The sequence below is a fragment of the Callithrix jacchus genome, chromosome 8 (assembly GCF_049354715.1).
Source record: "Callithrix jacchus isolate 240 chromosome 8, calJac240_pri, whole genome shotgun sequence".
NCBI lineage: Eukaryota > Metazoa > Chordata > Mammalia > Primates > Cebidae > Callithrix > Callithrix jacchus.
This window is the reverse complement of record NC_133509.1, coordinates 86,785,739-86,857,495: the sequence shown is the minus strand read 5'-3', so window position 1 is coordinate 86,857,495 and position 71,757 is coordinate 86,785,739. Positions and strand designations below refer to the sequence as shown.

The 71,757-nt window shown below is 41.2% G+C and overlaps 3 protein-coding genes and 2 pseudogenes across 4 annotated transcripts; all 5 read right to left on the bottom strand.

Annotated features, from left to right (window-relative positions):
* Window positions 1-32,741: 32,741 nt before the first annotated feature.
* LOC100400794 (pumilio homolog 3 pseudogene) lies at window positions 32,742-34,224 on the bottom strand (annotated as a pseudogene).
* LOC144576505 (pumilio homolog 3 pseudogene) lies at window positions 34,201-36,940 on the bottom strand (annotated as a pseudogene).
* A 1,957-nt stretch (window positions 36,941-38,897) lies between these two features.
* Window positions 38,898-40,207, bottom strand: LOC100393085 (small nuclear ribonucleoprotein-associated protein N). 2 transcript variants are annotated; one of them, XM_009006030.5, is made up of 2 exons: window positions 39,133-40,207; window positions 38,898-39,087 (listed from the first exon to the last, which is right to left on the bottom strand). In XM_009006030.5, the coding sequence occupies exons 1-2, from the start codon at window positions 39,800-39,802 to the stop codon at window positions 39,050-39,052; spliced, it is 708 nt and encodes a 235-aa protein (XP_009004278.5). In that variant the 5' UTR covers window positions 39,803-40,207; the 3' UTR covers window positions 38,898-39,049. The 2 variants fall into 2 exon arrangements, with proteins under 2 accessions (XP_009004278.5, XP_078192115.1); XM_078335989.1 differs by having other exon boundaries at window positions 38,898-40,207.
* Window positions 39,818-40,207, bottom strand: LOC108587700 (SNRPN upstream reading frame protein). The gene has a single exon (XM_078335990.1). It carries the CDS (start codon window positions 40,175-40,177, stop codon window positions 39,962-39,964), a length of 216 nt encoding a protein of 71 aa, XP_078192116.1. The 5' UTR covers window positions 40,178-40,207; the 3' UTR covers window positions 39,818-39,961.
* A 6,267-nt stretch (window positions 40,208-46,474) lies between these two features.
* On the bottom strand, window positions 46,475-56,034 carry PTGDR (prostaglandin D2 receptor). Its single transcript, XM_002753904.6, has 2 exons — window positions 55,064-56,034; window positions 46,475-48,449 (listed from the first exon to the last, which is right to left on the bottom strand). The coding sequence occupies exons 1-2, from the start codon at window positions 55,907-55,909 to the stop codon at window positions 48,216-48,218; spliced, it is 1,080 nt and encodes a 359-aa protein (XP_002753950.1). The 5' UTR covers window positions 55,910-56,034; the 3' UTR covers window positions 46,475-48,215.
* Between the last annotated feature and the right edge of the window lie 15,723 nt (window positions 56,035-71,757).

The window sequence follows — 71,757 nt, the reverse complement described above, 5'->3', positions numbered from 1 at the left end:
CCTAGGAAAGAGGATCTTAACTCCTACAGTTTTTTTTTCAAGCTGTAAACTCTGCAGGTCAGTAACAACTTATCACCAATCTTTGCCATCCATCTCTGACTATTCCCCTACTCCAACTCTCCCCCATCTCACCCCAAGCAATGGGGAAACATTAAACTTAAATCAAAAGTGTTTCTTAATAGGAAAGCACTATGAGTCTGGTTTATAGCAAATTCTGCACTGCAGTTTTACTATTTAATAAGGGATTTTAGATTCACTGAATTTTCACAGTGCTTATTTTCCAAATGTTTTTATACCTTTAAAATTTTCATAAGTCCCCTCACAACAAAAACCTACTATTGAAACTTTCCTCTATGTTTCTCTCTAGCTTTTCTTCAGATGGGTACCTGGTGACAGGCCTGCCACTGGTTTTTATGAATACCAGAGCAAGAGTGCAATTGAAGATCCCCTTATCTTCCTAAACCCTGTCTCAGTCTTGCATCCACAAGGAGACTTGCACAGAAATGTGAGGGCAGTATAGTTCTTGATAACCAAGCTCTATCCCAAAAGCCACCTCTTGGTCCTGGAAATATGCACCTCATACATGCAGTTGACCCTTGAATGGATGGACTTAGGGAAGATGCCTGATCAAGCCCTAGAAGTGAGCTATGGGATCAGCATTTGAGTGGGAAATTTCATGATCTCAAGTAATTGGAAGGTGGTCTACAATGGAGGGGGAATGGGGTCTGGGTGAGTAGTGCCCTGAGGGTGTCTCACCTGTGGTGAGGTATGTGACAAGAGGAAGACTAGAGAGGATCCTATAAATCTTGGGGGGGGCTAATATCCTATTAATTACTGTGTTGCTCAGCATTACATGTTCGAATTACTCCTTTTAATTGCTTCCAGAATTTGGACAGAATACATACATACATGTGTGTGCATGCGCGTGTGTGTGTGCGTGTGTGTGTGTGTGTTTGGTTTAACAGTTCTGCTATATTCCATGTTGCTAGATTGCTGAATAGGAGGGTTGATAAGTTTGCTGTCGCTACTTAGCAACTGGACCATCACATTTGTTCCTTTGAGTACAGGTCTTATCTTGCTTGTCAGTTACCCCCAATTAATTCTGTGGTTTAAAACCTACTTCTTCCCATTTCTAATTTTAGTGTCAGCATCTTGATATAGTTTCAGTTCACATAGAGCCTAGAGTTTCTTAACATAAAACAGATTAACACCCTCAATTCTAGAACTGAGCCATGGAGCTTTGCTGATTGTTTAATTCCTGTTTGTGGGGCCATTGCATATGGAGAACACTATGGTGGTTAATTTTATGTGTTGACTTGACTAGGCCGTGGGATGCCCAGGTAGCTGGTTAAACATTATGGCAGAGTATGTCTGAGAAAGTGTTCCTGGAGGAGATTAGTATTTGAGTTGGTGGACTGAGTGAAGTACATGCCCTCCTCAGTGTTGGTGGGCTTCATCCAATCCATTAGGGATTGAATAGAACTAAAAAAGTGGGGGAAGGTTGAATTCACTCTCTGCCTCACTGCATGAGTTTGGACATTGTTCTTCTCATGGTTTTCAGGCCTCTAGACCAGGACTGGAATCTACACCCTTGGCTCTTCGGCTCTCAGACCTTCAAACTCTTATCACCAGCTTTACTGGGTCTCCAGCTTGTACATGACAGATTATGGGACTTCTCAGCCTCTGTAATTGAAAGAGTCGATACTTTATAGTAAATATCTTTATATATATTCATGCTTCTCATTCTGTGTTTCTGGCAAACCCTAATACTTCTTAAAGTCTGAAGTTTATAGTGTTCATTTATGTATCCATGAACTCAAAGGACTGCGGAAGGTGGGTTACTTCCTGTAGGTCATTTTTCAAGAGAAAGCAAAGATAAACATAAAGGAAAAGGGAGTTGCTTGATCAGAAAACTAACATTAATTCTTGTTAATTTTTCTGTTGACATTACTTTCTTCTTTCAAAAGATGAGTTTAAATTTACATTTTATGATTCCTATGTGTGCATAAACACATTTTTTTCAAATTGAGTTCTAAGATCACCATCTGTGTCCTGTGGCATTCTAGACAAGGTCTACACCACTTCACTGCAGGAAGAAGAAGCCACCAAGTAAAGAGACAGGATTTATTGGAAGTACAAGGTGAGAGTTCACTGCCCACTGGGGGTCTTTTTTTTTTTTCTCATCTAAGAAGTTCAAAGATTATAGGCTGGTTGAACTTCCAGGACCCAGGCTGCTTCTTCCTCCAACCCTGTGATTCCTAGTATGCTGGCTTTGTGTCTCTCTCTATGTTCTCCCCGTGTAGCTAGCAGCTGCTGCCTGTATCAGTCAGGATTCAGTCAGAGAAACAAAGCCACTACAAGTGATTTAAAAAATGCACTAGGCCTGCATTGTCCAATATTGGAGTGACTAGCCACATCTGGTTATTTAAATTTAAATTAATTAACATTAAATAAGAGTAACAACTTAGCTCCTCTGCTGCACTAGGTATGTTTCAAATGTGGCTATTACATTCGGCAGCTCAGGTATAAAACACTTCCATCATCACAGAAAGTTCTGCTGGACAGTGCTGCCTTCGAGCTTGCAGGGTGTGAGAGCTGGTGGAGGAGTCCCGGCATCCTGGCATGGCTGTTTGTTGTCTTTGGTTCTAATGTTGAATCTGAAGTCACTATAGATCAGCCAGGATGGCAGTCAAGGTAGAAAGTTGGATGTGGGATGATAGCAAGAACAGACTGGAATCTGTGAGAACAAACTGAAATTCATGAACGACTAAAGTCCTTTAGAACAAACTGAATCTGCATGTGTCTGTCACTACCTCCAGCCTCAATAATGAGGTGTCCTGCAAAACATGCTGGCACCCTTTACTGAGCTACAGATGCACTTGGCTTAGGGCTTGAAGGAGCCATAGGAGGAGATCTGGTGGGAGCAGGAGGAACTGTGAGTCTTTCTGCTGCCCCATACCAGCAAGGTGAGGCAGCAGGTCAGCGGCAATGTGTGAGAATTGCCAATGTTCCTCATGCCTTGTGTTGTCCTTTGGAGCATGAAAACCATGGCTGCTGCTTAGCTGCTTCCTCCCTGATCTCATGCGACATTTCCCTTGTGGCCAATGCTAACCTGGAACTATGGGAGGATTCTGGATAACAGATGCTGCTTAGCTGGACCAACACAATACAAAGCCAGCACACTGTCCCACGGGTCTAGGCATCAAGTCTGCATGGAAGCCAGGAGCAAGGGAGAGACAGTGCCAGAGACCTGCTCTCTCTTATGCCTGTTTCTTCTATTAGGAAAGCAAAAGGCTTTCTAGAAGCACGCCGATAGACTTCCCACTGTCTCGTAAGCCAGAATTTGGTTACATTATCATCTGTTAACTCCAAAAGAGGCCTACAGAGGGGGTGTTGAGTTTTCCCAACCTCTTCTAGAGTAGAAGCAGGGAAGGGAGAAAGGGCTGGGAACAGCTATTGAGTTGGTCACCCAAAAGCGTCTGCTGCAGATCTGTGTGGTACATTCCTCATCACTCCCCTCCTGAGAGCTAGAGAAGTTCAAGAACACCTATTCCAAACCCTTCATTTTCATGTGAACAAATGGAGGCACTGAAAAGTTAAGTGGCTTACTCAAGGACACACAGAGTTAGTGCAATATAGCTGGGAGTATGGTAGCCAAACAATCTTATTTATGCTCCAGGCCACTATATATTGCACATACTGCCCATTAAAAGCCAGAAAGAAGTACATGGAAAGATACTCATCCTCAGCACTAAAACCAAATCACTCAACAAAATTTAAATGTTATTTTTTGTCTGATGGTAAAGATTGGTAGCTTGGAAAGATTGCACACATCCAGTATGATCAAAGACCTAGAGAAATGGATCCGTTGTTGGTGACAGGGTGAGGGCAAATTTACATGCATAAGGATTTGTATAGAACAGCATCTAGAAGGATGCTCAACAAAATATTAATAGTAATTTCTCTAAGTAGTACTTTCTTTTTTATACCTGTCTGTTTTGGTTGATTTTTCTATAAGTATGTATTACCTTTATATTAAAATGCAAAGAAGCTGCTTTTTGTTTAGATAAAAATTATCATCATTGGAGGACATAGTCTTCGTACTTGGTGGAAGGTGGGGACTTAGATGTTAAATGATTTAAATTCTCTTCCAGTTCTACTCTTTAATGAGTGGGCAGGTCTTGCCAGCTGTTTGAAGCCCATCAGGAGGTTGGAGATACTATTATGTTTTTCACAAGAGTTTTACAATTGTCATGTTTATTTGAAGATTGGAAATCATTACACATTATGCAAAATTTCTATCAAAATGATACCCTGCTTCACATCCAGCAACGACTTTGACATTAGATTATTGTCATCCCTGAGTGTCATTGCTTAATCCAGTTCTGACACTAGCATCGCCAGGAAGTTCCTCTTTGCTAAAAGTGGCAACAAGTCCACCAGAATGTCAAAAAAAAAGAAAAGTAGTCAATAGAAACCAACTTCCAGATAGCCCAGATTTTGAATTTAATAAATATGTTCAAAGAATGAGAGAAATTGTCAATGGACAAGTAGGGAATCTCAGTAGAGAAATGGAAACTCTAAGAAGAACTCAATGGAAATTCCAGAATTAACATTTACAGCAGGTTGGAGTTGGCAAAGAGCGAACTCGAAGACTAGTCATTTCTTTCCATGTCCTCATTACTTCTGTGCTCATGGGAGATATTCTCATGCTTTCCATACCGTGTAAGGCTTAGTTGTTTCCTCCTGCTTGCCCTGTTTATACCCATGTGAGGCATAGGTTTTCTATGCTGTCAGATCCCCAAAACTTTTGGGGAGTACAGGACCACATTTTTCAAGAAACCTCTGTGTTAACATCTAAGCTCTCCTTGTTCTCTTGAGCTTCACCCTCTCTCCTTTACAGCCTGAGGAACTAGATGAGGGAGAAGTGGTGAAACTTTGCTATTCTTCATCTTCTGTCATCTGGGCCTCCTCTAAGCCTGGGGTTTTGTAAGTCATAAGCCAAGAATTAATACCTGTGTTCTTTAAGTTCTGTTATATTGTTCTTTCTCTGAAGGAGTAAGCAGAGAATACCCTAGCTGCTGCTAAAACAGGGGAAAGCTCTGGAGTTTCAGGAAGTACTGGGCAAGAAGTACTACACAAAAAGTACAGAGGTTAATATGTTGAATTATTATCTGGCTGCATTTGCTTTCATGTAGGTGTGTATGTGTATCCAAGGTTCGGTGGAACTCACTAGCACCTCACAGGATTGTTTGAGAAACAGTTTGATAAAGTCTTTGCAAAACGCTGAGTCAATAAAAAGCACTTCACAAGTGGATGCAAGAGTACAACAGTTCTCTTGTCCTCAGTCAGGAAATATCAGAAAGGTAAATCTATAGTACTTCTTCTTAGCACCAGGAGTTAGATCAAACGAGTTAACACGCTTGTGTTAGGTAGGCAGATTACCTGTGATCCTAAATTTCCTAAATTGATAGAGAAAAATGAATGCCATTTAATCATGAAAATTCTTTTTCTTAGAGAGGTTCGTTTTCAAGGACAGAGCCAACTATGAGGTAGAATGGCACATATAACACCAAAAGCAAAGTTGTGGTTATTTAATTTGTTCTTATAAAGTAACAACTCATTGTAGGAAATTAAAATAAAAGGAAAAAATCACCCATGAATTCTCCTTCAGAAATGGTAACTCTTAACATTTTGGTGGATTTCCTTCCATTTTTCTTCTATGCATTGTTTTTCATAGTTGTATTATTGCATATGAAATTTTGTTTACTGCTTTTCAAAAACTTAACATTATAATATCTTATGTTACATATATGTTTTAAAAGCCTTAAAAATATGTATGTCCTGAGACCTAGAAATTGCATTTCTAGAAATCTGTCATATTGATTTGTATATTTACTGGGGATGTATTTACTGAGGCAGGATGGTATAGTTTTTTTTGTTTTTGAGACGGAGTTTCGCTCTTGTTACCCAGGCTGGAGTGCAACGGCGCGATCTCGGCTCACCGCAACCTCCGCCTCCTGGGTTCAGGCAATTCTCCTGCCTCAGCCTCCCGAGTAGCTGGGATTACAGGCACATGCCACCATGCCCAGCTAATTGTTTGTATTTTTAGTAGAGACGGGGTTTCACCATGTTGACCAGGATGGTCTCGATCTCTTGACCTCGTGATCCACCCGCCTCAGCCTCCCAAAGTGCTGGGATTACAGGCTTGAGCCACGGCGCCCAGCCAGCATGGTATAGTTTTAAGAGAATGGGCTTTGAAATCAGATCTCTGTGAAATCAAATTTTAGCTCCGTTCTTCATCAAGTTACCTTACTTCTATGTGCCTCAATTTCCTCATCTGTAATACGGGGATAATAGCAGTACCCATAATACTTCATAGGTTGCAGTGGAACCCAGGGCCTGGCCCATAGAAAGCGTTCAGCAGGTGTCAGCTATTTCAATATTGAGCACCTATTATATGCCAGACCCTGAGGGACCATGCTGACATGGTCTCTGCCTTAATGAAGCAATAATAAGATGATGATAATGACAAAACCACAGTTTGTTAAGGGCTCATTTTGTTCCCCAAACTGCTAAGGCCTTCATATGCATTATTTTATTAATCTTATTTATTTATTTAGAGATAGAGTCTCATTTTGTCACCCAGGCTGGATGGGGTGAAGTGGCACAATCATAGCTCACTGCAGCCTTGAACTTCTGGGTTCAAGCCATCCTCCTGCCTCAACCACCTGAGTAGCTGGGACTACAGCTGTACACCATCATGCCTGGCTAATTTTTTTTTATAGACAGGGTCTCGCGATGTTGCTCAGGCTAATCTCAAACTCCTGACCTCAAGCAATCCTTCTGCTTTAGCCATCAAGTGTCATTAATCAGTTTTTTCTTTTTTTTGAGATGGAGTCTGGCTCTGTTGCCTAGGCTGGAGTGCAGTGGAGCGATTTTGGCTTACTAAAACCTCCACCTCCCAGGTTCAAGCAGTTCTTCAACCTCGCCTCTCGAGTAGCTGGGATTATAGGTACCCACCACCAGGTCCAGCTAAATTTTGCATTTTTAGTTGAGACGTGGTTTCACTATGTTGGCCAGGCTGGTCTCGAACTCCTGACCTCAGGCAATCCGCCCACCTTGGCCTCCCAAAGTGCTGAGATTACAGGTGTGAGCCACCATGCCCGACAAATCTTTATGACAATTCTATAGGAGGGGTCAGATATATCTCAATTTTACAGATGAGAAAACTGAGGCTGAAAGAGTAAGTATTCAAAGTTGTGAGTACAAGGAAGTTCCTTTCTGTATTATTTATAATACATTAATATTGGGAACTAGCCTAGATGTCAGTCAAAAGGGAGTTTTACAAATGTATTATGTGTATCTGTTCAATGGAATATTATGCAACTATTTAAAAATATAGCTCTGTATTTATTGACATGGGTAGATGTCTACAATGTCAAATGGATGCAGTGAGTCATGAAACACTATGTATAATGTGATTAGTTTTTATAAAAATAAACACTTATGCCAAGATATAGGTCTAGTGGACTTTTCATTGACAAAAAGGTTCCAGTTTATACTCCTCACTGTTATCTCTTTTCATAAACATTAAATTTACTTATTCAGGTTCTACCTATTAAAGGATCAATGCTCAATGTTAAAACAATTATCATCTTAATAAATAATAAATATTTAATGCCTAATATATCAGTTACCTATTTCTGTATAACAGACCACTTCAAAATTTAGTAGTTTAAAACAGTCATTTTATTGTTTTAGGATTAATGGGTCAATTATGCTGGGCTAGACTGATCTAGGAGGTTCTTGTGCTGGTCTTGTATGGACTCAGTCTTGTGGCTGCAGTGTTCTGGTGGCTTGACTGGGGATTAGTTTGTCTGAGAGGCCTCCGCTGGCAAGGTCTGTCTCCTTTCCCAGAAGGTTAGCTTGGGCTGGCTCCTGTAATGGCACAATGTTCCAAAAGGGCAAAAGTGGATGCTGTAAGGCCTAGATAAGGAAGTTTCACACCATCACTTCCACCATATTCTGCTAATCAACATAAGTCCCAAGGGCCGACTGAATAAGAGGGGAAAACAGACTGTACCTCTTGATGGGAGTAGTGTGCATACAGCAACAAAGAAATAATTGCAGTCATTTTTGCAAACAGTCTGCCATTCCTAGTATAAAATCAGTACTTAACATAATTATTATATTTACACAATAGCTTTATTTTCTTTAACATGAAAACAGAAAGTATTAACCCATAGAGAATTTCACTCCTAGACCATTTATCATACTTTGAGTCTCTGACTCACTCTCCACAGTGAGAAAGTAGCTATCACTTGACATAATTGGAAAAAGAGCAAGAAAAGAGTCAGCTTATACCCTGGACGTTTGCCACTTCCATTTCTGTTGCCTGCCCCCAAAATCCAATACATAGTTTCACAAATGGGAAATACCAAATCCCCACTCTCCTTCCGGAGTTTCAACTGTTCCTTCTGTTTTTTCTCCAGTGTCCTCACATCAAATCCAGGAGAATTAGGAAGGAGGAGAGCACTGACTTCAGAAAGATAGCAAATGAAAATGTGATTCATTTTTATTGTGTGAGGATGTAGAGACATAGTCTGTAATTTGACTTGATATCAAATATTGTCACAGAGGGTGTGTTTCATTATAAGGATAATTATGTGCTAAAAGGGAAACTCTTCAAGGCCATTGCTGAGTTCTATGTTTTCTTCTTCCCATATCCCTTTGCCTTCTAACATACCATGTAATTTATTATTTATTGTTTTTTGCTTGTTAACTGTTTCTCCCTACTGGGATATAAGTCCCCAGAGAGCAGGAATCTTTGTCCTTTTAATTCATTGATGTATGCATAAGGATTAGAACATTCCTGGCATAGAGTAAGTGCTCAATACAGTTGTGCTGAATGAATGAAGGAGGGACTGGGAGACTTGGCCAGTGCTGCTGGAAGGTCTAATAAGATGAGCGCAGATAACTGGCCTTACTTTCATAGAATGTACCTACATTGGGGACCCTCCTGAGAGCTCTTTCTGTGGAATGATGGAAACAAAAACCTGAATAGAGAGGAGCTAAGAAAGAGAATGGGGGAGAATTAAAAGGTGAGAAAGTAAAGCTAGGAATAAAGAACATGAATTTGAAGAGTTTTGAGGGTGTCGAAAAATTTAGTGGTAGCTGAAGGGGCCATGAGGTTAAGAGAGGTTTGGTTTTTAAAATGGATAGTAGCATATAGATGGAAATCATCCTAAAGGGAGGGAGAAAAAGATAATACAGGAGAGAAAAAGTGTACTTGCCAGCACAGACACCTTGAGAACATGAGAGGGATTTAGGGCACAAGTAGAGGAGTGCTATGGAGAGCAGCAGGTGCCTTTCTTCCACCGAGGCAGGATGGAAGCCAGGGTACATGGGCACAGGTGTAGGTAGGTTGCTGGAACTGGTAGCGCAGGATGAGGAGGTTGTGGAAGAAAAAAAGAGGGAATGTTGGCGATTTCAAGTAGAAAAGATATGTATGGATATGTATGACTCTTGGAGTAGAAAAGTGCATTCACTGGGAAAGTGTGGTCATTAATATCTCACTCAGTGAGGATAAAACTTAGTGGAACTTGGCATTTATAAAGGCAGCATGCCATACTTCCCTCTGAAGCTGGTTTCACATCCATTGTTCTAGATCTCAGTGAATGGCATGATTGTTCACGCAGTTGCCCAAGCTAGAAACCTGGAGTCATGCTTGACTTTTCCCTCTTCCTTGGCCTCTACATCTAAATAATCACCAAATCCTGTTGGTGATTATTTCTTGTTCGTTTATTTATTTTTTTCAGAGACAGGCCCTCTCTCTTTCACTCAGGCTGGAGTACAGTGGCACCATCACAGCTTACAACAGCCTCAACCGCTTGGGCTCAAGCAATCCTCCTGCCTTGGTCTCCCAAAGTGCTGGGATTATGGGCATGAGGCACAGCATCTGGCCCTTGGTGACTGCTTCTAAACACATTGAGATCTGTTTACGTCTCTGTATACCCACTGCTACTTTCTTAGATCTGGTTACATGAATCACTTCAGGATAGATCCCTCACTGGGTTTCCAGCCACTAGTCCTTTTCACGTCTGTGAAATACTCCATATGATAGCCAGATAACCTGATCATTCCACAAAGGAGATCTGCTCATGGCTGTTCCATGTCTCTCGAGTGCCTTCAGGTGAAAGTCTAAATTCTCCAACTTGGCATACAAGACTTTTCATGCCCTGGCTCCTGCCTACCTCTCCGCGAGGCCTCGTTGTTGTCAGAGAAATGATAACAACAATACAGTTTGAAAACTGATAAGAAAGTGGACAACAAAACACTGACTGGCAAATAAAGATAAGAACTTTTTGTATGTATGAATTGTAAAGCTGAAAATTAAAAAGTAGGCAGTCTTTTATAGTAGACAAAACATATACAGATATATAGTATAAGATATATAGTATAATTATATATTAATTATATAATTAATATATAAATTAATGACAGAGAAGGACATTAACAAAAAATATTAAGCATAAATTGGGGACTGAGATAATGCCCAGAGGAAGGAATATTATCTGTAAAATCTAAGTTAAAAAGTATGTACGATGCAAAGGCATAAATAAAAATGATACAGTGGACTTTGGGGACTTGGAGAGAGGGTGGTGGGTGGTGAGGAATACAAGACTACACACTGGATATAGTGTACACTCTCAGGAAACCACCTTCTCACTGAGATCTGAGATCTCCCTGATCTCAGAAATTTCCAGTGAAGCACTTATTCATGTACAAAAACAAATCAACAAACAAATTTAAAAATACTAAAAATATTTTTTAATGGAAAATAAAAATAAAACGTATGTCCAAATTGGGAGCCCACCCCTACCCAAATTTGCAACAGTTTGAATATCAAAAAGAATAATAAACTTTTTTTCTTTTTCTTTTTTTTTTATTGCATTTTAGGTTTTGGGGTACATGTGAAGAACATGCGAGACAGTTGCGTAGGTACACACGTGGCAGTGTGATTTGTTGCCTTCCTCCCCTTCACCCATATCTGGCATTTCTCCCCATGCTATCTCTCCCCAACTACCCCCCCACTGTCCCTCCCCTATTTTCCCCCCAATAGACCCCAGGGTGTGGTGCTCCCCTCCCTGTGTCCATGTGTTCTCATTGTTCATCACCTGCCTATGAGTGAGAACATGTGGTATTTCATTTTCTGTTCTTGTGTCAGTTTGCTGAGAATGATGTTCTCCAGGTTCCTACAAAGGACAAGAACTCATCGTTTTTGATTGCTGCATAATATTCCATGGTGTATATGTGCCACATTTTCTCTGTCCAGTCTATCATCGATGGGCATTTGGGTTGGTTCCAGGTCTTTGCTATTGTAAACAGTGCTGCAATGAACATTCGTGTGCATGTGTCCTTATAGTAGAACGATTTATAGTCCTTTGAATATATACCCAGTAATGGGATTGCTGGGTCAAATGGAATTTCTATTTCTAGGCCCTTGAGGAATTGCCACACTGTCTTCCACAATGGTTGAATGAATTTACACTCCCACTAGCAGTGTAAAAGTGTTCCTATTTCTCCACATCCTCTCCAGCATCTGCTGTCTCCAGATTTTTTAATGATCACCATTCTAACTGGTGTGAGATGATATCTCAATGTAGTTTTGATTTGCATTTCTCTAATGACCGGTGATGATGAGCATTTTTTCATATGTTTGTTGGCCTCATGTATGTCTTCTTTTGTAAAGTGTCTGTTCATATCCTTTGCCCAATTTTGAATGGGCTTGTTTGTTTTTTTCTTGTAAATCTGTTTGAGTTCTTTGTAAATTCTGGATATCAGCCCTTTGTCAGATGGGTAAACTGCAAAAATTTGTTCCCATTCTGTTGGTTGCCGATTCACTCTAATGACTGTTTCTTTTGCCGTGCAGAAGCTGTGGAGTTTGATTAGGTCCCATTTGTCTATTTTAGCTTTTGTTGCCAATGCTTTTGGTGTTTTGTTCATGAAGTCCTTGCCTACTCCTATGTCCTGAATGGTTTTGCCTAGATTTTCTTCTAGGGTTTTTATGGTGCCAGGTCTAATGTTTAAGTCTTTAATCCATCTGGAGTTAATTTTAGTGTAAGGTGTCAGGAAGGGGTCCAGTTTCTGCTTTCTGCACATGGCTAGCCAGTTTTCCCAACACCATTTATTAAACAGGGAATCCTTTCCCCATTGCTTGTTTTTGTCAGTAGTATAGTTTGAAATCCAGTAGTGTGATGCCTCCCACTTTGTTCTTTTTGCTAAGAATTGACTTGGCTATGCGGACTCTCTTTTGGTTCCATATGAAGTTTAACGTGTTTTTTTTCCAGTTCTGTGAAGAAGGTCATTTGTAGCTTGATGGGGATAGCATTGATTCTATAAATTACTTTGGGCAGTATGGCCATTTTCACGATATTAATTCTTCCTAACCACGAACATGGAATGTTTCTCCATCTGTTTGTGTCCTCTCTTATTTCGTTGAGCAGTGGTTTGTAGTTCTCCTTGAAGAGGTCCTTTACGTTCCTTGTTAGTTGTATTCCTAGGTATTTTATTCTCTTTGTAGCAATTGTGAATGGCAGTTCGTTCTTGATTTGGCTCTCTTTAAGTCTGTTATTGGTGTATAAGAATGCATGTGATTTTTGCACATTGATTTTGTATCCTGAAACTTTGCTGAAGTTGCTTATCAGTTTCAGAAGTTTTTGGGCTGAGATGATGGGGTCTTCTAGATATACTATCATGTCATCTGCAAATAGAGACAATTTGGCTTCCTCCTTTCCTATCTGAATACCTTTATTTCTTCTTCTTGCCTGATTGCTCTGGCTAGAACTTCCAGCACTATATTGAATAGGAGTGGTGAGAGAGGGCATCCTTGTCTAGTGCCAGATTTCAAAGGGAATGCTTCCAGTTTTTGCCCATTCAGTATGATACTGGCTGTGGGTTTGCTGTAAATAGCTTTTATTATTTTGAGATATGTTCCATCAATACCGAGTTTATTGAGGGTTTTTAGCATAAAGGGCTGTTGAATTTTGTCAAAGGCCTTCTCTGCTTCAGTTGAGATAATCATGTGGTTTTTGTTTTTGGTTCTCTTGATGTGGTAAATTACGTTTATAGACTTGCATATGTTGAACCAGCCTTGCATCCCTGGGGTGAATCCTACTTGATCATGGTGGATAAGCTTTTTGATGTGCTGTTGCAATTGGCTTGCCAGTATTTTATTGAAGATTTTTGCATCTATGTTCACCATGGATATTGGCCTGAAGTTTTCTTTTCTTGTTGAGTCTCTGCCGGGTTTTGGTATCAGGATAATGTTGGTCTCATAAAATGATTTGGGAAGGATTCCCACTTTTTGGATTATTTGGAATAGTTTCAGAAGGAATGGTAACAGTTCCTCTTTGTGTGTCTGGTAGAATTTGGCTGTGAACCCATCTGGACCTGGGCTTTTTTTGTGTAGTAGGCTCTTAATTGCTGCCTCAGCTTCAGACCTTGTTATTGGTCTATTCATAGTTTCATCTTCCTCCTGGTTTAGGCTTGGGAGGACACAAGTGCCCAGGAATGTATCCATTTCTTCCAGGTTTACTAGTTTATGTGCATAGAGTTGTTTGTAATATTCTCTGATGATGGTTTGAATTTCTGTGGAATCTGAGGTGATTTCCCCTTTATCGTTTTTTATTGCATCTATTTGGTTGTTCTCTCTTTTCTTTTTTATCAATCTGGCTTGTGATCTGTCTATTTTGTTGATCTTTTCAAAAAACCAGCTCCTGGATTTATTGATTTTTTGAGGGGTTTTTTGTGTCTCTATCTTTTTCAGTTCTGCTCTGATCTTAGTTATTTCTTGTCTTCTGCTAGGCTTTAAGTTTTATTGATCTTGCTCCTCTACCTCTTTCAATTTTGATGATAGGGTGTCAATTTTGGATCTCTCCGCTCTTCTCATGTGGGCACTTACTGCTATATATTTTCCTCTAGAGATTGCATTAAATGTGTCCCAGAGATTCTGGTATGTTGTGTCTTCATTCTCATTGGTTTCAAAGAACTTCTTTATTTCTGCCTTCATTTCATTGTTTATCCAGTCAACAGTCAAGAGCCAGTTGTTCAGTTTTCATGAAGCTGTGCGGTTCTGAGTTAGTTTCTGAATTCTGAGTTCTAACTTCATTGCACTTTGGTCTGAGAGACTGTTTGTTATGATTTTCATTCTTTTACATTTGCCAAGGAGTGCTTTACTTCCAATTATGTGGTCAATTTTAGAGTAGGTGTGATGTGGTGCTGAGAAGAATGTATATTCTGTGGATTTGGGGTGGAGAGTTCTGTCAATGTCTATCAGGTTTGCTTGCTCCAGGTCTGAGTTCAAGCCCTGGATATCCTTATTGATTTTCTGTCTAGTTGATCTGTCTAATATTGACAGTGGAGTGTTAAAGTCTCCCACTACTATTGTGTGGGAGCCTAAGTCTCTTTGTAAGTCGTTAAGAACTTGCCTTATGTATCTGGGTGCTCCTGTATTGGGTCCATATATGTTTAGGATCATTAGCTCTTCTTGTTGTATCGATCCTTTTACCGTTATGTAATGGCCTTCTTTGTCTCTTTTGATCTTTGTTGCTTTAAAGTTTATTTTATCAGAGATGAGAATTCCAACTTCTGCTTTTTTTTGCTCTCCATTTGCTTGGTAAATCTTCCTCCATCCCTTTATTTTGAGCCTTTGTGTATCCTTGAATGTGAGATGGGTTTCCTGGATACAGCACACTGATGGGTTTTGGATTTTTATCCAATTTGCCAGTCTGTGTCTTTTGATTGGTGCATTTAGTCCATTTACATTTAGGGTTAATATTGTTATGTGTGAATTTGATACTGCCATTTTGATGCTAGCTGGCTGTTTTGCCCGTTAGTTGTTGTAGATTCTTTATTATGTTGATGCTCTTTAGCATTTAGTGTGATTTTGGAATGGCTGGTACTGGTTGTTCCTTTCTATGTGTAGTGCCTCTTTCAGGAGCTCTTGTAAAGCAGGCCTGGTGGTGACAAAATCTCTGAGTACTTGCTTTTTTGCAAAGGATTTTATTTTTCCTTCACTTCTGAAGCTCAGTTTGGCTGGATATGAAATTCTGGGTTGAAAGTTCTTCTCTTTAAGGATGTTGAATATTGGCCCCCACTCTCTTCTGGCTTGTAGTGTTTCTGCCGAGAGATCTGCTGTGAGTCTGATGGGCTTCCCTTTGTGGGTGACCCGACCTTTCTCTCTGGCTGCCCTTAGTATTTTCTCCTTTATTTCAACCTTGTTGAATCTGACGATTATGTGCCTTGGGGTTGGTTTTCTTGCTGAATATCTTTGTGGTGTTCTCTGTATTTCCTGCATTTTTGTGTTGGCCTGTCTTGCTAGGTGGGAGAAATTTTCCTGGATAATGTCCTGAAGAGTATTTTCCAGCTTGGATTCATTCTCTTCGTCACATTCTGGTACACCTATCAAAAGTAGGTTAGGTCTCTTCACATAGTCCCACATTTCTTGGAGACTTTGTTCATTCCTTTTTGCGCTTTTTTCTCTAATCTTGGTTTCTCATTTTATTTCATTGAGTTGGTCTTCGACTTCCGATATTCTTTCTTCTGCTTGGTCCATTCGGCTATTGAAACTTGTTTATGCTTTGTGAAGTTCTCGTATTGTGTTTTTCAGCTCCTTTAATTCATTCATATTCCTCTCTAAGTTATCCATTCTTGTTATCATTTCCTCGAATCTTTTTTCAAGGTTCTTAGTTTCTTTGCATTGATTTAAAACATGTTCTTTTAGCTCACAAAAGTTTCTCATTATCCACCTTCTGAAGTCTAATTTTGTCATTTCGTCACAGTCATTCTCCATCCAGCTTTGTTCCCTTGCTGGTGAGGAGTTTTGGTTCTTTCTAGGAGGCGAGGTGTTCTAGTTTCAGGTGTTTTCCTCCTTTTTGCGCTGGTTTCTTCCCATCTTTGTGGATTTATCCACCTGTCATCTGTGTAGTTGCTGACTTTTCGATTGCGTCTCTGAGTGAACACCCAGATTGTTGATGATGAAGTATTTCTGTTACTTGGTTTTCCTTCTACCAGTCTAGCCCCTCCACTGTACGACTGCTGAGGTCAACTCCAGGCCCTGCTTGTCTGTGGTGCACCTATAGCAGCTGCGGAACTATAGGTGAGGGATGCTACCAGTTTCTTTTTCTGCTATCTTTGTTTCAGAATGATGCCTGCCAAATGTCAGTCTTCTGGATATAGAGGGGTCAGGGAGCTGCTTGAGGAGACAGTCTATACTTTATAGGAGCTCAAGTGCTGAGCTGTGAGATCTGTTGTTCATTCAGGGCTGTTAGGCTGCTACGTTTAATTCTGCTGCAACAGAAATCATAAAAACCCCTTTTTTTCTCAGATGCTCTGTCTCGGGGGGGGTTGGGGCTTTCTTTGTGAGTGTCCGTTGTGCTGTCCTGCCCAGCTAGGAGGCAGTCTAGTCACTATTTGCCTGCCGAGGCTCCGCCCTGCTGGTGTGAGGTCCGCCTTGTTGCTGCAGGCTCTGCCCTTCTGCTGTGGTCTCTGCCCTGCTGCCACGGGCTACGCCTTGAGGCGGAGTCTCTCTGTTGTAGCGGGTTGCCTCGGCAACAGCAGGCTGCGTCAGCAATGGGCGGGTACCTCAGTAGGGGAGGATTGCCTCCTAGCTCCTATGGGGAGGAGCTGCACCATACTGGGTTCAGCTGTGCCCTAAGGTAACCTCTCCACCGGGAGCATTTGGAATCTCCGTTTTGTTTGTCCCTCTGCGCTACCCCAAACGCTGTTTTCCTGGAATCTCCTGGGCTGGCTCACTGTCCAAGTCCCATTCAGTCTCAAGTTCAGCCCTCTCAAGTCTCAGATTGCCGGTTCAACAAGGCACCCAGACCAGTGCGCTTTGTGCGGAGCGCTGTGTAGCGCCACTGCACTACAGTGCCGGCCGCCGGCCGCACCGGCTGCTGGCTGCACCAGCCAAAACCTCTGCCTGGCGTCCCGCGTCTCTTTTATACCTGGGAATTTTCCCGTTCTGTGGGCAACAAAGATCCATGTGGAAATGCGGCCCTGACTCACCCTCTCTGTGCATTTACTGAGAGCTTCAATCCTGGGTTGTTCTCACTGTGCCATCTTGAGTCCTCCCTCGAAAGTTCTTTTCTTTAAGGATGTTGAATATTGGCCCCCACTCTCTTCTGGCTTGTAGGGTTTCTGCCAAGAGATCTGCTGTGAGTCTGATGGGCTTCCCTTTGTTGGTAGCCTGACCTTTCTCTCAGGCTGCCCTTAGCATTTTCTCCTTCATTTCAACCCTGGTGAATCTGATGATTATGTGCCTTGGGGTTGCTCTTCTTGAGGAATATCTTTGTGGCATTTTCTGTATTTCCTGGACTTGAATATTGGCCTGCCTTTCTAGGTTGGGGATGTTTTCCTGGATAATATCCTGAAGAGTATTTTCCAGCTTGGATTCATTCTCTTCGTCACATTCAGGTACACCTATCAAACATAGATTAGGTCTCTTCACATAGTTCCACATTTCTTGGAAACTTTGTTCATTCTTTTTTGCACTTTTTTCTCTAATCTTGGCTTCTCATTTTATTTCATTGAGTTGACCTTCGACCTCTGATATCCTTTCTTCTGCCTGGTCAAATCGGCTGTTGAAACTTGTGCATGCTTCTTGAAGTTCTCGTGTTGTGTTTTTCAGCTCCATCAATTCACTCATATTCCTTTCTAAGTTGTCCATTCTTGTTATCATTTCCTCAAATCTTTTTTCAAGGTTCTTCGTTTCTTTGCATTGAGTTAGAACATGTTCTTTTAGCTCACGGAAGTTTCTCATTACCCACCTTCTGAAGTCTGATTCTGTCATTTCATCACAGTCATTCTCCATCCAGCTTTGTTCCTTTGTTGGTGAGGAGTTGTGATCTTTTGTGGGAGGAGAGGTGTTCTGGTTTTGGGTGTTTTCCTCCTTTTTGTGCTGGTTTCTTCCCATCTTTGTGGATATATCCACCTGTCATCTGTGTAGTTGCTGATTTTCTGATTGGGTCTCTGAGTGGACATCCAGGTTGTTGATGATGAAGTTATTTCTGTTTCTTAGTTTTCCTTCTATCAGTCTGGCCCCTCTGCTGTAGGACTGCTGAGGTCCACTCCAGGCCCTGCTTGCCTGGGGATCACCGGCAGCAGCTGCAGAACAGTAAGGGTTGCTACCAGTTTCTTCTTCTGCTATCTTTTTCCCAGAATGATGCCCGCCAAATGTCAGTCTGATCAGTCCTTTGTGAGGCAACTCTTTGGATATACAGAGGTCAGGGAGTTGCTTGAGGAGACAGTCTGTTCTTTATAGGAGCTCAAGTGCTGAGCTGTGAGCTCCGTTATTCATTCAGAGCTGCTAGGCAGGTACGTTTAAGTCTGCTGCAGCAGAATTCATCAACCCCCCTTTTTTTCCCAGGTGCTCTGTCCTGGGGAGTTAGGGCTTTATTTATGAGTATCCATTGTGCTGCTGCCTTTCTTTTTTTTTTTTTTTTCTTTTCCAGGGCTGCTCTGTCCAGCAAGGAGGCAGCCTAGTCACTGTCTGCCTGCAAAGGCTTTGCTGAGCTGCTGCCATGTGAACTTCCCTGCCGTCCTGTTTATATGGGTGTGGTTAGAACTGCCTCGGCAATGGTTGCTTGCCTCTGTAATGGTGGACTCTCTCTGTTATGGCGGGTTGCCTCGGCAATGGCAGGCTGTGTCAGCAATGGTGGACTGCCTCTGTAGGGGTGGAGTGCCTTGGTATTGGTGGACGCCCCTCCCCCACGGAGCTGGACTGTCCCAGGTTCAGCTGTGCTTGCCGTGAAACTCTCAAACCTGAGCATTTCCAATTGCTGTTTTTTGTTTGTTTGTTTTTATGGGCGTTGGACCCACCGAGCCTGATCACCTGGCTCCCTGACTCAGAGCCTTTTATTTTTTTTTCAAGTTGAATAGTTGACTCTCTCCCAGGTGTTCCAGTCGCCTGCTGAAAGGGCACCGGGATCTGTGTGATTTCCCGTGTGGTGACCCACTGCGCCATCTGAAACAATGGCGCTGCCCTGGAATCTCCTGTCCTGTCTCTATGTTTCAGTACCATTTAATCAGACGAATGGGCTAATCTGCCTTCCCGGATCTCCAATTGCCAGTTTAACAGGGCAACCAGACCAGTGTATTTTGTACAGAGAGCTGCTGTGCTGCGGTGCCGTCAAAACAGCCACACTGGCCAAAACAGCTGCACCAGCCAAAACAGCCGCGCTGGCAACCCATGGGGCTCCTCCGCCTGGGAATCTCCTGGTCTGTGGGCAATAAAGATCCATCTGGAAATGTGGCATCCACTTACCCTCTGAGCTTTCACTGGGAGCTGCAATCCTGAGCTACTCCTACAGCGCCATCTTGAATCTTCTCAGTTCCACACTAAATTTTTTAGAACCTTGTTTCTATAGGGATACCAAAAAAAGAGAAAGCCAAAATGAGAACTAATAAGTCATCATTTGGGCTAGCTTGAAAATTGACTTCTTGCTTTGACAATTTATAACAAAAGAGAAAAATTAAGCATTTATCTATCTAACCTTTATGTAAGAAATGTATCTTAGAGTAACCAAATAGCTCCAACTGAAGAGGAAAAGTTCTGTTTTCAGAAGACTCCTAGGCAAGAATGTAGAAGAATGACAGAATTAGAAAATCAGTATTCTGTCACTCAATAAAAGCCTGAGACTATTAGCCTAACCGGGATGAATCTTAGCAAGCAATTAATCTCTGTCTTCTCTAATATGATGAAGATGCAATGTGAAGTATACCACCATCTATGACAGATTGAAAAATTAACTTGAGGCCGGGCATGGTGGCTCATGCCTGTAATCCCAACACTTTGGGAGGCTGAAGTGGGTGGATCATGAGATCAAGAGATCGAGACCATCCTGGCCAACATGGTGAAACCCCGTCTCTACTAAAAATACAAAGGGCATGGTGGTGTGTGCCTGTAGTCCCAGCTACTCAGTAGGCTGAGGCAGGAGAACTGCTTGAACCCAGGAGGCAGAGGTTGCAGTGAACTGAGACCATGCCACTGCACCCCAGCCTGGTGACAGCAAGACTCCGTCTCAGAAAAAAAAAAAAATTAACTTGAATTTATCATATTTAGTTTTAACATTCAGACGTGAATTTCAGTGGTTGAGGAACAAGTTGAATGGCATGGTAGATGGCAAGCAGACAAAGTCAGGAATTAGGAAAACTGGCCTGGTTGGCTCTCCAACAAGTCAGAATCATTAAAAAAAAGAAATACAGAGGCCAGGTGCGGTGGCTCACGCCTATAATCCCAGCACTTTGGGAGGCCAAGGCGGGTGGATCACGAGGTCAACAGATCGAGACCATCCTGGTCAACAAGGTGAAACCCCGTCTCTACTAAAAATACAAAAATTAGCTGGGCATGGCGGTGCATGCCTGTAATCCCAGCTACTCGGGAGGCTGAGGCAGAAGAATTGCTTGAACCCAGGAGGCGGAGGTGGTAGTGAGCCGAGATCGTGCCATTGCACTCCAGCCTGGGTAACAACAGTGAAACTCCGTCTCAAAAAAAAAAAAAAAAAGGAAGAAGAAGAAATACAGGACCAGGTGCAGTGGCTCATGCCTGTAAGCCCAGCACTTTGGGAGGCTGAGGTGAGTAGACTGCTTGAGCCTAAGAGTTTGAGACCAGCCTGGGCAACATGGCAAAACCTTATCTCTATTTAAAAACAGAAAAAATAGCTGGACATGGTGGTGCCCACCTATAGTCCCAGCTACTTGGGAAGCTGAGGCAGGAGGATTGATTGAGTCCAGGAGGTTGAGGTTGCAGTGAGCTGTGATTGCACCACAGCACTCCAGCCTGGGTGATAGAACAAGACTCTGTCTCAACACAAAAAAAGAAGGAGGAGGAAGAAGAAGGGAAACTTGGCTAGATTAAGAGACTTAAAGGACATTTCAACCAGAAGCAATGCATGGTCCTGGATTGGGCTGTGGGTTGAACAAATGAACTATAAGGGACACATTGGGAACAAATTGTGGAAATTTGAATATGGACTAGACATTAGACAAGATGAAAATGTATTGACATGGAAAGCTGGAGAACCTTAAGTTAAATTAGCAAGGGTTTTGGGTTTGGGGGAAATAACTTTCCACAATGCTCACATCCTTTTAAATAATAGTAAAAAGTAATTACAATACTAAGTAGTAGTAGTAGTTTGAAAGTGCAAAGAAGATGGATGAAGATGTCCCTACAGGCAGGGAGTGAACTCAGCACCTCCATTTTGGGCAAGGGCTCCACAACTGGGATGGTCCTGCAGGATCCTGGCCTTTTGTCTCATCTGTCAGACTAGATCCAATAGAGGACTAAGATTCCTGAGTAAGCCTTCCCCTAATAGACAAGTTTGATGGGGCGTTTCTACCTCTGGTAGAAATGAACTATTAGATCAACTATAGATGAACTATGAGAAATAGTTCATCTGCTGTTCGCTTCAGTCCATGAGCCCAGAGAGCAACTAGGACTTGTTATGTTATTTGAAAAGAAGTTCATTATTCAAAAGAAAAAAGAGTTCTCAGGTTCCTATCATCCCCATCTTTTATTGTCTTTGTTTTGTTTGGGTGTATAAAGATGGAGGGAGGAGTAAGTACTTGTGAAGAAGCTATGGCTGTTCATGTTGTTCTTGATTCCAAGTAGCTTTGCAGCAAAACTGCATTACAAGAAGGAAATTATGCACCTTAATTAGTTTTTGAAATTCAACAGCAACAAACTTGAGAAAATTTAGAGTAGACTCAGAGCTAGAGAGTGGCTGACCCTAAGGACCATCCAAAGCTAAACCGCATCTCCTTTTGCAATTGGCATAGCAAGAGACACATTGGATCCTTGATCAGATTTGCCCTGCCTCAGTAGACACCTAGTCAAATTAACTAATGCATCAACGATGCACATTCTTTCCTTTCCTTCTCTTGGTGCTCTGTGGAACTCAGCATTAATAGGATACCAATGACAAACAACCACCACCAACAACAGAAAGTTAAATGGGCTGATAGCACTTTTCTTTGGAAGTTCAAGGAAAAGTTATTATATTATAATTCCATATCACTAATATTAGGACTTTGAGAGTAGCTTGTATCCTTGATTTTCTTATCCTTTTTATCATTTTCCTCTCTACCAGGAACTTCAACTCAAAAAGATGATATACTCAATGCAAGAAAAGTGGTGTCACTTAAAAGCAGCACTAATAATAGAAAATAAATTACTTATAGCTAGAGGTCATCTTCTGTATCTAAGACTAGATTATCTACACCAGACTGCAATATTGATAAACTGCAGTAGATTACTGTTTTCTTGCCCTTCTAAAATTCTTGACTATTGTGAAACAGATTATGGTTATGAAGTATTTTAAGCACTTGTGCTCCCTCTAGAGGAGCAATATAAAAAAACTCAGGGCTGTCAATGTCAAGATTTTGAGGTTAAATTTTGGTGTCATTTAAAGAAGAAAGAGCTCATGTGGAAATAATTATCAAAATCTAGTTTTAATTAACTATAATTTATAAATTGTAAAAGTAATTATCCATAATCATACCTTTTAATATTACTGTTTCTAAATTGAAATATGTCCTTCCACTTTTGTCTGCTCTATAATACACATAAAATGCTGCTTCCTGCTTTATTTTTTCATATTGTATTTTCTTTTCTTTCTTTTTTTTTTTTGAGATGAAGTCTTGCTCTGTTACCCAGGCTGGAGTGTAGTGGCATGATCTTGGCTCACTGAAAGCTCGGCCTCCCGGCTCCAAGCAATTCTCCACCTCAGCCTCCCAAGTAGCTGACATTACAGGTGCCTGCCACCACACCCGGCTAATTTTTGTATTTTTTTTAGTAGAGACAGGGTTTTACCATCTTGGCCAGGCTGATTGTGAACTCCTGACCTCGTGATCCACCTGCCTTGGCCTCCCAAAATGCTGGGATTACAGGCATGAGCGACTGCATCTGGCCTCATATTATATTTTCTTTTTAATTTTTTAAACTGATTTTGGAGACAAGGTCTCATTCTGTCATTTTTCCAAGTTCAGACTAAAGACAGTGGATCAATCTCGGTTCACTGTAACCTTTCCCTCCTGGGGTCAAGCGATCCTCCCACATCAGCCTCCTGAGTAGCTGAGACTACAGGTACTTGCCACCATGCCTGGTTAATGTTTTGTATTTTGGGGAGCAACGGGGTTTTGCTAATGTTGCCCACGCTGCTCTTGAACTCCTGGCCTCAAACAATCTGCCCACCTTGGCCTCCCAAAATACTGGGATTATAGGCGTGAGCCACCGTGCCTAGACTACTTCTTGGCTGGTTGGTTGTTTTTGAGTGGAGTCTCGCTGTGTTGCCCAGGCTAGAGTGCTGTGGCAGGATCTCGGCTCACTGCAATCTCTGCCTCCCAGATTCAAGCAATTCTCCCACCTCAGCCTCCCAAGTAGCTGGGATTACAGGTGCCCACCACCACACATGGCTAATTTCTTTGTATTTTAGTAGCGATGGGGTTTCACCATTTTGCCCAGGCTGGTCTCAAACCCCTGAGCTCAGTCAATCCACCCACCTTGGTCTCCCAAAGTGCTAGGATTACAGGTGTGAGCCACCATGTGGGATCTTACTTCTTGTATTTTCTGAGTAACATTCTAATCATCATATCTACATAGTAAATTGTAGTAATTTCTCCTATTGCTGGACAGCTAGATTGTTTTTAATTATTTAAGAACAACTACGTTTAACATTTGTATACATACAGTATTTTCATGTTTGGGGTCTGTTTCTAGGAGTATATCTCAGCCTTGAAATTACTAAATCAGAGAATATGATCTTTTGGGGAGATGATAGCACATATTTCCACATTACTTCCTAGCAGGGTTGTGCCTATTTTCATATCATCAGCAATGTATGAAAATACCGATTCCAACACACCATCCCAGAACTGGGTACTACTTCTTAAAAAATGTTTTGATAATTTAGTGGCCAAAAAAATGCCATTTCATGGTTCTTATTTGAACTTTTAAAACTTTTGGTGAGTTCATTTTTCCAAGTTCATGAGTTTTATTTCCTCCTCTGAGAATTCTCTGTTCATGTTTTTAATGCATTTATCTTTGGGGACAGTGTTTCCTTAGTTATGTGAGCTCTTCCCATCTTACAACTATAATTACCACTACCACCACTACTAATTAGCTATCATTTGTTAGTCAACTATAATAGGTAGAATATTATGCTAAGAGCTTTACATATATTTATTCCTTGCCACAACCCGTAAGAAGGAAGGAAATTGAGGTTTAGAGAAGCTAAATGATTTATCCAAGGCCACATGGCCATGGGCAAGATACTTTCTACTATAACCTTTGCTTCATGTAAAGATATAATACAGCCATGTCCTGCCTGAAGCCATTTCTGTCAACAATGGACTGCATATATGGTGGTGGGGGTCATACACTAAGCCAAAGTTAATTTATTATCAAAGAAAAAACTGTATTTTTAAATAAATTTAATGTTGCCTAAGTATATACTGTTTATAAAGTCTACAGTAGTGTATAGTAATGTTCACCACCCACTCACTGACTCACCCAGAGCAACTTCCAGTCCTACAAGCTCCATTCATAGTAAGTGCCCCACACAGGTACACCATTGTTTCCTTTAATACTACGTTTTTACTGTACCTTTTCTGTGTTTAGATATATTAATACACAAATACTTACCATTGTGTTACAATTGCCTACAGTTTTCAGTATAGTAACCTGCTGTACAGGGTTGTGGTCTAGAAGAAATAGGCAATACCATCTAGCCTAGGTGTGCAGTAGGGCGCCATCTAGGTTTGTGTGAGTACATGCTGTGATGTTCTCACTGCCAAACTGCCTGGTCATACATTTCTCAAAATGGATCTCTTTATTAATGTGTGACTGTATATTTTTAATATATAAAATATATTAACTCTTTGCAGTATTTTTCCCAGGCCTGCCTGCCCTTTTATTTTACCGACTTTTTTTGACATATCGAAGTAGCAAATACTAATGTAACTATAAATTTTTTTTTCAAAGCCAAACACGTCTTGGTTTTAATTATATTTCATAATGGCTATTTGCAGTAATAAAAAGATCAGACATGATTGGCTTTCTTTAAAAAAAAATGAGGGTTTAGATTAATGTGTTCCAAATTGTCAAATAGTTATTCCTAAATCATATACTGGCAAACTTTTGTCTTTCTCATCGATTTGTGAGGCATTCTTTGTTATTCATATAATATGATTATATGTGGACTGAACTGTTTCATTGATCAAGGCTATTCTTAGTACAATTACCACAGTGTTTTAATTTCCATATCATTGTAAGATGATTAAAACAGAGTGGGACTCACCCTCTAACAACTATTTTTTTTCTAAATTTTCTTCCCTTTTTATTCTGAGTGAACTTTGAAAACATTTTGTCAAAGTAGGCAAAACTCCCCGAAACCTGTTTTTCTTTTAAAGAAGGAACTCAAAGCAGCAGAGATTTTGATTGTAGTTACATTAGACCCATAAATTAATTTTGAACATCATTTTTATATCCAGTCTTCGTAATCAGGAATAATCATCTGGGTACTTGTTCAAGTTTTATTTTATATTTCTTAATACGGTTTGTATTTTTACTTTGTGTCATCACTACATATGTTTTAGTTGCTATTGCATATAGGACCTTTGGTTTGTTGGTTTGTATATGTTACTGCTAGTATATAAAAATACTGATTCTACATTGTCATATTTATAAGCTCTTATTTATTTTAATAGCTTATCAGATAATTCCTTTATATTTTGTAGGCATATAGTATCAGTTTAAAATGATGTATTTCCTTTTTTGTGTGTAGAAAAGGGTTTCCACAGCAGACCTGGGACAACTATTTTCAGAAAGGCCTGCTTTTGCAACATTGCCCATGGTTGGCATATGGTAACCTGGATTTTGGGAGGGTTCCTACCATTTCCTACATGATAAGCGTGGTTTACTGTGTTGGCATTGCTTTGTGCACACAATATAGTTTCTGCTGAACACCTGCTATTTGTCTAGGAATTTGAAATTTTGGCATGTGCCAGGCATACGCTGCCTATACCACCAACCTCCACAAAACCTTGGGCACTGAGTCTCTAGTGAGCATCCCTGGCAGATAGCACTTCAGCAGTGTTGTCACCTTGTTGCTGGAGAAGGAAGCACATCCGTGTGCTCCCTATGGGAGAAGCCTCCAGAAAGTCTGCATCTGGTTTCCTCTTGACTTCCTTCCATGTGATTCTTTCCTTTTTTTGCTTTGCATTCTTTCCCTGTAATAAACTGTAGGCATGAGTGCAACTGTATGCTGAGTTCTGTGAGTCCGTCTAGAGAAGCCTCAAAACCAGGTGTGGTCTTGGGGACCCTTGATGCAATTTGTAATGCTTATCTGTTCTGTGTGTTATTTTTGGTCAAGTCTAGGTATCAATATAAATGGAGCTGCTCTGGGTGACCAGAAGGGGAAAGGTTGGACCCCTCCCAATATGATGTCCTGCCATCTCCTCTCATGTGCTGTACTCTAGTAAGGCTCTGGGAAGTTGACTTTGAAAATTACTTGTCCCAGCTGGGCACAGTGGTTATCCCAGCACTTTGGGAGCACTAGGCTGGTGGAGTGCTTGAGCCAGGAGTTTAAGACCAGCCTGGAAAACATGATGAAACCCTGTTTTTATAAGAAATACAAAAAGTTAGCCGGGCATGGTGGCATGTGCCTATAGTCCCAGCTACTCAGGAGACTGAGGTAGGAGGATCGTGTGAGGCCAGAAATTTGAGGCTGTAGTGAGCTATGATCACGCCACTGCACTCCAGCGTGGGTGACAGAGACCCTGTCTCCAAGGAAGCGAGCAAAAACAAGAACAACAAAAGTACTTATTGCTATGATTTACCTCTAAATTACAGGATTGACTGTATCTTATATATTTTTACATGACAAAATAATTTAAACTTTTTACACAGTGGCTTATACCTGTAATCCTCTCTTTTTTACTCAAAGAGAACTAGGTGGAAGCATTAATGCATGTAAGACAACAGGTCAATGGAATAGAAACAAACATACAAATATGGAAACTTCATATGTGACAGAGATGATATTTAAGATCAATGAGGAAAGATGAACTTTTTGATAAATGATACTGGGACAGCTGGTTATTTATATGGTGAAAATACAAAATTGGATTAAAAATAACTTTAGTCATTTCATTTAAGAGATTCCCTAGCTGTTTTCATAATTATTTGGCAGTCCGAAAACTCAAAGGAATTATATTTCGGGTAATGTAGTCAGTAAACTATTCAGACTGATCTACCAGTCGAGAACAACTGAAAAATGCTGTACAAAAATTTGAAAAGTCTGAAAAGCATGAGAAAGGTGGTAAGATAGGATGTATCATGACAAAATCTAAATGGCAACTAGAATCTAGAGGGGAAAGCAGGACACAGAAGTTGCAACTGGGTGGTGGTTTATGCCTGCAATCCCAGCACTTTGGGAGGCTGAGGCAGGCAGATTGCTTGGGCTCAGGAGTTCAAGACCAGCCTGGGCAACATGGGGAAACCCCATATCTACAAAAAATTAACTGGGTGTGCTGCCACGTGCCTGTAGTCTTAGCTACTCAGGAGGCTGAGGTAGGAAGGTAGCCTGAACCCCAAAGGCAGAGGTCACAGTAGGCCAAGATCCTGCCACTGCCCTCCAGCCTGGCCAACAGAGCCAAACCCTGTCTCAGAACACAGAAGCTGATTTTACCTTTGCGGACATATGCCAATGAAGGAAACCTGGGTTTTATTGTTTTTATTTTTTCAGGGCCCACAAGTTCAGAAATTAAAGTTTATGTTCTGGCAAAGGTAAGGAGTCTAATAGGAAACCTTCCTCCATAAGGTTAGGACCTGAAAGGCCTACTTCCTTAGGTTAGGAATGACTAGAAGTAAATGTAAACCCACTTTTACCCTCCAACCCTCCAACACTTCCCCAGGAGATCTTAAGGGAAAAAAAGTCCTTTGGTGTTGAACAGTGCATAGCGGGGAAAGTAAAGAAAACCCCCATCTCTGTGAAGTGACAAGCATGTGCTGGCAGTCTCTGTGAGTTTGTAACTCCAATTCATCTCACCTGGATGGTCCAAAAAACCCTATGCCTGGAACTGGTTTAAAGAAGTCCTGGACTGATCCTAGGTGCCTGAAGGTGCCTGAAGAGTTCCTCCAGAGGAAGGCACCATCATTTTAGGCATCAGAGAATCTAAAGAATATGTGTTCTCGTAATACCCAAGCTCACCAGAAAATAGGGTGACATCAGCCAGAATCAGCACGAATAGACCTATAGTGACTTCAGGTATCCTTCATTATCTACATTTTCATTTTGAACTCCAGGAACCAAATAGATATGGATGAATTAGGATTTCCACACTAGACAAAATTTTGCCACATACTGTCCCAAAGTCAAGAACCTAATAGATTCAGACAATGAAACTCTTGAAATTCAATAAGCAAAAGACAGACAACTGAATAGAAAAGTGGAGAAAAGACTTGGACAAATCCTTCACAGACAGGGATATGCAAAGGACAATAAACACAGGAAAAGGTGTGGATCAGGGATATGCACATTAAAGCCACAATGCGATACCACTCAGTACCCCCAGAATGGCTGAATCAAACTAGAAAGACGATAGGAAGTACGATGAGCATGAGGATCAACTCGGCCTTTTATGCATTGCTACATTGCTGTGGAAATATGAACTGACACAATCCACTTTGGAAGACCCCATGGCAGTATTTGCTAAGGGCAAAACGTATGACCTAGCAATTACATTAATAGTTATATCCTTAATAGAAATGCATGTGTATGTTCCCAAAAGATGCGTGAAATAATGCTTATTACTGTTTGTAATCTCAATTAGAAATAAATGTCCATCTGCAATAGAATAGATTAATATACTGTGGTAAATTCATACAGTGGAATTCATACAGTGGAACACTACAGCAAAGAGAATAAACGAAACATAACTCTCTGAACAACATGGATGAATTTCACAAGCATACTGGTGAGGGAAAGAAAGCAAGTACATACTGAATGATTCCATTCATATAAAGTTCAAAAGTGGACAAAATTCATATATGGTATTAGAACTTAAGGTGGTTTCCCCTTGTGGGTAAAGTTAGCAGTTAACAAGGGGATTTTTGAGGAGTTCAGAATTCTGTGGGTTTTTTTTGTTTGTTTGTTAATCTGGTTACTGGCTACTTAGGGGTATTAGCTTTGTGAAAATTCATTTCACTGTCGACTATAATTTGTATATTTCTCTGTATGCATGTTATACTTCAGTTAAATTTTGAAACTTTTATAAATGGACATTAAAAAGGACATAAATCAATTGAAAAGTATACAAAATGAATCAATAGATTCAGTGCAATTCCAGTGAAAATCCGAACAGGTTTTTGGTGGAACTAAAGCATTAAGATTAAAGGGCCCCCTTCAAATAGAGCTAGGTGGAAGCATCAATGCACCTAAGACAACAAGCCAATGGAATAGAAACAAACATAGAAATATGGAAACTTTATATGTGATAGAGATGATATTTAAGATCAATGGGGAAAAGATGAACTTTTTGATAAATGATACTGGGACAATTGGTTACTTATATGGTGAAAATACAAAATTGGATATTTACATCATACCATACACCAAATAAATCATAGACAGGTTGAGATTTAAGAGTGGAAAGCAAAACTATGGGGCTTCAATAAAGTAATATAGAAAAATATTTCATGATTTTAGGTTTGGAAATATTTCTAAAATAAAACATAAAAAACTTAGCCATAAAAGTTTAAGAAATTAGATTCTAATAAAATAAAATTTCTATTAATTAAAAGTCATCAAAAAGAGAGTGAAAAGACAGATTACAGAATAGGAAAAGATTTTTCCAACACATAAAACTGACAAAGTAACAGTAATTAGGACATCTATAAATCAATATGAAAAGGCAAAAAACTTGAACAGAAGCTTTATAAACTAGAATTTCCAAACAGCCAATAAATGTATGAGAAGGTGTGCAATGTCATTATTATTAATATGAAAAATACATTAACACCTCAATGAAATACCATTACCAACTTACTAAAATGGCTAAAAGTATAAGTGTAACAATACAAGTGTTAGCAAAGAAGTAGAGCAATGAAAAGAATCCTGGTGTTAGTGTAAATTGGAAAACAATTGTTGTAATAAAATAAAAGGTGCACACATCCTATATCCCTGCAATTCCACTCCTAGCTATGCCTTAGAGATACATACTTTTACACTTGTCCAACACAAGACATAGTAAGAACAATTAAAACAGCATTATTTATTTTTCTTTTCTTTTTTTTGCCCCTTGAGTCATAAGAACAGCATTATTTTTTATAGGCAAATCTAGGAACACCCCAAATGTCCCTTGACAGCATGTGATATATTCATACTGTGAAATACTATTTGGCAATGAAAATATAGGAACTCAGCTACAGGTATGGAGAGTCTCTCATAAACATACTATATGGTGAATACCATCCAGATCTACTTTTCCAAGCCATTGCCCCAGCTCCTGGGAGTTTTGGTTGCTAATTACTCAGAGCTTGTCTCTTTTCTGGAAAATTACCCTTGGCTGAAAGGGTACCCCGGAACATGTTGACCAAAGACTTAGTAACAGGTTATCACAAGTGTCTTAGTGGGACCAACGCTGTGCTGCTATTTAAGCTCCAGAGCCCCTGCTTTGAGATCAGACAGAGCTGACACCTCATCCTTGCCTCGCTCCTGTCTCTGCCCTGTCCTGCTGCTTTCACCACTTTTCTCCTGAAAGCAGGAGCTCCACAAGCCACATGAACCTGACTCTCTCCTAGACTGCATGTGAGGAATCCAAGCTAAGACACATTACTAAGCTCAAGAAAAAGTGAGCTTTTTCTCATAAAATACATATATTTTGATGCACACATGGGGTAAGATAAAGAAAAAGCAAATACATGATTTATTAAAAGTTGGAACAGGGTTTACCTCAGCGAGAGGGAGGGACTGTGATCAAGGAACAGGGGGCTTCTGGTCCTGGCGGTGTTCTGTTTCTTGACCTGTACAATGTCTACCTGAATATTCACTTTATAATTACTATTTAAACTGCATATGCATGTTGTATGCACAATTTAGTGTGTATAATGCATACAAAAAGAAGAAAAAATTCCATGTGATCAGAGAGAGCTTTTGGTTTCAACTTAAATAAAAATGTTTCCTAACCAAAGAAAATAAACTGTTAATTTCTGCTTTCTTATATTTATTGAGATTTTTCTTATAGCCTGGTATATAATCAGAGCTTATAAATATTTCATATATCATATTCGTCAATAAAATATGCTATGGATTCATATACAATGGGTTATCCATTAATTTAATTATAATTTGATGAATTATATTAGTTATCTATGACTGCTGAAAATATTACCCCAAGATGTAGCAGCATGAAACAACATTTTCTCACCTCACAATTTCTGTGGGTGAGGAATCTGGGTGCAGCTTAGCTGGGCCCCTTGGCTCAGGGCCCCTCATAAGGCTGCAGTCAAGATGTCGGCTGGGGCTGCAGTTGGCTCAAAGCTGTGCTTAGAAGGAAGGATCCACTTCCAAGAACACTCATGTGGTTGTTGGAGGATTTGGTTCCTCCTGGGTTGTTGGACTAAGGGCTTCTGTTCCTTGTTGGCTGTCGACCAGTTGCCTCCCTCCATTTTTTGTCATGTGAGCCTCTTCATAGTACAGCTCACAGCATGGCAGCTGGTTTCCGTCAGAGCAAGCAAGCAAGCAACCAAGGCTTATTTGTAATCTGATCTCAGGTGTAACTTTCCAGATGTATTTCTGCTGTATTGCCCTCATTAGAAGCAAGTCTGTAGGTTCAGATCACACTTGCAGGGAAAGAATTACCCAAGGGCATGAATACCAGGAGACAGGGAGACAGGGATCACTGGTAGCTCTCTTAGAAGCTGCCTACTACAGTGGTACAACTCACTACCTGACTTCTCTTGTGTCGTTTTGGAGATTTGTTCATCATTATCAAAGAATTAGAATCTTGATGGTACTCATCCTGAATGTCAGTATACAGAGTCTTGAATGCTTAAAGCAGCGTGATCACAACTCTACATTTAACAGTCAGAGATTCTGTCCTTATGATTTCAAGTTTGGGGCTTGGGTTTGAAACACTTCATTTTCCCTGCTCACAGTACCGTTTTACATATGGCACATATCTTCCACGTCTCTTAAGCCTCTTGTTGACCCTCAGTTTGAGCTGCTTTGGAGGATCATTCCTTGTCTCTTGAGGTGCCTATAGGGCCACCAAAGAATTGTGGGTCTGTATCACAGCCTATGCTGAAACACTGTCCAGCATAAACATATTCTGGGTATTTGATAAAAATCCATCAGAGTTTTGAGCAATGTAGAAACAAAACTATAAATATATTTAAACCAATGTCTTTTTGTCTATTTGATCTACCTTGATTGATGGTGGGGCATGAGCACCATCCATGACAGAAGTAACATTTTGATTTCTCATGCTTCTAATGCTTTTTCTTTTGTACTTTCATTGCCATGTTATTTGGTCAAAATAACTCCATGATGTAAATTCACTACTAATGGTATCTCATAGCCAAATATTGACTTTTTCATTTTAAAGACAATTTCATATATTCTTATACAAAGAAGAAACATATGTACAGAGCACCCAAATTACCAGTAAGGTGGACCCTAGCCCTTTTTTTTTGCATTGGGAAACAGAACAGGGAACAGGAAAAATGATTTCATCTTGCTCTTAACTCTTTCCACCCATGAGCCCAATTTTTCAAGTAGAGTTTCTATTCTTTTGTTGGTGCCTTTGGTGTTTTTTTTTTCCAATGTAGGAATCAAACTTTTCAGTCCAGCTTTGAGTTTGTTTGCAACTTCTTGCTCACAGCCTGGAGGAGGCGAGAAAGAATAAAGGCACCTTGATTTATACTCGCCCAGGTCTTCAGTTCCTCATACTAACATGCTTTACAAATGGTTTTTCAAAGCAACCTTCTCTCCCATTTTTTTTATCTTGCTCTATTAACCACTTCAGAGCTAGATGTCCTGCAGGATGTTCTGCAATGTGAAGCTCTCCGTCCTTGCCACTAGGTTGCAGTTCTGCTGCTGCCAAGCAGCAATGGCATTCATGCCAAGCTGAACGTCTCCAGTGGCAGATCCCAGAATATCAGATAACAACACATGCAGACTTACATAGCACCACCTCTTGGGCATGTCCTTGCAGGTAGCTCAACAAAGCTGGAGAAATGGATTCTAGGAGCACATGCCTGCAGATTTCTATGTCTTTATTACTGTGTGTATTTCCATCTCCTTTTTGCACAAACTCAGCGATTTTTCATACTGGATGTACAGGATCTCTGGGGTTTAGTAAATACAACAGGACCTTTCTTCCATGTTCATAATGTTCTCTGCTAGGCAATGAACTGCTAATTCCTGTTATGATGATTATCTGCTTCACAAGCTTAATATCAACAATACAATCAAATGCTGCCAGTAAAACCAAATGAGAATATTGGCCATCAGTCAGTTTTTCAATATAAGTCTTCACTGTTTTCACAGTCACTTTCCTATCCTTGGGCATGCTGTGCCACAGGCAGTGCATGGCCACCCATGCCCTCACGTGTGTGTGTGCGCCAGTTATACCACTGCTTTGTGGATGACTTCAATCATTTCTGATCTGAGTTTGGGGGGTGCACAGGTAAATTTTTTAAAAGTCCAAGAATATGCACCAATGAATGCTTAATCACAGCTTCTTTTTGGGCCACTGGAGTTAGAATATGTTTCATTTCATCCATATAATAAGCTCTTAATTTTTCTGGCTGTACCTCTAATACTTTGGAGTTTGGTGATCAGTTGACTTGTAAGGGTGAAATATGTTCCCATAGAACTCTTCTATCAGCCTGTTCCTCTGCTCTAAAGTGGCTTTTCCATTATATGCGTCCTCCACAATGGCTGATGCTTCTGCCTGCCACAGCATCTTCCTCATGGGGCCTTTAAAACTTCTCATTGTCTCTGCAATCTGTGGTTGACTTCCATACCCAAGACATTTCTTTACAATATTTCTGGAGTATTTGGCTTTACTTAATTCAACCAAATTATCTCCCAATTCTTCGAAAGCCTGTTTTGACTATTCTTCATTACCACACTGAATGTAACACTGGATTGCACGGGTTTAATCATGTGCAAATACAATTGTTTGTTTGTTTGAGACAGAGTCTTGCTTTGTCCCCCAGGCTGTAGTGCAGTGGCAGGATCTTAGCTCACTGCACTCTCTACCTTCCAGGTTCAAGGATTCTCATGCCTCAGCCTCCTGAGTAGTTGGGATTACAGGAGTGTGCCAACATGCCCGACTAATAAATGCAACAGTTTTAATTTTCCCTTGAATCAACTTCTGCAAGTCATTCATTAACTTTACTCTTTTTTGTTTGTCACAGTCATTTCTTCTTAAAGTCTTCCAAATGTGCTTTGCTCACACAACAGTGTCATAGTTTTATCACTGAGTTGCCTGCTTTGCTTCAGTTCTTTTTCTTTTTGAAGTCATCCCATTTGGGTTTCTTGGCTGTTGATTCACCACTTTCGCCATCTGGCTGGAGTTTTCTCTTCTTGTTGAATTTATTTGCTGGCTGGAATTTGCTCCTTCGTGCCTTGTCCAAATTGTTGCTTACTCTTCAACTGCTTCTCACCCTTTTCCCCTGGTTTTGGGACACTTTTCTCAAAGTTCTTAGATGTGATTTTAGATCCACCTTTCTTAGCAACTTTTCTTGGAAATGTCTTTGAAGAACCAGAATCTCAGGTGTTTACAAAATCTGTTTTCTTTTTCTGTGATGCCTTTGTACCCTTCCCTGTGAATTGTTGTTTCCCCTTTGACTTCCATTGTAGCAACTTGCACACATGGGTTGACCATATACTGACTTTTTAACCATAAAACTTAAATGTTACTTAGCCTAATATTACTTTGCCTAACGTGCCTTAAATGTTACTTAGCCTAATATTACTTAGCCTAATATGCCTTAAATGTTACTTAGCCTAATATTACTTTGTGTTCACATTTGAAGTATGATCTTTGTTCCATTTTTATCTTTAGCTCTTTGAGGGGGAGGAGGCTGTCATTTTTCTTTTGGATGTGCCAATTGTTAATCAAGAAAAGTGACCGGGACAAGTCTCATTCATTTCTGGAGGTTTATTTGCCAAAGTTAAGGACACGTGACCGGGAAACCGGTCTATGCCTTTCTCTGAAGATGATTTTGAGGCCTTCAATATTTAAAGGGGAAATGGCACGATATTGAGAAATACACAATATTCATGTGAGAGAGGTAGGAGAAAATAGTCATTCTTGCCTTTGTCTGGCTCAGTGAATTTGCATGTTTGCATAAGATTAATGTAGACAGTAGGGCAGAAGAAACAGTCATATATGCATATGTCTCAAGTGGGCAGAGGGGTGATTTTGAGTTCTGTCCTATGTCCCCCAAACCTGTGAAGAAAAGCTTTCAATTCATGTTGCCATGATGCACTTTAACAGAAATGCTTTAGGGTGAAGATCTTGGGGCCCACAAGGAATTTCCTTGTGGTCAAAATGTGAGGGAGGTATGCAACTTTTCATCTTTGTAGCCATCTTATTTAGGAACCAAAATGGGGGAGGCAGGTTTGCATGACCTAGTCCCCAGGTTGACTTTTCCTTTTGGTTTAGTGAGTTCCGGGCCCTAAGATTTATTTTACTTTCACATTCCTCCCTTTTAAAAAAAAAAAAAATTTTATTTTTTTTTTTGAGAAAACGTTTTAGAAGGAAAATGTGTCTCTGAGTCTCAGCTTGCTGTTTTGTTTTTCTTTTTGAGCTGGTCTCTCATTGCTAGGATGGTTTATTCCCAGAAATTCAGGTTCCGCCTTGCTAAGAAGGTTCATTTCTAGAAGATTATGTCCCATGAAGATTAAAATAGGGAGAGGAGAGAAGGAAAAAGGAAATTAAAAACATAGGGACCTAGATCAGATATATAGCAGCAAAGGGTAAAGCAAACCTGGGAGCTGGGTCAGGCTATGCTACTGCCTCCTCAGTTAGAGCAATTCTTTGGGCAATCATTACTCTAGTCCTTTCAGTTGAATGTTGTGTAATCTGCACATACCGCAACAACATTGTAAACAAAAACAGGACATAACACAAATTATTATTATTATTCCTATTAGAAGCAATAGCTTCTGCCACCAATTTCCCTAGGAACTAAACCAACCACTCAACTAATCCATTAGTGAGCGTTTTGGATCTGACAGATTGGTTATCTGGGTTTTCATATCAGTCATAAGTCAGGTTATGCTATTTAATTTATCTGGAATATAAACACAACATTCAGTTTTTATGATGGTGCAGATTTCCCCTTGGGCTGTAGTGAGTACGTCTAAGGCCATATGGTTTTGCAGCACAGCTTTTCTCATAAGTTAGACAGATACCCATGCGGCTATCATTTAGAACCTTTTGTGTGTAATTTGTTAAGACCTCTCTATGCCATATAACATCTTTATTACCTACTTGTGGTATGAAGTTTGAAGCTAAGTGGCCATACCATTGGAATACAGAATGTGTCCAGCGAGACTGTAAATGAAAAAGGTTTGCTGGTTCTGGCAGGGTCCTTGTGCCCAGGCATAACTTAGGGAACATCATCCTAACCATCCTGCAGATAACCAAGGCCATAAGTTAGAGCTACATGGCCAGTATGTTCCATTTGGAGCTAGCCAATAAATACCTGGTTGCTGCCCCCAATCGGTGGCCTGCCAGTCAGTGTCTCGTAATATGATAATGTGGTCACAACGTTCTCCAGGTATCCACCCCATATCTCTTGTAGTGTTTGACCACTGGTCCTTGGGGTGTTTTCTTTGTTCCAAGCATAAAGGAGCATTTTGGCTGAGATAGCCAAATGAAGCGATGAGCCAGATAAACCCATCCCAAATCTGCATTATACCATTTTGAAAATGGGCTGTTTGGGGCATGGTTACCACCTTCTCTTTTAGTTGAGGGGATGCTAAAGTGAGAGCTAGTGAGCTGGTCCTTTTCCCTTGAAAATCTTTTCCCATGTCCCTGCTCTTAAGAGTGTTTATAATGAGCCAATTATATATATTTAGTCTTTTGTTATGCTTATCCAGCACTAAGGATACCAGACCGTTTCTGAGATGTAATAAATTTTAGCATTCTATCTAGTCCTGACCGTGGAAGGGGGATACCCACCATGGCAGGCTGGAGCCACTGGAAAGAGATATGATCCGCATATCAAGCAGGCATCCTTTTATAATCTGTCTGCATAATCCTGAGCTCATCGTAAAAACAGATTTGTCTATGGGCAACAATGGGTGACAGTGGCAAGAAGGTGTAGAGACATAGGGTAAATAGGAGCAAGGTTGTGAAATTCATTTTAACTACTAAAAAGACATTAAATCAGACAAGGCAAGTGCCCTGTTCTGCATAAGATAGCAGTTGCCAGTATCTCTAGGACAGTAATTGTAACAGCTATTATGCAATACACATAGGTGTTCTTTTGTATACAGGCCTGGTACTGTGTCTTGGGTTTAAGATGTCCACAACAGCTATCATCTGCTTCTAGTGCTGGATTGAAGGTCAATGTTTAGTGAACTGGAGGTGAATATCTTTGGTAGGAGTTACAGTCTATTCAGGAGGTTGTGCCTTTTTAAGATGAGATGTAAATCCATGAGTTTATACCCTCTGATTTTGCAGTACATGGGTTAGTTAACAGTACTTGGTATGGCTTCTTCCATTGAGGTTGGAGGGAGTCCTTTATTAAATGTCTTGTCCAATAGACAAAGTCTCCAGGCCGAAGATCATAACCAGGAACCTTGTCTTCAGGGAGTGGGCTATGAAAGGAATTCTTTACCAAATCTTGGCTTTTGTAAAGACAATGAATGGGTCCCTTACAATACTGCAATATATCTCCCTTGAGAAATGTTGGATTAGTTATTTTGGTTCCCATACACATGGGTCTTCCTGTTATAATTTTATAAAGGGAAAGCTGATGCTTTCCAAGGTGGACCAGAGTATAATGAGTACTTTAGGCCAATGGAGATGAAATCCATTTATGAACTTAGTCAATTGTGTTTTAATTATTCCACTGGTCCTTTCCAGTGGCCCTGAGGACTGAGATGGTAGGCACAATGGAAATGTTGAAATATGGGCCAAATTTTACAAATATTTTAAATAACTTGGCCAGTAAAATGAGTTCTCCTATCCCTGTGACGTTCACAGTGGACGCCCCATGGGGAATAATTTTTTCTAATAGGATTTTCCAACTTCCTGCTGTTGGTTTCCTGCAGGGAAAAGCTTCAACCCAATGGAAAAACATGCAGACCATTACTAAAACATGTAACCTTGAGAGGATGGCAGCTGGATTAAAATTAAGCTGCCATAATGACCCTGGGCCTCATGGAGGAGCTTCCCTGGATTATATTTAGGACAAACAACACACTGGGAGTAAACCTTCTGTGCCACTGTGGAGGATGATTTCCAGTAACATCGTTTACACTAGGATATAATTTTATCTGGATTCCAATGTGTCAGATTATGAACATATTCCATAAGGGGCATCTGACATCCCATTGGAATAATGATTTAATATTAGGTCCAATATTTTAGTTTCAGGACTTTTGTTGGGGCTATACTCTAGGTTTCCTTCAACATGTTTTTAAGTGTTTCAGGCTTTATGGCCATTTCTTGGATTGGGGCTAGTGGCTTTAATGTTGCTTTTTTAGCTGTAGCAATAGCAAATTGGTTACCTCCAGTTTTAGTGGTGTCCAGTGTAGAGTGACCTGGGATTTTTTATAGTCTTCAAAAGTTTTGATTGAAAATAGTTTCTTTTTTTTTTCACAGTTTAATTGCTCTATGCATTTATTATTAGCTATTATTAATGCAGAACAAGGGGACAAAAAGCTCACAAACACTCTACACAATTTCAGAAGACGCATTGCAGGGGAGAGAAAGACTGAGATGGATCAACAGTATGCTAGGGTCTTGGTGGACGCATTCCTGGGGGAGGTGGACCTCTAATGCCTGGTGGAGGGGGTCTCATTCCCGGAGGGGGCATACCTATTGGTGTCCCTCGAGCAGGGGGAAGCCCAATTGGTGGGCCCATGGGTGGTCTCATACCAGGTGGAGGAGCCATAATGCCTGGAGGTGGGGTTGCTCTCCCGACAGGTGGGGGCGGAGTTCCCCGTCCTGGTGGGTACTGTGTTGGGGCTCCAGCAATGCTGGCAGTTGCAGCAACAGCGGCAGCTGCTACAGTGCCTCTTCCCTGTGGAGTCATTACCTGCTTGGATGGGCCTCCAACTCCTCGGACAGGGCCTGCTAATCCAGCAGGGGCCTGGGGAATTGGCACACCAGCTGGTACTCCTCTACCAGCTGCCCTACCAACCCCAGGGCCTCCTGCAGCTCCAGCAAGTGGTACCCGAGCAATGCCAGTATCTTTGGGGGGTGGCCCCTCCACAGTCATGGATACCAAGTTCTCCCCACGTAGCAACACCAGACCCAAAACCTGCTTTTCTTCACGCTCTGGTTGCTTCGCATTCTTTGGCTTGATCTTTCTGAACTCATCACAATCACAGAGGATCAAATTCATATGCTTGTCAAAAGCCTTAAAGGTGCCAATGAAGATTCGGCCATCTTGTAGGATGCATCTCATTCTATAGTCAATGTGCTGCAGCATCTTGCTACTCTTGCCCACAGTCATGATTGCTGTTCCACCAAATCCAATGTCCATAGTTAACACCTGATGCTTCTGAAGACCTAGGGGAAGGCTCTAGATAAAGGGATGATGCAGGTTCTCCTAGAAACATTGCAAGCTGGCCAGAAGCTTCAAAGAGCAGATGGAGCCTGGTTTTTGCTTGGAATCAAGATTCCTCGCTATTCCAATATGGCTTTAACCACCTCTTGGTGTCTCAGCTAAGAATGCCTGCCTCAGTTCAGCCTGGAAATCCACCACAGGTACTTGCTGCTGCTGAGAACGCCTCGGGTACAACTTACACTCTTGGTTGCTCAGCGAGGCAGTCCTTCTACGTTTGACTTGGACCTCCACCTCTGGTACGTGCTGTTCTGTAGTCCGTCTCAGGTGTAAGCGATCCCTTGCCCGCTCCATCGCGCCACTGACCGCTCCTCAAACCAAGGCGTCAGACATCTCCAGCGGCCGCTCCACTCTGCGCAAGACTCGCTGCCGCCGCAGCTGCAGGCTTCGCGCACTGAAAACAGTTTCTAACAGCTCTGATATTTGGTCGTCCATTCTTTTTGGGTTGCCCTGAGGAGATTAAATATCCTCTCTCCTTCCACATTCCAAAGTCATGAGCACTCCAAAGGCATAGCAGCTGTTAGCCTAAGTTCGCAGCCTTGTCTTTCGCCAGTAGACAAGCTTGAGCCAGGGCAATCAATTCGGCCCCTTAAGCTGATTTGGCTTGGGGAAGAGGACCGGGTTCAATAGCCTCTAGTAAAGAAACCAGAGCATACTCTGCTCTAAAGTTTCCATCCTCCCCTCTTAAATAAGACCCATCTGCATACCATTCTATCTCAGCATTATCCAGTGGCATCTCTTGTAGGCAGGTCCTGGGAGTGAGAAGTTGGTCAGTCATCAGAACATAGTCATGAGGGGTTTCATCAGAAAGACCAGGTAAAAGAGTATACGTTAATTAGTTGGAGCATATTATGTCAGTCAAAGTGCATAAAATAATTTAAAACTGATTCATTTGGGTTCTGGTGGCTTCGCTGGATTTTATTCCAATCCACAACCCTTAGGAATATTGAAGAAATGATATTTAACAGAGCAGCGGCTCACTGCCATGCATCTTTGTTCCTGTGTTCTCGACTTCTGGCGGCTGGTTATTATGGCTCTATTGGGCCTTCAGGGGATAAGTCTGCTCCAGGGTCTGACCGCTGCACTTTCTCCAGCCATTCCTTAGCTTTAGCTTCTGAGACCAACATGTGTACCAGCTGTTAGAGGTGTGAATGGTCTGGGTCATATATTCTGATAATGAACTCAAATTCTTGGGCAAACACAATTGGATCTTTATGAGGGCCCAGAAATTCTTTATGCCCTGCAACTCAGCCCTTGACCAGGGTTAGTAGACAATCACCGGGGTTCCCCTACGGGTTATCAGTTGTTCCTGAAACAGGGTGATCATGAGCAATGTCCCTGCAGGGTCCCCTTTTCCTCATTTTCCATATGAGAGGCTGCCAATGGTTCTTGTCAGGGAATTGTCAGGAGGTAGGGTCTTAGAAGTTGGACTCCCTACTGCCTTCTGTTGAGTGAGTGGCATCAAGGAGGGGAAGATGGTGAATTGGCACACGTAGGAAGAAGGAACAGATCTGTTCCAGGAAATTTAGAGATGTCAGGGGTAAAGTGGGGGTGTAAGTGGAGGAGGGGAGGTGCCACGGGGAAGTGAGGGATTCTGAGGATTTCTTTAAGAGAGATAGAACATCACAGAGTCCTTGGTTAGCATTTCTAAGTTGTTTGTTGGCTTCTTGTAAGGACATAAGGCGATCTTCCCCCATTTGCTACTCTCTAGGTACCATTGAAAGTAGCTCTCCCATTCTGCTTGTTTAGTTTTTGTGCCTGTGTTTTGCATGCTAGTTCACAGGTACACTAATTTGGGCATCTCAGAAGATCTCCCATCTAGGCCACTGTAAGTATCTGCCTTGGTTATAGTGATCCACTTGATTAAATATTTGCATGACAATTCACCATAAGTGTTTTTGCATATACACGGCTGGAGTTTCTAAGGGTGGAACTTGGTGTTCTGCAGCTATGGGGGTTTTAGCCAACTTAAAGGCCTCCTTCCACATAATTTAGAGTTTTCCTTCAGATTTGACCAAGTTGGAGGGTTTATTGGATCCAAAGAGTGCTGCATGGGGGACCTAGCTTTTCAGGGCCATTACTTCCTGAACCGGTTTGGTCCACCCATATTGTGGCTACCTGGCAGTGTGTCAGGGGCTCAAGGTGCAGGAGATCAGCTACGTATTTGCACCTGCACGTATTCGCACCTGCTAGCTGAGATTGCACCCTAAGTATGTTCTTCTAAGGGGAAATTCTACTCAGAGCCATTGCACACCTTAGGGAATGTTTCTTCCAGACACCCTCATGAAATTCTCAGTTGCCTGAGAATGCCCAGAAAGGCTGAGAGGGGCAAGGTGCTCTTATTTCTTTGGAGAGGAAAATTCCATACTCATAAGCTAGAGGGTTTAGAGTTGGCCAAATCCAGTAAGAGAAGGACTGAAACATACAGAAAAAACCAACAAGACAAAACATCTAAGGAAAACGAACAGCAATCACACAAATCATACAATTTCTGAATGCTCTAAATGTAAGGAGAAATTAAGATCAGCTGGTTGTTAACAGTAACTTTAGTCATTAAAGAGAATTTGCCCTGTAATCCCAGCACTTTGGGAGGCTGAGGTGGGTGGATCACGAGGTCAAGAGATCGAGAGCATCCTGGCCAACATGGTGAAACCCCGTCTCTACTAAAAATACAAAAAAATTAGCCGGGCGTGGTGGCATGTGCCTGTGGTCCCAGCTACTCGCGAGACTGAGGCGGAAGAATCGCTTGAACCCAGGCGGCAGAGGTTGCAGTGAGCCGAGATTGTGCAACTGCACTCCAGCCTGGTGACAGAGCAAGACTCCGTCTCAAAAAAAAAAAAAAAGAACTTACAAGACAGAATCCCAACTCAGCTTCTTCCCTTACTAGTGATGAGGCTCAAGCTGAGACTGTTCTCCACTGAGGAAGAAGCAGACAAGGTTGCCTTCTTTGGTGGAAGCAAACAGAAACTCCCAGGAAAAAAAAGAAGGAGTTTTCTTTTTTTTTTTTTTTTTAACAGCAAATTAAACCTCAGACCCCCAACTTCCTGCAGGGAGGAGGTCCCAGACCTCAGCAAATTGTCCTATTGGTTTGGGCTATAAAGAGCCCACGCTGGTACAAGTAGGAAAGCTGCTGCAGACCGGGGCCACCTTCACTCAGGATCCCTCTGTGGTCAATCAAGGAAAATAACCCAGGTAAGTCTCGATCGTTTTTGGAGGTTTATTTGCCAAAGTTAAGGACACACACCTGGGAGATAGGTATATTCCTCTCTCCAAAAATGATTTTGAGGGTTTCAATATTTAAAGAGGAAAGGGAAGGATACTGAGAAATTCCTAATTTTCATGTGAGAGGGGATGGGGAAAACAGTCACTCATGCCTTTGGCTCAGTGAATCTGCATTTTTACATAATGTAGATAATGTAGACAATAGAGCAGAGAAAACAATCAGATCTGCGTTTGTCTCAGGTAGGCAGAGGGATGACTTTGAGTTCTTGCCTGTGTCCCCACACCTGTGGAGAAAAGCTACAGATTCACATGATGAACTTTAACAGAAACAATTGAGAGTAAAGGTCTTGGGGCGCCAAGGAATTTCCTTGTGGGCAAAATGTGAGGGAGGTATGCAGCTTTTCATCTTTTAGCCGTCTTATTTAGGAACCAAAATGGGAGGCGGGTTGGTGTGACCCAGTTCCCAGCTTGACTCTTCCCTTTGGCTTAGTGAATTTGGGGTCCCAGGATTTATTTTACTTTCACACAATTGTAATCAGTAAATCATTTATCTTTTTATCTTTTTAATCTAATTGGGAACTCTGGATTTTTTTAATTCGGGTGAATAAAAAGTATTTTCTAAATTATTATGAATTGGGTTTCATGACAGTTATTGTTTCCATATTCTATTTTGTAGTGAAAGAAATTGTTGTTGGCAAGCTACCAACTTCATTGTTTGCCCAGGTGTTTATACAATGCACTGCTAGACTAATCTCAAAACATCAATTATCGCTGATTTGGGGCTTGTTTTAAAATCTGACTCATACTTTAGTACTTTCTAACATTTACACTACTTTGTATAATTTTTAACTTTACTAGTTTGTCCCGTGTTTCCAATTAGACTCCACGTGCTTACTGAGTTTAAGATCATCACAAGACCCTATGAACTTGACTTAAAATATTTTCTTTTGAGCTTTGACTTGACTGTGTTTTATTATTTCCACTGGTTGAGGTATTTTAGTAGGGGAAAAAAGAAAGCTTATATCTTCTCCCTGTATTTGTAACCAGAGCATGATAGGTTCTAAATATCTTAATTGCAAATATTTTTAAGATTAGACTTACTCCTGAGTTTGTGCAGTTTTAAAAAAAATCTGGAAGACTAGAATGTTCACCTCACTGATATCAGGTGGGACCTGCTGATTCATTCCACTGAATCTGGCTATTGTGAAATGGTTGGGAGAGGAAGCCTAATTCCACCCATCCTATGCGCTCAGCTTTCCTCCACATAGAATCTGGGAACACCCAGGCCAGGATTCCTAGTCTCAATCAAGAAAATAATTAAAGAGCAGGCCACTCAACACTCTTCTATAAGACAAAGTTGTTTTTACAATGTTAAGATTGCCTAATTAACAAACCTTTATGTTGTTAATTTCGTTATGTATGGGTTGCTATTTCCTCGATGAAACTGAGACATACATATTAATTTACATGTCTGTAACAGTAGGAAATAATATAGAGCAAAATTTTTTTCTCCTATATGTACTATTTTCACCTTTGGATAGCCTAAGAGAAAAATCCTTATATGGTGATACAAGAACATTCTTCATCAGATACAGAGGAGTCTTTAACCAAGCCATACAACAGCCTTTTATTGACTAGACATATGTTTCAGGACTATCATGAGAGAGAACACCTTTTATTCAATATAGTTGTGGTATATTTATAGCTCTTCTACAGTATATGTTTGAATTACTAAGAGAAATGAAAAAAAAAAAATAGGTGACTAGTCCACAAGAATTTTTAATGCCTGGAAAGAAAGATGAAACGTATAATATTTTCCTGAAAATATAGTCAAATTATGAAAGCTTAAAAATAGCTTTACATATTTCAGTGGAAATTTCTCTCCCACAGAGAGCTAGAAAATATTAATCCCTAATGAAAGCTCACTTTAGATACAATCGTTGACAATATTTTCATAAATGAAGGCTTTTTGGTTTATCTTCTTTCACAAGGGAACAGCATCAGGCGTAGTGCCCAGTAAGTGTTTGCAGGAGGCCAAAGTTTATCACTGCTGAGGGTAGCATCTTTACTCCAAGTGAGCAAGACTGGTCTTATCATTGCTATCAGAACTTTGAACTTCGGAAAGAGTCAGTAATGGCTGCCACTGTTGAAAGATACTTAAAAGTTGTAACTTCCCTAAGAACATTACAGATAAAAACACTGTGGAAGTTCAGTGTGAGAGAGTATCTGCAACTCAAAGGATCTGAGAATCAGAGGTCAGAGAAACATAGAGTCTGTCACATATTTTCTGGTCTTTTTTTGGTATTTTTTGTTTTGTTTTGTGTAGAGCTGTGGTTCTCAAACATTAGTGTGCATGAGAATCACCTGGAAGGCATGTTAAAGCCCTGATTGCTGGCCCCACCCAAGAGATTCTGATTCAGCAGGTCTGAGGTGGAGCTGGAGAATTTGCATTTGTAGTGTCAGGTGATGTTACTGCCGCTCGTCCAGGACTACTGATTATTTTCTGCAAGAGAATGCTGGAGTGGAATTACTGGAACAACAGAAAAGAACCCTTTAGGCTCTTGATAGACTGTTGGGTTTTGATCAAGAAAGGGGATACACATTTAGGAACTCGCCAGGAGAACATGAATGTTCCTCTCTGAATAACCTCTTATTCATAGTTTTTTTTTTTTGGTTAGGTCCTGTATAATTTGATTTTATTTTTGCATTTCTTTGATTAGGCTGAATATTTCTCTACACTTAATAACCACAGGTATTTTCTCTTATGTAAACTTTCTCTTTGTGTTCTTTTCAGTTTTCAATCAGAGTCAAAATTCCTACTCATTTTTAATACTTGACTTTCAATGCATCTTCTTCCTGTGAAGTTCTCCTGATGACCCTACACGTGGCTCCTAGTTCGGGCCTCCTCTTCTAATAGTAAATGCTCACTCACAATACTATGGAGCATTTCTATACTGTATCCTAATTGTCTACACTCCTCTCTCCCCAGTGGACAATGAGCAACTCATGAACCATGACTGAGTCTTATTTTTATTCTTTTCCTCGGCATCTAACCAACTGCTTGGCACAAGGTCTCTGTCAATTATTTAATGAATTAATGAATATATCTATGAATATCACTGAAGAATTGCTTTTAACTCAACATGGACTTCATCTAGATGGTATAGCTACATTTTATATAAAACAAAAAGGAGCCCTGAGTCCTTAGCTAAATCTAAGAAAGCTTGTTTAAAGTAACATAAGTGTTAATTGGACAGTATATAAAAATTCACACTACGAAACTGCTAGACAATGAAATATTACAACTGCTTAAAAAAGAAAACCAAGCCCTTTTCTTTCATTCAAATAAAAGTAATTTCCTCTGCAAAATATTATAAAATTATATTTATTGATTCACCTAGAGACTTTTCAAATTAACTGGACAATTATCATAACACACCTCCCCAAAAATGTTCTTACTCTGACAATAAAACACACATGTACTTACACATTGAAGATACAAAGTAAAGTGAAATTTCAAAAACAACTACATTTTTTTTTACCATGTTACTGTCAAATTATACTTCTTGTATTCCTAATTTGCCTTTTTCACAGTTTTGCTATACCAAAAAAATTACAAACATGTATCCAGCTTCATACTATCTCTGAGACACTAGAAAAACCAGAGGTGAAACAAATGAGATTGCCGCTACCTTGGAAATAAGTAAACATGAGTACTCCTGTCTTTGGAAGGGACTTCTGGCTAGAGGTCTTGAGACTGTAAATGTAGCAGGCTTTGCATCTCAGAGTCCTGGAGAGTGTCAGATCCAAAGGAACTCCAGAGGTGCTGAAACCCCCCTAACCTCTCCCATCTGTTCTTTTGCCAAAGCCAAAAGCTCTTACCTGCAAGCTGGGTTTAGAGTCTCCATTTCAGTTGCAGCTGCGTTTCCTCCACTTTTCCCTTTAGGTCATCATGTTGCTGACCCTTGTAAACTTTTAAATTGCTATTAAAGTGCTCAGTTGTGCTCCTTTGCAGCTATATCCTGTTCCAGTTTTGAAAGTGTAATTTGAAGTAGATCTTGGAACCTATGGTCTTACTGTCTCCACAGAGCAGAATATGGCTGTAATAAGTAGCTATTAAGGTAGATGTTAAGGCCATTGTCAGTATCATCAACTGAGGCTGACCAAGTCCTGGGTGGGCTTCTTGCTGTGACAGATGCCCCACTGCGCCACATAGTCAAACAGTGAATGTGGCTCTACAGTAAGTCACACACTGGTTTTCAAAGAAGCATAAATCCTTCCACCCAGGAATCCATTGATAGGATAAACCTTTTATAAAATGAAGATTCTAAAAACTGAAAGAACATTTTGCAACCCACCCCCAAAGTTTGATTCCTACTGACAGCCTTGACTTAATACAAAAGAAACTGGACTTCAAAAGATAAATATGAATTTTTGCTTCTTTGGGTTGTGGGCTATAGTCATATCTTGCTCTGTGTCTAGTTATAGCTTCAGGTCTCCTCATGAGGCAGCAAGTATTCCCCGATCGTGGCTGGGAAAGCCCCTCCAGCTGCCTGATGTGATCATATTTCCCACCTCATTTCTCTGAGGAACATCATAATTCAGGCTATGCTTAGATCAATTGGCAAAGAAATGAACTAAATAGGGGCAATGATTATATAAACTCAATGAATCAGGTTTCACCAAAAATGAATAGGGTAAGAAATTGTCCTTTTTAAGAACACCCCCATCATATAATCATAAACGGTGCTATTTCTACTATATTTAAAAAGACCCATACATCTCAAGACCTCTCTAAGAAAATTAGGGCCACCAAGTACAAATGTAGGGACAATTAATACCATTGCTTTTTAAGACTTTTAACATTGGTTACAATATACAAAATTTTAGTTGCTGTTAATAACAAAATGAAAATGCACTGAAGTGGTTCCTGACTATTGAATGGCAAAACATTGTTAAGATATATAAAATACTTTTGAAAATACATATGCATGCTTTTGTTATGGGAGATAACTTTTAAGCATTTAAATTGTAAGATTTTTTTTTAATCGTGGTTCTTTGACTGAAAATGTGCCATATTCCTCAGCTTATCACAGAGTGAAAAGCACTGTCACAGGCTGGATTCCATGTTAGTGGAATTGCTGCACCAGTTCCTGTACTTAAGAGGTCTTACGAAAATCTTATGAAAAAACATCCGAAATACTGGAGCTCTGAAAATGATAAAAATCCAAGGGTCCACAATTGAAATCACAGATAGAAAACGCAAGGCCTGGAGGTCTTCCGCTTCTTCAGAGATCCTGTTTTTCTCCTTGGCATCCTTAAATGCTCCATAGTAAGCGCGATACTGTTTTGAAGAAAAACATTCCATTATGATGTGGAAAAGTTAATGATAGCAATCAATTCATTTACTTCACCTAAGTTTCTGTAAGAACATGGCAGTTGAGCTTGGGATACTAATTTTTGGTACATTTACAAACAGCTAAGGCCATTGCAGCTGATGGGTACAAGTGGGGAGCTGGGAAGGCTGGGGGCAGACCTGGGAGGTGGGGTGGAGTACTGGCCGGAGACCCTGTCTGATTAAGTTCCTGAAGGCTGTTTTACCTTCCTGGCTCAAGTTTCTAGGTCCCTGCCAGGCCATGAAGATCTGCTGAATCTTTTTCAAACAGGATTACCATGCTTTCATACATACAGAGTCTCTTTCCAGCTAGCATCCTGACACATACTTTCTCCAGTCCTCCTTTCTCTCTTTTCCCTGCTTCCTATCCTCTCCTATTAGTTCTCTCAGAAATAAGTCATACCTGTGAAATGTCACATGTATAGAGACACCAATAAAATGGAAGCTTTTAATCAATGTGAAGAGACAGGAGATCTGACAATGAAAAGACATGAGATGACTTGGAAAAAAGAACTGTTCAAGTAGTGTAAATTGCTCTACTTATTCTTAGCACAGATTGTTACCTTTTCATGGTTGTCATCCTTTTTTTTCCAATCTAGAAGGCAAAATATGTACAAAAATATAAGGCTCCCTTTTCTAGCTCCAACTGTGCTATAGCTGGCCTAGAGTTGGAACTGGTACAATGCCATTTTTAAAATGAGAAAACTGTTTCCATTCTCCTCACAATGACTGCTAGCCATGGCCTCTGTAAACTGCTAAGTTTACTTTACAAAATGCAAAGAGAGGTAAAGCTGCATACCTTCTCTTATCTGTAACTGCCAGAATTGCTGGCCTTTGTTTACCGGTACTGACCAGAGTAAGCACCCCCAGATAACTCCATCCTGGTGCTAAGTAACCTAAAATTATGTGGACCCCATATCTGTCCAAATAATGTATAAACTAATGTTTATCTTAACTTCTGTAAACCTCTTAAGTGGCAATCGGAATGACAAAAGTCCCCTGGCCCTTAGAATGTCTGGAGCTGCCCTCACCCTCGTCTCAGCCTAGGAAGTGATTGACAGCTTTCATTCTCATCTCCACTCCTCACCCTCACTCCCAAGGTGGTTTTGTGGGTATAAAAAGGTCTTGTCACCCTTCTTTCTCGGCCACAGGTTGGAGAGACTTGAGTCCTCTGTGGTCGCTGGCAATAAACCCTGCAATTTGGCATACATTTGTCTTGGTGTTGACTTTCTGAGCTCAGTCTGATACAACACAACCAACTCCTACTGTCTTCATCTTCCCTGAGGTCTCAGTAGCCTCCTTGGAGTCCTGCAAAATGCCTCAAACAACAGCTTTTCCTTCCATTCAGCCAACACTGATCTCTAGACCAGCACAACCATTGCTTACCACTCTGCCTAAGGCTGGCCACTTATTTTTTTTTTGCCATTACATTCTCCACGCCTACTGTGATTCTAAATTCATAATAGGATAAATGGACTCTAATGGAATAGGAAGTGTGCAAACTCAACATTAGTAAGAAGGTATATGGGTAAGAGACTGGACTCATTTGGGGTAGTCAGAGCATCTGCTGGAGAAGATGCATTTTCCCTGTAATCATTTCCTTACTGTTCTACTCTCTTCTCTACAGAGCATTTCAGTAGGCTCAGCCAGTCCAGTCTAGTGCACTTAGGAAGACACCTTATGTTGGACTCAGCTGTTATTTCAATCTGGATGCCCTTGCCCATCTGAAGTTGGGCAAGGGGGAGGCGGCGGGGGAATCTTAACAAAAGACAGCTTACCCATAACATAAATATTGTCTTTCATTAAGCTTGATGAAAAGTTTATTGGAGTATGATTTTTAAAATTCACTTTAATGCTGAATACTTAACTAAATTGAATTTTCAGACTTCCAGTTTGATACAATAGGAAGAAAGTATAAGTAAAGAGAATATGGCATGAGCTTTAGAGGCAGCTTGCAGTGCCTTCTCTAAGGCATATAGCATTTTCAGGCCAGGCACAGTGGCTCACACCTGTAATCCCAGCACTCTGGGAGGCCGAGGCAGGCAGATACTTGAGGTCAGGAGTTCGAGACCAGCCTGGACAACATGGTGAAACACCATCTTTACTAAAAATACAAAAATTAGTCAGGCATGGTGGTGGGTGCTGGTAATCCCAGCTACTCTGGAGGCTGAGGCAGGAATGCTTGAACGTGGGAGGCAGAGGTTGCAGTGAGTCTAGATTGTGCCATTGCACTGCATCCTAGGGGACAAGCAAACACTGTCTCAAAAAGAAAAAACAAAACAAAACATATTTTCACCCAAATTATTTTTACCTTAGAAAATCACAATGTCCTGAGGGTTGGTGGGGGAGCAGGGGATGGATGAGAGAGGATATGCATGTATATTTTAGGTGTTATGAGTGAGAGGTCTGTAAGCCAGGTAAAGATAAGTATAAGCTATTTAATTGCTTGTCAGAATCCATGGAGTCAGAGAAGAGATAGAGAATACCCTGAGTGCATGAGAGAGCTCTCATGCATATGCCATTTTGGGGAGCAGAAAGAATGGGTGAGATGCTCCTTATAAAGGAGGCTGTGTGAGGCCTCTAAGGGACAACAGGCAAGGAATGGGCCCAGAGAAAAGGGTCTGAGGTGGATTTAAAGGGATAGAGCAGAGGTCTGCTTTGTTACAATGCATGGACTGGATAGAAGAGGGTATCAGAAGCCGGAGAGGGCTGCCCCGCAGGGATGTCCAGTTGCAGAGCTGCAACAACATTGTCTCAATGCCTCCCAAGTCCATCAGAGGGCGTTCTGCTCACACCGATTCATTGAGCACTTTAAAAAATGCCCGTGTCTTTTTTTTTTTTTTTTTTTTTTTTTAAGACAGAGTCTCACTCTATCACCCAGGCTGGAGTGCAGTAGCAGGATCATGTCTCATTGCAGCCTTGACCTCCTGGGCTCAAGCAATCCTCCCACCTCAGCCAAGTAACTGACACTACAGGCACATGCCACCATGCCTGGCTAATTATTTTTTATTTTTTTGTAGAGGCAGGGTCTCACTGTGTTGCCTACGCTGGTCTCAAACTCTTGGGCTTAAACAATCCTCCCAAAGTGCTGGGATTTGGCCTCCCAAAGTGCTGGGATTACAAGTGTGAGCCACCACGCCCAGTGAACAATACATTTCTAATACAAATCAAGTGACTTGAAAGTCAAAATAACCTAGTAGAACTGACATGGATAAAAACTGCCTAGAAAATAAAAATTACTTATTTTAATTATACCAGTATTATTCAGTTGTTTAGATCCTAACTAATCAAGCATTCTCAAATGGTTGGAATTATATTTTGCCATATTCCACTTTGAGGAGAAAGGGGCAAATGGAAAACAAACTCATGTGAAGTGTTTTCTTTTTAAGCCAACTTAATCATGGAACTTACTGTCACCCATGTCTCCCTTTTCAGATACAGATACAATTGCTAGGTCCATTCCTTAGAAGAGTGTAAAGTCTCTAATACCTATTCAATGTGTCTTTGTGTTTTCTAGACCTTTTAAGGTAGTAGGTTGAGAATACACACACAAGTTTTCAGTACTTTTGTGCTCTTAACAGGATTTTTCCATTTTACTTGCCATAATGTCTGTAACCTTACTGTCATTCATTAGATCATTTTGAAATCCTCACGTTTTCCTTGCACCTATGGAAAAACACAAGCGGGACACTTTATCTTGTTTTGCAGTCATATTTTTAGAATTTCTTAGTTTTATTTTCTAATATGAGAAATACTGATAGAGTTAATCCACATAAACCAAAGCTGTCTGGGTCATTAATAATTGTAAGAGTATAAAGGGGTCCTTAGACCGAAATAAAGTTTTAGAGCCACTGCCCTAGCATATAGCACTACCTCCCAAGAAGATAATATTTCTTGATTTTTTTAATGTGTGGTAGGCAACAATAATACATGGAAGTTATAAGTAGTGATAATAATGATGCTAATTATTGAGGCAAGGCACTGGTTTAGATGATGAATGTATATATTCTGTAAATAATTTCAAATCTTCCTAACAATCTCACAGAACAAGTATGGTTAAAATCATTTTACAGATGAGGAAACTGAGGTCAGAAAGGGTAAATTAGCCACTTCCATAGCTAGTCAGTGATAAAGCCTGATTCAAACTTGTGTCTGATGCTAAAGCCCTTATCCTTTCTAGAAAATGGTGGTTCTTGTGAAGAATGCTGTCAACATTAAATATATTTGAACTTTACAGGTTTTTTAGAAAATCGTTTTCCACTCCCTTTCCTTCAACCCTCACAACACCCTATGAGTTATCCAAGTCTCTTTAGAGACATTTCCAAATGCAATGTTCTTTCCATTGTATGATGTTACTTTCTGCATTGATCTGACTAAAACATTCAAACTCAGGTCAAAATTTCCATGCATTTGGCTACTGTCTGTTTTATCACAGCATCTAGATAAGTGAGACCCCAACTTTAAAATGGGAACCCCTAAAAGATTTTATAAAGAATCAGTAACCAATTTAGGTTTTATGGGCCAAGAGGAAAGATCATAAATATCTGATAGGTACTAATATAACATGGGAGAAAACACATTTCCACAATTTATTATTGATGGAATTCAAAATATATTAATAATTGAGTACTTTTTTTTTTGGTAATATATCTACTAAAAAGAAGAATAAAATGCTTTCTTGGAACAGTATTTTTCTTGGAATAGTATGACTCAATTGAAGCTCAAAGCTCTTGGGCCTTATCAAATTGCAGAGATTCATTTCTAAGAATTATTTCTAACTCCAGGGAGATATGAAACAATGGCCAGGATAGATGTGGCCTGTGAGCTGTGGTTTGCCAACTCCTGTTTTTAGAGTGCCATTGTACAAATGTGATCCCTGAATCAGAGCTTGCCTATCATCTGGGAAATTGTTAAGAATGAAAATTCTTTAAAAATGTCTGAATCAGAAACTCTGGGGAATGGGGTTCAGCCATCTGTTTTTCTAGATGACTTGATGGTGATTCTGAGCATGTTAGAGTTTGAAAAACACTGCTGTATGTCATCTATGCCTATATCTATATTTAGATAGATTTAGATAGATATAGATTTATGTATTTGTTTATTTTTGGGGCATACTGTTTCCACCCCTGCATGCTGATGCTCAAGATTTCTTTTCCCGGCCCAGCACGGTGGCTCAAGCCTGTAATCCCAGCACTTTGGGAGGCCGAGGTGGGTGGATCACGAGGTCGAGAGATCGAGACCAACCTGGTCAACATGGTGAAACCCCGTCTCTACTAAAAATACAAAAAATTAGCTGGGCATGGTGGTGCGTGCCTGTAATCCCAGCTACTCAGGAGGCTGAGGCAGGAGAATTGCCTGAACCCTGGAGGCGGAGGTTGCGGTGAGCCGAGATCGGGCCATTGCACTCCAGCCTGGGTAACAAGAGCGAAACTCCGTCTCAAAAAAAAAAAAAAAAAAAAAAAAAAAAGATTTATTTTCCCACACACAGTGAGGCCTTCATTTAAAGGAAAAATCACTTTGTATTTCCCTTTCATCCACCATTGAGAGTAATATACAAAATTGCTACACTCTGAGAAGAAATTTAACAACTTTCCTATTGACAGAAGTCTCAGGATTTCGAGAACATAGGATTGGCAATGGAATTTCTTTAAGTGTTGTTTTTGTTCAACAGGTACCTTGGGGGTGGGAAAAAGGAGAGGAGCAACACTGAAAAAATTTCTTCAAGCCTCACCTACTCCCAGATGTCTTGGCAGGGCCTCTAGGAGCAAATACCTTCAAAACGACGAGGTAATTCCATCTCCACTGCCATCCTCATTACTAAATTGAAACCCGAGATACTGGCTTTCATGTCATCTCACTTACCAAGATACATCAAAACCCGTCAAGACAGGTTATCAAAACGACAAACATACTGCTAAAACATACAAAGAGCCTCGGCCTCCATCACCACAATCCCGGGCGGATGCAGCACCAGAAACAGCAGCCGTGGTGCCTCAAAGTTTACGCAGGCGTTTTTAAAAATTAAAACTATGCATCTGCAAATCACTCTGGCGAGATTAAACCTCATTTTCCCTTTCTATGCCAACACCACGAAGAAGACCCCTTCCCCAAGACGCCATTCACCCATTTCTGATACCACTGAAGTCATGAGCGGGTCTAACAAAATAAAACATCACCCAGCCATCGTCGGGAAGTAGAGGGCTCCTATTGCCAAGGAGAAACTAAGTTCTGCTCCTCCTAAGGAGCAAAAATGATCCCGAGATCTCCCTAGAAGGAAGCAGAGAGGAGGGAGTTCTGTCACATGGAGAGGGTTTTGCTGGGCTAAGGAGACACGGTCGGGCTGTCTTTCCTTTCCTTTCTTTAACTTTCCTTCATTTCGTTCCACAAACTGAGTTATATCTCGGGGCTGTGGAGGAAATCCAATTTGGGGAACTCAGTAACAAACTTTCCTGGCCCAGTGCGCAGCTCGCCTGGCCCCGCGTCCATCCCTCTCACTCCACCCTGCCCCGCATCAGCGGCCAGATAGTCCCAGCTCCCTGCTCTCTCGGGGCCCGGGGACTCACAATTACAGGCAGGGAACACATAGTGAAGAGCACGGTCATGAGCGCCAGCAGCAGGAGGTGATCCACCTCCTCCAGGGGCTGCAGGGACGCTTCCCTCCTGCTGGCGCGGGGCTCGGTGTGGTCCCTGGTGCAGGAGCGCGGGTGCCGCTGCAGCCGCCGGTGCATCCCATAGAGGTTGCGCATGGCACCCAGGTTGCACAGCACAGTGGCGAGGACCAGCAGCGCCATGAGGCTGGAGTAGAGCACAGAGTAGCCCAGCACCGACAGTGAGCCCTCCTCGTGGACCATCTGGATAAAGCACCAGGTCCCGGGGCAGTACTGCACGAACTTCCCGAAGCCCGCGAAAGGTAGAGCGCAGAAAGCCAGGCAGAAGGCGCTCACCACCGGGGCCACCAGCGCTCCCCGGCGCAGGGTGATGTGCTGTCTGTAGAAGAAGGGGTGCCCTAGGGAGAGCCAGCACTCCAGTGCCATGGCCAGGAGTTGCAGTGTCGAGGAGAGCCCAAAGAAGGACATGAAGAAGGCGAAGGCTTGGCACAGCGAGTTGTCCAATGCGGGCTCAAGCACCCGCAGGCTCCTGTTCTGAGCGTAGGCAGCCAGCACCACGGGGCTCAGGAGGCACTTGCCCAGCAAGTCGGTGACCGTCAGGCCGCACACCAGCACGTAGAAGACTGAGGGCGGCGGGCGCGGTGGACGCGGCGGGCACCACCCCAGCCCAGAGCGCGCCAGCAGCCCCAGGGCCAGCAGGTTGCCCAGGAGGCCGGTGCTGAAGAGCACCCCGCCCATCGCCGCCGAGTTGCCCTTTTCCACCGAGGTGGTGTTCTGGCAGCGGTAGAAGGGCAACCTCATGACTTGCAGGAGCGGAGGGCTGGAGTCAAGGCTGCGGAAGGGCGAGGGCCCTGGCGCCCAGGTGCTGAGGAGCCCCCGGCTGCTCCGCACTCACGCACGCGGCTCTGGCAGAGAGGCTGCGCCGCAGAGAAAGCTCCGAGGGCGGCGGGGTGTACCCCACAGCAGGCACCTCCTATCTAAACTCGCGGGTCACACCCCTCTTTGAGAGGCGGGACATTCTGCAGGGTGCGCGCCTGGCGCTGGCATTGCGGAGCCTGGAGCAGACCAGTAAAGAGTTCCGCCCTGACGCGCTGCGTTCTCAGTAGAGACAGACCCTGGTGCCGAGTCGGAAGGACAGAAGGAAAATAGCCAGAATTCCGAGCCGCCCGCACCAGTCCTTACAGCGAGGCAAGAGAATAACTACTTAAATGGACGGGAAATTAAGCAGCAGCCACCTGGGAGGAGGGCAGTGTGAAGGGTGCCAGTGGTGGAACTCTGGAGGTGGCCAAGAACTCTGAAGATGAGCAAAGAGGGGAGTCTGAGAAAGGGCTTCCACCTGTCTTGAATTAGTGAGTTAAGGAAGGGTAATGATAATTCACGTTTGGGAAGCCCCTAAGCCTTCCCTCCTCTTCTCATCTCCTCTAGATCAGGGCAAGAAGTTGTCCCAGATTTCAGGGAAGTGATTTGTGGGAAAGCCAAGAGCCAGTGTTGGTCCTGGGTACCATGAATCACAGTGACTGTAGAGAGCTGGTGGGAAGATCATGGTTAGCAACACTAATCATCAGACAGGCCTGGGCTGGCGTCCAGGTTCTGCTTCTCACTGCATGTGTGACTCTATGGGACTTGCTTAGCCTCCCAAGCAGTAACATCTGTCTGGCCTGCTTGGCTCTTTTGAGGCATAGAAATGACACATAAAGTGCAGGTACATAGGAAATGCTCAATACATGTGGTCCCATGATTCTCATGTGACGGCAGGGTGTTTTGGTAGCTCATATTTAACTGCAGTTTTAGCATGGATTCTGAAATCAGAAAATGGTAGATTTGGCATAGAGCTTTCTCACTTCTCTGATTTGTGACTACTAGAAAACATTTATTCCCTTTTGGCCTTTGACTTGGCTGTGTCAGAAAGGCAAGGGAGTTAATTGTGATAAATGTGATTTTATTTCTTTAACTAGCACTGGATGCCCTGGAAGAGAAACTGGCTTTGAGTGTGGAACCTGAGTGGGATGACAAGGTTATGTTATGTAAGCAAGTAGATTATGCCTTGGCTTGAAGGGGCTCATTTTTAGGCCTCCTGCCTGTTCTGATGGACAGAATCAGGCAAAGAGCAAGACCCTTGGGCTTTAGATGTGAAAACCTGAAGGGCAGACAGAGAAGCCTCCAGACTGAAAGCCTGGCCAGTAATTCAGGCCACAGGGTGGAGAGGAAGAATCTAAGCTTTGGAATTAGAGAGTTCTGAACTCCTCCACCACTCGCTGTGTGATCCCAACCTAATGGAATATGGGACTTAACGCTGAACGCATGGGGTTGTTGTGAGTTTGAGAAAACATAAAGTGCTTTGGCATAGTGCAATAATAATAATAAGAGCTAGTATTTATTGGTCCTGATGCAGGTTGGACACTCCCTAAGCCTTTTACTTATATTGACTCAATAGAATGTTTTATATAGAGTTAGTTCCCCTGTCTTCTACCTGCTCTCTCTCATCCCTACCTCTAGCCACTAGCACATAAGGATGGGTTTAGAAGAGCCCCATTTGACTTAATGAAGTGAAAAGAAGAGCAGCCCCATAATCAAAAGACATGAGAATTTGATGAAAGCTATGGTCTCCTCCACAGACAGACAGACAGATACACACACACACACACACACACACACACACACACATTCTCTCTCTCTCCACCCCCCCTCCACATCAATCTCAGGCCATTCACCATTTCCTAAAGTCCCTCTATGGTACTTAGAGGAGACCCAATGACACTAGCTTAAGAATCCTTCGTCTAAGAGTATTGCATGGGTTGTTCTTCTGAAGCATATCTACTTCAATTCCTTGCAGCTTTATTTTCATGCTACAGTGGCTTCCAACTCCCTATTTCTCCTAGGAACCCTAAGACCGTAAATAACTTTTAAAGAAAACAACCCCAAAGTATGACTGTTGGGCCAGCTGTGGGTCCTTCACAAGGTTTACATATGTCATGCTTTAAGCTTGAAGGTTTTGAACAAGTGCAATTCAGGAAACCACACGTTTCCTCTCGGACACTGTAGCTGTCCTTTGCCATGGGATTTCCGGTTGCCTTTCTTGCCTGCTTTGCCGGGTGTTCACCCTGCCCTGTTCTCAGGTCTAACTTTGGAGTCTTCTGTGCCAGCTTCTGAGAAATCCTATTTTGTGATTTCACTGTACAGCCAAGAAAAGGGTCGTTTGTTCATGAATCAAATATTTTTTGAGCTCCTACTCCATGCCAAGTGTGGGGGTGAGAGGGATGAGGCATGTGGGCATACAGCAGATACAGAAAGGCAAACATCATGTTGTGTGACCTCTACAGGCTTATACATTTTTATATTAGCTTTCAGAGTAACCAGGCTAAGTATGTTTTTTTCCTGGAAACCTTTAATGACAATATTTTAGGCCAAGTTAATGGTAAAATTACCTCCATTATCTACAGAGCTGTACCAGACTGCTTAATTGGGTTGTAGGATGGATCTTCTGAAAAAAGAAATGACATCATGTGGATGACAATTTTAAATATATAATTACTTTATGGCAATGTAAACATAAAAATCATAGCTCATGGACAATGTGGCTCAGAAGCTCATGTAGGCAAATGAAAACCTTCACTTACACTTGAGAAGGAATGGTAGAAAAATGTCTCCTTGGATTCTGATATTTTCAATATTGTACCTGTAATAATTATTTTAAAATACTTTAAATGTAAAACAAGTGATATGGGTTGGCTGTGTCCCCACCCACATCTCATCTTGAATCTTGGCTCCCATAATTCCCACTTGTCATGGGAGGGAACTGGTGAAACATAATTGAATAATGGGGGCAGGGCTTTCCTGTGCTGTTCTGTGATGGTGAATAAGTCTCACAACATCTGATGGTTTTATAAAGAAGAGTTCTTCTACACAAGTTCTCTCTTGCCTGCCACCATGTAAGACATGACTGTGCTCCTCATTTTCCTTCTGCCATTATTGTGAGGCCTCCCCAACCATGTGGAACTGTGAGTCAATTAAACCTCTTTCCTGTATAAATTACCTGGTCTCAGATATGTCTTTATTAGAAGCATGAGAACAGACTAATACAACAAATGTATGCTTATGGTGAGGATTTAGGAAGGAGAAAAGAAGGAAAAAAGGATATTTTTTTTTTCTGGATCCATCCTGACTATGCTTCTAAATCTTATCTATTGCTTACTTCTACTGAACTCCAAGTGATATTTGGGGCTGGAGATTGTGAAGAGCAAGGAAGGGAGAGGAAGGATGCTAAAAAATATTGCATGGGTTGTTCTTCTGAAGCAGATCTACTTCAATTCCTTGCAGCTTTATTTTCATGCTACAGTGGCTTCCAACTCCCTATTTCTCCTAGGAACCCTAAGACCGTAAATAACTTTAACTTAGCTTTCAAATTTGGAGCATGTTCTGCATGCTAGAGACCATGCTAGATGTTTCTTCACATTTAGGACATGGAGTGGTATCGTAGCAGTGTGGCCATGATGTGTTAGGTCTTGGGATTCATACTGTGTGAACTTAAATCTCAGCTTTGTCCCTTGCTAGCTCTGTACCCTTGCATAATCTTCTAACTTTTCTAAACCTTAATCCCCTTATCTGTAGAAATGAGGGAAGGAGGGTGAAGGGGAATAATTTAACTGAACTCCTGAGATAGTATCTTGCTTAAATAAAATACTCTGCATAGAACAATAGTTACCAGTCTTGGCTGCACTTTGGAATCACCTGGAGAGCTTTAAACCTTTCTGATGTTTTAGCACCCCAAACTCATGACACCAGACTCTTTAGGGAGTGCCCTCCAGGCTTCAGTATTTTTTGAAGCTCCCCAGTTACTTCCAGTGTGCAGCTAAGGGGAGAATGTTAAGCGCTGTTCTGTGGCATGCTCTGCATGGCTCTGTAAGTGATATTCATTAATGCTTCCATTTCTGCCAACTGCACTGCAGAAGTTTTCTTTATCTCTCATTTCTTGGATAAGGAAAATGAGACTCAGACATTAATAACTTGTTTAAGTTCACGTAACTAGTATGCGATGAGTCTAGAATGGCATCCAGATCTTTTGGATTTCCCAAGCCTCTGCCTTGGAGAAAGAAATTGCAGAGAAGACCAAGGAGTGAGAGAGAAAGGAGGGACCCTGCAACTTTCTCTGTCTACTCAGAAGTCAAGAGGCAGAACTACTACCAGGGACAGATCACATGTCAGTGCCCTGTGTTTCTGTGGTCATACAATGTCTTGTGGTGAAGTCCGCTCAAATATTTTGGGATCCATTTGCTATTTGCAGGTAGTTTAATAAAAACTTCATTTTTGTTTGATTCTTATTCCTGATTTTTGGGGTTCCCTACCCTTTTGTCTAGCAAGAATTTCCATTTTGATTTTTTGCTGCTAAACTGTTCATGTATAACTGTCAAACATTTGACTTCTGTCCATGTGTAAATCAGGATCAGGATCTTTGTATGTGTAGGAACTGGAGAAAACATACTCTCAAAAGATCAGCATGAATTTTTGAAAATGTCTTTGGGCGATGACCTGAGAGTAAGTAAACTGTGGAATAATCCATCTGTAACCCAATCATAGCTCCTGAAGGTTCGCTGATTACTGAGCTTGTCTAGCTGCTTGCATAAGCTTCCGAGGAAGATTGTTGGCAGGTATGGCTGGTTTGGTTGCCAAAAAAAGCAAACTCTGAGATGGTGATTAGGATAGGATATGTAGCATACTTATTAAGAAGTGCTTTTTTTTTTTTTTTTTTTTTTTTTTTTGAGACGGAGTTTCGCTCTTGTTACCCAGGCTGGAGTGCAATGGCGCAATCTCGGTTCACCGCAACCTCCGCCCCCTGGGTTCAGGCAATTCTCCTGCCTCAGCCTCCTGAGTAGCTGGGATTACAGGCACGCGCCACCATGCCCAGCTAATTTTTTGTAATTTTTAGTAGAGACGGGGTTTCACCATGTTGACCAGGATGGTCTCGATCTCTTGACCTCGTGATCCACCCGCCTCGGCCTCCCAAAGTGCTGGGATTACAGGCTTGAGCCACCGCGCCCGGCCAAGAAGTGCTTTTGAGATTAACACCAGTGAAAAAGAAGGAACAGAAGCAGACTTGGGTACAGATACTGGGTTGTGATAGTTCTAATAAAAGACCTTCACCAACCTGACTGGAAACTCAGAAGCTGACAAGGTCCCTCAAAGTTGTCCTGAGTTGAAGGTAAGGGTACTAGGCCCTTGTATCCCTAAATAGGCCAGTGACTGGGGACAGGTTGCCCTGGGGAAGGGCACAGAGTCTTGGGTGCTGCAGCTCTCTCAGCCAAGGCCAGGTATGGAGGGGGCTGTTGGCTGAGAACTGTGCCACAGCCAGGGAAATAAGCCTTTCAGTCCTGAATGGGATCTGAGCAGTGCATTACAGTGTCCAGTACTGGTGGCAGTGCTGGTGGGCATCTCAGCTGAGACACAGAGGCTGTGGGCCCTTAAGCTCCACTATTCCTACCTCAGGTTTAAAGGAGCCTCCCTGATCCCTTTTAGGTGAACCAGGGAAGTGAGGCCACTGCCCAGGCCACAGCATTCCAATACTAACTTGTGTTTTACTCATACTGTTTGTGTTAGGTTGTTCTTATGTAGCTATAAAGAAATAACTTTCACAGTGACAGACAACATTAAACCATTTTTAAAAAGAAAAAAAATACCTGAATCTGAGTAATTTATACAGAAAGAGGTTTAATTCGCTCATAGTTCTGCAGGCTATACAGGAAGGATGGTGCTGACATCTGCTTGGCTTCTGAGGAGGCATCAGGGAGCTTTAACTCATGGAGGAAGGTAAAAAGGGAGAAGGCATGTCACATGGCAAGAGTGGGAGCAGGAGAGAGAGAGGGGAGGGTGTCACACACATTTAATCAACCAAATCTCATGAGAAATTATACACTATCTTGAGGAGAACACAAGCAGATGGTACGAAACCATTCATAAGGGATCTGTCCCCATGATCCAGTCACCTCTCACCAGGCCCCACCTCCAGCATCAGGGATTACATTTCAACATGGTTCGGTACACAAATATTCAAACAACATCACTGTTTTTTATTTACCTCTCCTCAGCTTAGTCTTGAATTTTTATTTCCTCTCTCTGATCCCTCAGCAATCTTCTTCAGATTCTTCCCAGAAATTTCTTACCCTCATTCCAAACCTCCATTACCCAGTCCCTTGCATTCCCTCAAATGCCCCAGGCATTTGCTGTATGATATTGTGTGTTTGTTTGCATGTTGGGTGTGAGTCTCTCAAGGACAGGGACTACACCTTATTCAACTTTGTGCCCCTATGTTCCAGCACACACTGCTAGACACACAATAGATTCTCAATAAATGCTTACTGAATGAATGAATAGTGATAATACCTTCTACTATTTGTCCATGTCCTGAAAGACTATTTTTGAGTCTTAAACAATTTGGTATCTTACCTAAGAAGCAAAGATGTTCCTCTGTTCAGCTACCAGGCAGAAAGCCCAGGTTAAATAAACACAAATTGTATGCAAATACAAGTCTAGGACCCAAAATTATTTTATGTACCTGGATGTGGCTCTGGAGGAAGACATAAAGTAAACAATTGAAATTGACTTTTGAAATTGATTGTTTTTCTCTGTCTATGACATTAACTGGTGCAGATTTTTATGAAAAAGAAATTATTTAAAACAGCACACTTTTAAAAAAAAAAAGCAAGAAAGCTTTGAGAATAAACAGTTGGAAAAGTTGGATACTTCCAACTTTAGGAGTGATTATCGTTACTGTTAATGAAACTGGAGACACAGGAGAAAATTACCAGGTTCCAATGTTTCAATGATCAGTTTGAATTTAAATACAGATAAATTGTCTTCCTACTAGTCAGAAATCTGAGCTGGATGAAGGATAATCTGCAGGTATGACACTTTTAACCAATGGATCAAGAGTAGATGATAAACTTCATCTAAGGCAGTAAACATGGTAAACATGCTGGGGAGGACTTTGATTTAGATTCTACAGAGTGATTTAAACTAACAAGAGAGTTGTTGATCTGAGCAGTGAGACAACTGTGATCTCTGCATGTTTATCAACATAATCTGTCCTTTTTTTGTACTTGGTAAAAAACATTATTGTGGACAATAACCAACATGACTCAAATTTTTCAATTTTGCTTCTCTTTGGGAATTTTAAATTACAAATTGTTGGACAACTTATTAATGTATTCCTTTATCTCAGTATTTACTTCTCAAACTTCACTCTTCATAGCTGTAAAAGCTCATGAGTCTGATTGTGATTGAGAACAGTTCTTATTAGGGAAGAGTGAAAATTAACTTGTGGGTTATCACAGCAATAATAAGAAGAGAAAATGTTAAGAATACTACACTTGTTATGGTGGAGTGTGAAGAGGAAACACTGATCTTTGGCTTTAGGGACTGATCAAGTGAGGTTTTCTGCCCTAGAATACACCCAGTCAGGAAGTAGTGACTGGTCTGTTCCAATCATGCCTGCAGATCTGGCCAGGGCAGAATCCGTTAGCTGAACAACTTAGCCATCTAGCAGAGACCAGCTGGTTTCTCACCAAATCCATTTCCTCTTCTTGAACAGTCCCATAAGCTACATTTCTCTGCCTCCCTTGCAGTAATGTATCACCACCTAGCTGAATTCTGTTCTCCCACATGCTGCTGTTCATTCCCCTTTCCCATCTGCCAGCTGGATGTGGAAGACTCTAAGGCCTTAGAACATGATGAACAAATGTATGAAAGGACCCTGGACCCTGGACCCCAGAATGACCATGTAGAATGTTTACTGCTGACAAGGAATGTACATTTTGAACATAGGTGAGCAAAAATATACTATTGTGTTATGCTGATTGAGAATTTAGACCTTGTTACAGCAGCTGGCATTAACCTAAAGCTTACATTTCATAAGACCATCTCTACTGCAAGAGAGGCTGGGGAATGTTGTCCTTCCGTTGGACTCATTATCATCATGAATAAAATTGGAATTGTGTTGATAAGAATGATAGAGGGAATGGAATGTTTGGTGGTCAACCAGCAGTCTCTGCTACAGTATGCAATAGTTCAGATTTTGCAGAGTGATCAAGAAAAATGAGAACTGAGAAAAGATCATTGAATTTGGCAACTAGGAGTCACTGATGACCTTTATGAGCACAGAGTAGGGTAGTTATCAGATCACAGAAGATGGAGTGAATGGGCTATGAGTCACTGGAGGCAGCAATGTAATTTTGGAAAAGAAATTAAAAGCTTGAGAAACAGAGGGACAAAATGAATCTTAAAAATGGGTCAAAAACTGTTCATATTTTGAGGGCTGACAAAGAAAAAACAGTAGAGCTCCCATTCAACATCCAACGTCAAGAGCTCTTGGTTCTTGAGCCTTTGAACTTCAGAACTTACTCTAATGGACCCCCACCCCTACCCACCATCCCTGGTTCTCAAGCCTGGGAACTTGGATTGAAATACACCAGTGGCTTTCCTGGTTCTCCAGTGTGTCAGCATATTGGACTTCTCAGACTCCGTGGTTACAAAGGCAGAATGGCTTCCAGTAATGTCAAAATTTTTAACCCGGTGTTGCAAGGAAACACCAATGGGTCACCCGGGATGACCTTCAGAGACCTGAAGACATTTACTAAAGAAGCAATGTTAAGTTTTTATAACATCTTCTATTGAGTAAAAGTGAAAAGCAACTTTTTACTTGGTTGAAACCAGTTGAGAAAGACATTCTATCAAGTATCAAGTATGTGCACAAACTTTTAAAAAATCAATTTTATTGACCTATATTGAACTTCATAAGCTTTCCCTATTAACAATAAAGCTATTGTGAACATTGTGTACAAGTCTTTGCACAAATATACAGACATGTGCTTTCATTTCTTTTGGCTAAGCTAGGAGTGAAATGATTGGATCACATGTTAGGTGTATATTTAACTCTCAAAAGAGCTGCCAAACTGTTTTTAAAAGAAGTGGCTGGGGCCGGGCGCGGTGGCTCACGCCTGTAATCCCAGCACTTTGGGAGGCCGAGGCGGGTGGATCACAAGGCCAAGAGATCGAGACCATCCTGGTCAACATGGTGAAACCCCGTCTCTACTAAAAATACAAAAAATTAGCTGGGCATGGTGGTGCGGGCCTGTAATCCCAGCTACTCAGGAGGCTGAGGCAGGAGAATTGCCTGAACCCAGGAGGCGGAGGTTGTGGTGGGCCGAGATCGCACCATTGCACTCCAGCCTGGGTAACAAGAGCGAAACTCCATCTCAAAATAAACAAACAAATAAATAAATAAATAAAGTGGCTGTACCATGTGCATCAACTTTTGTTTGAGAAACTAAGCAATTAATGTGTCATTTAGTTTTTCTTAGATGAGTCTTGTGATTTGGTAGAGAGACTTGGCTGTATATAATTTACCACTTTTTGATTATGGGGATAGCGTTGTAATTTCCGAGCTTCAGTTTTCTCTCATCTATGAAATGAAAGACCTACTGATGTGCTTTCTGAGCTATTCACATTTTAAGTACTTGTGCACTTTATGTCCTTCACATTCTAGAAGCAAAAAAGCTGAAATGACAGTATATTGTGAAAGTACTTTGCTTTTAAAATAGACTTGTTTTAGATGAAAAAAAAAAAAGAAAAGAAAAACCAGGGGAAAAGGAGAGCATAAAAAGAAAGAGGAGATGATTGAGGGAGGAAGTCTCAAAGATATTAGGATGGGCCGTGATATTAAAGAGATAAGCCATAGAAAGTCTCCATGACAAGAGTTATGAATGTGAAACTGGTGCATATAGAGACAGATGTTTTGAGGTGAAATGTGAGGTACATGATGGAGTTGATCCCGAATAGTCTCATCTGTTAATCCACCAGGTATCACTGGAGATAGAGCTGTGAACATGGAAAATATGGTCACTGCCTTCATGAAAAGAAATGGCAAAGAAGAAGAGATGAGTTTGTCTCCGAGGAGGGTGGATCACGAGGTCGAGAGATCAAGACCATCCTGGTCAACATGGTGAAACCCCGTCTCTACTAAAAATACAAAAAATTAGCTGGGCACGGTGGCGCGTGCCTGTAATCCCAGCTACTCGGGAGGCTGAGGCAGGGGAATTGCCTGAACCCAGGAGACGGAGGTTGCGGTGAGCCGAGAGCGCGCCATTGCACTCCAGCCTGGGTAACAAGAGCGAAACTCCGTCTCGAAAAAAAAGAACAAAAAAAAAAAAAAAAAAAAAAAGTAAGGAATATCAGGGGTATGAAGAATTAGGAGAAGAATGGAGCAGCCAATTAGGGAAGGCCCTTAGGCACAATTAGGAGGTGACAGAGTGGTGGCCATGGTGGTGGTGGTGGCAGTTGGCCGACAACAGCTGAGAGCACAACTGTAGTGAGTATGAGGGTCTCTTAGCACAGTTCTTTAACTTCTTGTGACCTCAAGGCAGGAATGGAAAAATAACACTTGGGACAGACCAGGGGGTTATGCTGCTCCAAATAGACAGGTACTACATTTTGGAATAATGATCAACACTAGTGACAATTCTACAGTCTTTAATGGACTATTTAAAAGCCATTTGTTTTATTATGTTTATGAAAGTTAAAGAGAAAAAAACCCCACTAACAGGGATAAATTACCCTTTAGTATTTAGTCTATGTTAATTTTTATTACGTCTGAGTTAATTTGAGCACAAATTAAGTGTACATTAAATAATGATTCTTGAGCTGCATTTGGAAAAAGTCAATGATTTTTAAACTGAATTCTTATTAATTCCTATGGTAGAGACTAACTCCTTGCCAGACCAGTTTCCTCCCTTTCCTGGGCACATAGCTTGATGACATTTCTGGGCTCTCTTAAAGTTGGGTGCGGCCATGGACTGAGTCCTGGCCCACGCATGTGTGTGAAACTGATGTGCACTGCTTATACACGCAGCCTGTGAAAAGCAGCCTGTCATAAGCCCCCAATTACTCTCTTCTTTTTTTCTGCTGGCTGAATACAGAGGAGGCCTCAGAGGCACAGGGATTAGAGAAGGCAGCATCCTTGATTTCCACATGCAAGACTGCCACTGGAAACCCAGAGGAACTCTCTATGAGTACAAAGTAAACTACTCTTGGGCTAGGCTTCTGAGATAAATGGTTTGCTTGTTTTAGCAACTAGCCAGCATTTCTTCCCCTGACTAATCAAGTTGTGAATCAGATGGAAAGTCAGATTACTTAATAATCATGCACTTACCTAGTTTAAAATATAGCAAACCCTCTCAATCTTGAATTTCTTTTCACAAAATTTAATACAGACCCATTTACTTCTCAATACCTTTCCAACAATTAGAAACTTGAATAATGGATATGTGGGTTGCAAGTCACCAATACCGAAGATTAATGGAAAAGTAGTGAAGAGAAAAGGGAGGTGAAGAATATGACAGAGCATGGGAAAACCCCCTGGGATGCAGCCAGGGGAAATTAAGAGAACCTGAAGCAAAGTCTTCCTGGGTCTTGCACCTGTATTTCTGACACCATAGTGGGGAAATAGCAGAGCTGTCTGAGCGGCAGTGTGCTGCTGTCTGCTGGAAAGAAATTTGCCAGCGAGTGCATGTTTTTTAAATCCTAGGAATGGGCACAGGGGTTTGCAAAATACCCTGGGTGCCAACCTGGAGTTTTTTTTTTTCTGAGGTGGAGTTTGACTCCTGTGGCCCAGGCTGGAGTGCAATGGCACAGTCTCAGCTCACTGCAACCTCTGCCTCGTGGGTTCAAGCAATTCTCCTGCCTCAGCCTCCCAAGTAGCTGGGATTACAGCCATGTGCCACCATGCCAGGCTAATTTTTGTATTTTTAGTAGAGACGAGGTTTCATCAGCTTGCCTGGGCTGGTCTCGAACTCCTGACCTCAGGTGATCCACCCATGTTGGCCTCCCAAAGTCGTGGGATTACAGGAATGAGCCACCGGACCCGGCTTGGAGTTCTATAACTAGTGAAAATATTCTTCCAGTAAGAGAAAACACAAGGACACTTCCCAGAAAATAATAACGAAAAGAATTCTTTACCAGAAGATTCACACCGAAAGGAATACTAGCAGGAATTCCTCTGGTATAATAAAAATTATTCCAACACAGAAAAACGAGAGATGCAGGAAAGAAAGAGTAAACGTGGATAAATCCAAATGAATGCACACTCTACACAATGATAGTAATCATGTCTTGTATAGTTTAAAAATACGCTAAACGAAAACAGATGACAACAATAACACAAAAGGCACTGGGTGGGGATAGGTAGCGAATGGAGTTAAGATGTTTTAAGGTTTTAGTATTGTCTAGGAGGTGATTAAAATATTAATATATACCATGTAGTAACAAATAAAGAATGCATGTCATAATCTGTAGAGTAACTGCTAAGTAATAGTAAAATAATACATAATAATAAAGTAGAAAATGCAGTAACATATTTAGCAAATTCAAAAGAAGGAAAAAAGAAAAAACATAAAACAAGCGGGATCAATAAAAATAGTAAGATGGGCTGTGCGCGGTGGCTCAAGCCTGTAATCCCAGCACTTTGAGAGGCTGAGGTGGGCTGATCACTAGGTCAAGAGATTGAGACTATCCTGGCCAACATGGTGAAGCCCCGCCTCTACTAAAAATACAAAAATTAGCTAGACATGGTGTGTGCCTCTTGCACCTGAAGTCCCAGCTACTTGGGAGACTGAGGCGGGAGAATCACTTGAACCCGGGAGGTGGAGGTTGCAGTAAACCAAGATTGCACCACTGCACTCCAGCCTGGCAACAGAGTGAGACTCTGTATCAAAAAAAAAAAAAAAAAAAAAAAAAAATAGCAAGATGGTAGGTATAAATACAAAGATATCACAAACACCATTAAACATAAATAAATGAACTAAAGTTATTACAGAGTTTCGATTTGAAAAAAATTAAGCTGCTTCTCACTAGATAGAAGCACATACTAATCACATAGTAGGTACAGTGAAACTGAGAAAATTAGGAATGTATTTATGTTCATTTACATGAGGTTAAAAGCAAAGTATTCTTTACAAACTACAAGTAAGTCAAGGCTCCCTCCTGCCCTTTTGTCTTTCCAAATGCAGTTTCCCAAAGTTTGAAACATCAATCAGCAGTGAGGAGATGGGGGAATGGGAGGAAACAAAACCAAAAAAAAAGGAAAGGAATTACAACGTTAAAAAAATTGAATTCTAGAGCCTTTGTGTACTTTATAATTTGCATAAGAGATAGGTAATTAAAATATTCAAGATACTGAGAAAAGAAAGTTAAAAGTTAGCATATCAATTCAATTTTTTTCTTCAAGAAAAGTGCTGATGAAAAAATTCCCATAAAATCAACTGCAAACATCTAAAAACAGAACTGGATCTGGTAGCATGTCACGTGGGAATATAAAAAATATCTTTTTCTTCTAAAGAATGCAAATTACTCTAAAACTAGGAAGGCTTTTGAGTATAGGCTCTGAGACTCATGGCTAGAGACCACTTAGGGGCAATCTTTACTGCAAATTTCTCTAACTTGAACCCCCATACTTATCTTCAAAGATGAACAAGTTCCATAAGAAGTTTTAATATTATTCTTTAGAATAATTTTAAATATTTACATAAATCTCTTTGGTTCATGTAGTCAGTGTGACCTACTACTGTTCCTACAGGATCCTCTTCACAATCACATTGGTGTCAAGGTCTTACGATGTCATGGCACAGTGTAACAAGAAATGTTTCACCATTGTCCCAGCAAAGAAAAGCTGTGGGAAAATTGTTTTACCACATAGTGATGTAGACCTAAAGAATTCAATAGAACGATCAAGGCAATAGTTAATTCCATATTCGTATTCTGAGTAGATGTATTTTACAGATCTTATGTTTGTGTATACCAACTTCACCACATCTATCAGCGGTAAATGTAATAATGAAAGCTCAGCGAAGACTTCTTTGTTAAATGTGTACTTTGGGGTCCACAATTAAAAAGACTGAGCCATTGAAATAATGAATCTGTGGTTTAAAATGAGTTCATTGTAAAATGGAAACAACAACAACAATAATGACAATGATAGTTCATCATTTTCAAAACCAAGCTGGTGGAGAGCTGTAGCTGGGCTCCCTTCTCTACGATCCAAAGGAGAACTTGAAGACAACGGCAGGAGAGCCTTGAGCAAGGAACCTTGAGTGTTTCTGCCTGAGATTGCTTGGCTTAAGGAATCCTTTACCCCTGAGGTAAGATCAACCTCAGTTGTGGGAAATATTCCCAGACTTTTTGGATCCTTAGGAAATGAAGAAGGATGAGGCTTTACTAGCATGGTAGAGCAAGAGAAAACCAGGGAACAGAGAATAAGTTCCTTCTGGGAGCTGCCTGCTATAAAACAGCACAAATTGATAGGGAATATAGGTAAACAGTCTCTATGAGCAGCACCAAGAGAAATAAGAACAAACCCAAACAGCCAAACCTCACTGGAAAGGAAGAACAACTAAAACAGGTTCTAACACACCAGAGCCACAGAATGGGACTGGTAGTAATTTAACAACAACAACAACAACAACAAAAAGTAATAAAAGCACTTAAGGCAATTCAAGTGTGGCTCAAAAAGATTTTCTGATATTAAAAATATGAGTTTCAAACAAACACAACTTAGTAAATGAATTGAAGGAGAAGCTGAGATTGCTTTTGAAACTGACATTCTTTCTTTGCCTGTGTCTGGTTCTTTATTTAAAGGATCAGTTCCCTTTGGGTGTTATGGTTGGAATTGTTCATAGTTTATTCCTGAACCCCATTACAACCTGAGGAATTTTGTTTTGGAATGTTTATTTAACAGTTATCTGTGTTATTCCATTCAGAGTCTGAGCTGACTTGAGGCTGGGTTGTAATCTCTATGAAGCTATCATGTTCTGGCGAGTGAGTGGTTGCTGAAATCACGCCAGTAACTCTGCTCCCTAAGCCATAATTCCCATTATGAGCTGCATCTTCCCATAGAAAAGGATGTGTTTTCACCTCACACAAAGTTATATATATGGACTAGCAGATGCCCAGTTTCACCTCTTCCCATTACTGTTGTTTTCCGGGAAAATGGAAATGAAAATGGGTAGATCTCTTATGGCAACCTCAAGCATTGCTTATGGCTTCCCAAAACTTATAGTTTTGTAATTCCAAGAAGCTTATAAGGCAAAGTAATTGAAAATAGCAGCATCAGTCCATCAAAAAGACATGGATGTCGCATCATGATGAATTAAGTCTAATTTAATAATTTTATATAAAAAAATCACTGTCCCAAGATGTTATGTCTAAATAATTCAGAACAGGACTGAATGGCAACTGTCAAGACAAATAAGCTAGGATAGGGAGTAGGGGCTGTCCAAAAAGTGACTCAGGGAAGTTTTCTCCAAAATTCCACATATATGTTCAGTAAACATTTACAGACTTTCTTGGTTTCAAGACGACGAAAACAAAGAGAGTGGAAGATTTAGCAAATCATTAGAACCTCTGCTAAAATTAAAAATGAGACTAATTCATCTAATGTGGTCCTTTAAACTGGACCCACAATAAGCATAAACCCCAAATACTTTTTAACTTATTTAAATCACTTTTTAAAATAGGTACTTAGGTCCTAAATAACAGCAAAAAAATTAAAAATAAGTCTTTCAGTAAGTTTTGACTAAAAGAAGCACAATTTTATTTAACCCCAAACAACT

Excerpts from the sequence above, each read along its gene's own strand:
- LOC100393085 (XM_078335989.1), bottom strand. The coding sequence starts at position 39,802 with ATGGACATTGGATTTGGTGGAACAGCAATCATGACTGTGGGCAAGAGT.
- LOC108587700 (XM_078335990.1), bottom strand. The coding sequence starts at position 40,177 with ATGGAGCGGGCAAGGGATCGCTTACACCTGAGACGGACTACAGAACAG.
- PTGDR (XM_002753904.6), bottom strand. The coding sequence starts at position 55,909 with ATGAGGTTGCCCTTCTACCGCTGCCAGAACACCACCTCGGTGGAAAAG. Across the intron at positions 48,450-55,063 it reads TGTGTTCCCTGCCTGTAATT|TATCGCGCTTACTATGGAGC; the intron begins GTGAGTCCCCGG and ends TCTTCAAAACAG.